At 41.1% G+C, this 72,089-nt stretch overlaps 2 protein-coding genes and 1 non-coding gene across 3 annotated transcripts; 2 read left to right on the top strand and 1 right to left on the bottom strand.

The window, feature by feature from the left end:
- Window positions 1-39,844: 39,844 nt before the first annotated feature.
- LOC142182363 (small nucleolar RNA R71) lies at window positions 39,845-39,951 on the bottom strand. The gene has a single exon (XR_012711199.1). It is a non-coding gene; the product is annotated as a small nucleolar RNA R71 (small nucleolar RNA).
- A 1,163-nt stretch (window positions 39,952-41,114) lies between these two features.
- On the top strand, window positions 41,115-41,504 carry LOC107780703 (uncharacterized). The gene has a single exon (XM_016601277.2). It carries the CDS (start codon window positions 41,115-41,117, stop codon window positions 41,502-41,504), a length of 390 nt encoding a protein of 129 aa, XP_016456763.2.
- A 23,335-nt stretch (window positions 41,505-64,839) lies between these two features.
- LOC107780700 (glycerophosphodiester phosphodiesterase GDPD4) lies at window positions 64,840-71,859 on the top strand. The gene is made up of 9 exons (XM_016601274.2): window positions 64,840-65,116; window positions 65,904-65,990; window positions 66,125-66,222; window positions 66,917-66,977; window positions 67,186-67,266; window positions 67,530-67,622; window positions 69,481-69,570; window positions 70,901-71,028; window positions 71,141-71,859. The coding sequence occupies exons 1-9, from the start codon at window positions 64,937-64,939 to the stop codon at window positions 71,307-71,309; spliced, it is 987 nt and encodes a 328-aa protein (XP_016456760.1). The 5' UTR covers window positions 64,840-64,936; the 3' UTR covers window positions 71,310-71,859.
- Window positions 71,860-72,089: the final 230 nt, after the last annotated feature.

Below are 72,089 nucleotides of genomic sequence, written 5' to 3' on the forward strand. Positions count from 1 at the left end.
GCCTAATATGGATGGGTTGCATGAGTTGATACTTGAGGAGGACCATAGTTCAGGGTATTTCATTCATCCGGGTGCCGCAAAGATGTACCAGGACTTGATGAAGCACTATTGGTGGCAGAGGATGAAGAAAAATATTGCTGAGTATGTTGCTCGGTGTTTGAACTGTCAGTAGGTGAAGTAAGAGCATTAAAGACAAGGTAGTTTGCTTTAGAGGCTAGACATTCTGGAGTGGAAGTGGGAGCTTATCACTATGGATTCTGTGGTTGGACTTCCACGGACCTTGAGTAGTGCTGTGTCGGTCATTCAGACCAATTCTACACGCTTCATTCCAGTCATAACTACCTATTTTACAGAGCATCTAGCTTGGATTTATCTTTTTGATATTGTTTGACTTCATGGTGTGCCCATGTCTATCATCTCGTATCGAGGCATGCAATTTACCTCGTATATTTGGAGAGCAGTGCAACATGAGTTAGGCACACAGGTTGAGCTGAGTACAACATTTCATCCCACACAGACGGGCAGCCCGAACGTACTATTTAGATATTGGAGGACATGTTACGAGCCTCTGTCATTGATTTTGGGGGATTATGGGATCAGTTTCTACTATTAGCAGAGTCTGCCTACAACAATATCTATCAGTTGAGTATCTAGATGGATCCGTATGAGGTATTATATGAGATGCAATGTTGTTCTCTAGTTGGTTGGTTTGATCTCAAGGAGGCTACGTTGTTGGGAGCTAATTTTGTATGTGATGCTTTGGAAAAGTTAAAGTTGATTCAGGAGCGACTTCGTACAACGCAGTCCAGGCAGAGGAGTTATGTGGATAGGAAGGCTCGTGATATGGCATATATGGTTGGAGAGAAGGTTCTACTCAGAGTTTCACCCACAAAGGGTGTGATGACGTTTGGGAAGAAGGGCAAGTTGAGACATAGGTATATTTGTCCTTTTGGGGTGCTAGAGAGAGTCAGAGAGGTGACCTGTAGACTTGCCTTCCACTAGTTTATCGAGATTTCACACAGTGTATAATTTTTTCATGCTCCGAATTTATTATTGGGATCCGTCACATGTATTAGACTTCAGCACGGTGCAACTAGATGGGGATTTGACTTATGATGTGGAGCCGGTGGCAATTTTGGACCAGCATGTTTGAAAGTTGAGATCAAAGAATAGAGCATCGATGAAGGTCATTGTAGGGGTCAGATGGTCAAGAAGGCTATATGGGTGACTGAGCAAGAGATGCGCAGCAGATATCCTCACCTTTTTGAGACCCGAGGTTTGATTTTAAACCTATTCAAGGATGAACATTTGTTTAAGATGGGGAGAATGTAACGACCCAATCGGTCATTTTTAGTATTTTAGCCCTTTTTCCATATTTGATGCTTTATACATGTACATTTGCAATTATATAACTTACGGGGTCAGATGGTTAGTTTCGGGGGAGTTTTGGATTGAATTCGGACACTTGGTCTCAAGGTTGGATGCTTAAGTTGTAAGAGTTGATCGGAGTTTGAATTTTATATGGATGGCCCCAGAATGGTGTTTTGATGATTTCAATAGTTGTGTATGGTGATTTTAGATTTAGGCGTGCATTTGAATTTGGGATTATGTGTCCGTGGATTGATTTGGTGCTTTTTGGCTAAAGTTGGAAAGTTGAAGGTTTGGAAAGTTAATAAGTTTGACTGGGAGTTTACTTTGACGAACGAGAGTTGGAATAGGTCAATTGTGTCATTTGGGACTTGCATGAAAAATTTGAGGTCATTCCAGGTTGATTTGATGTGGTTCGACATGAATTTTGGAAGTTGGAGTTCATTAGTTCCTTAGGCTTGAATTGAGGTTCAAATCATAGTTTTGATGTTGTTTTGTGTGATTTGAGGCCTTGAGTAGGTCCGTGTTATGTTTTGGGATTGGTCGGTGTGGTTGGACAGGGTCCCAAGAGCTTTGGTGTATTTCAGATTGATATTGGACCATTTTGGACTATGTTGGCATTGCTGAAGAATTTCTGAGTTGTGGTGCTTTCGCACCTGCGTTGGCTGGTAGGTGCGATACCACAAAAGCGGTCATGGGGGGCACAGATGCGGTGCTTGTTGGTTAGGATAAGTCCACAGATGCGGACAATGGAGTGCAGATGCGTAGGCGCATAAGCGTAAGGACTCCCGTAGAAGCGGAACCGCAGATGCGACTTGGTGTTCGCAGCAGCGGTTGGCTGGGAGGATTAGTGGCTTTTGCATCTGCAATGGAATTTCCGCAGATGTGATATCGCATGTAAAGTGATTTGGACTTCAAATGCGGAATCATTTGGCAGACTTTATATTTCGAAGGGTTTGGTCATTTTTCATTATTTGAAGTTGTGGAGCTCGGCTAGAAGCGATCTTTGCAGGGCTTTTCACTACAATTGAAGGGGTAAGTAATCTTTACTTGATTTTGGTATTAAATATTAATTATCCATGGATTAATACACCTAGCATATATGAATTAAAGGTGAAATTTGGTGATTTTGGACTATGATACTAGATAGTAAAAATTGATAATTTGAGGGTCGATTTGAGGTTGGAACCGGATGAAACACATATATTGAGCCTATTATTGGGACGGTTATTAGGAATTTATGAGTTTTTTCAGATTTTGGGGTGTGGGCCCAGGATTGATTTTGCATAATTGATTCAAGATCATAACTTTATTAATTGGGCTTGTTTCCTGTGGCTTCTATTGATGATATTGAGTTGCTTTGATTATATTCGAGTCGCTCAGAGGTCGATTCGCGTGGGAATGGCTTTTTGGAGTATTGATTTATGTGCTTTGAGGTATGTAACATATCTAAACCTGGTTTGAGGATAATTATCCCTCTGGACTATGATACTTGAGATGTTTTGGGGGTGACACACATGCTAGGTGATGGGCGTGTATGCGTACACTGAGATATTTATGATCCGGGTAGACCTTAGGCTACTATAATACTTGTTTACTTTCGTGCCTCGTTATATACTTATTTTCTCTACTTGTGTGATCGTTTGAGCTATGATTCGTGTTAAAATCATGTCTAGGCTATGTACTTATTTGTTTGAGACATGATAGGGTTGTTCTTGCTGTTTTGAGCTGTTTGCCTTAATTGTAATCATAATCTTAGTCATAATTCGTCATCCGAAGGTTATATCTCAGTCGCTGTATACTATTTGTATGTCATATGGCATGCTATTGTTGCCTTCTATATGCTATACTATTTGGGTTGAGTTCTATGAGTTGTGAGCCATTAAGACTTGAGCATTTGATGATTGGTGTGGATCATAGAGCCATATTTTGAATTTATATTGGATCAGGTTGCACGCCGCAACAGAGTGTTACTTGGACCAGGTTGCACACCACAACAGTTATATTGATTGCGGATTAGCGCTTGGGCAAAGATCCTCCCCTCTGGAGTCTGATACCACAGTGAGTGCGGGCACATAGTTATATATATGCTTTGGTGAGGGGCATTATGCCAAGCACCCATACAATGCTAAATGTGGTTGTGTGTGTGATGGTGAGGGGCACTTGTGCCAGGCACCGTGAGTGTGCTGAGAGTGAGTGTACTTGATGATTTTACCGTGATATTATTGACTCGACTTGTATATTTGACATGTACGCGTAGATATATATTTTTCTCGTGCTAGTTGGTAAACAAAATGTCTTATCTGTTATTGAAAGTTTAGAAAATTAAAGTTTCCTTGATAAACTCACATTTTTTAGAAATTTCGGTGAAAGATTGTGCTTTGACTGTTATACTTGGAAAGCATGTCTAATTTTTTGTAATTGTGAATGATCTTAACATGATATCTTTTGAGTTATTTACTTTTACTGTCTTCATTATATTATGAGTTTTTATTGATTGTTGGTGTTGGACACTTTCTTCTAAGCTCGTCATTGCCTTCAGCCCGAGGTTAGGTTTGTTACTTATTGAGTACATGGGGCCGATTATGCTCATACTACATTCTGCACTTTATGTGCAAATCCATTTACTTTCGGGCGTTGTGATTTCTAGAGTTTGCAAGGATAAAAACTTGTGGACACTACTGATCGCGGCCTACTCCGCACTACTATTGAGTAGCGAGAGAGGGTCGGAGCAGTTTTACCAGATTTAGGGTCGAGATCGATTTTTACAGAGAGCTAGAATTTGGAATTGAGTATCTATCTAGTTTAGGATTGCGTATGTGTTCCAAATTACACTTCTAATCATTTTTGGGGTTTTCATTTTACTTCTACTATTATCAACTACAAATGATAAATCAACTAGATTAAGCTAAGAGTTAATGCTACGGGTTGTTCAAATGGTTTAAAAGGCATTAGAGTAATGACTTTCACCTAAGTGGTTAATTGACGGGTAATTAAATCTAAGACACGATTGGCATAATTGGGGAGTATGATATAACTGTTGCACGATATTACCCACTCTACACCTCTCGGTGGTTCGAGTGATTTTGCCCGAATTGACTTTCTCAAGACCAATTGGGTATGCAAATTTGCACAAACAACTAGGGTTCTAGTCGGGTATTACTCTCTCGGGGTTTAACCCTTTAATTGGGGCTATCAATCTCTTGAGTACGCCCCAATTCCTTGTTGGACCAATTTCGGAGACTTAGGTTCTCTTTCTCAAGAAGAGCCCTAGTCAACTAAACACAAACTAGTGTTTGCAACCACTAATTCAGCAATTAACCATAAAATTGGACCAAATATCAAACACCCATAGTCAATCTAACCCTAAAATACAAGACTCATCAATTACCCACACTAGGGTTGAGCCACAACCCTAGATTATGGGTCTAGCTACTCATAATTAAAGAAAAAAAGCAAGAAATAGATGAAGAACAACTCATATTAATTAATCACTAAGGTAAATAACAAGATTCAATGATGAAAAGTAGATAAAATTGCCCAAAATGGCTAAGAAAGTCGAACCCACGAGTGCAGCTATGTTACAAAACTATTTAATACCCTAAAAATGGGAAAATAAGTTATTTATACTAAGATGAAAATTCTGGACAAAAATGCCCCTGCGGGGTTAGTGCAGACCGCACAAAATAGTGTGCGGCCGCACTAGGCTCTGAACTTGAAAATACAGCTCTCTGAACTAGGGCAATGTGGACCGCACAGAATGGACTGCGGCCGCGGAGGCTTCTAGTGCGGTCCACATAGAATGGACTGCGGACCGCATTGGCTTAGAACTTCACATTTGGCATCTCTTTGATCCTTGGGTCTGCAGACCGCACTAAATTGAGTGCGGCCGCATTAACTCCAGTACGGACTGCACAAAACCTAGTGCGGCCGCATTGCCTCTTTGCATGGAAATTAGCCTCTCTGAATCTCCTAGTGCGGACCACACAGAATGGTATGTGGCCGCATTGCCTTCAGTGCAGACCGTACAAATCCTAGTGTGGCCGCATTGCCTTGTGCCTGAATGCCATGCTCTCTGAACCTCACAGTGCGGACCGCACAGAATGTAGTATGGTCGCACTGGCCCTATTTTGCCTGAGTTTTGTCTTGTCTTAGTACTTGTGTAAGTTTCACTCATTTTGAGCAGATCTTTGACTTTTTGTCACTTTGTTGATCAAACCTGCAATCAAGCACAACTTATGAGCCTTTTAGGACTATTTTGTATGAATTTCTAATCAAAACATAAGCAAGAAGGAGTATAAAATGTATCAAAATCTCTAGTTACCAACTATGAGGTAGATGTTATGTCATTCGCAAACCTTGAAGTTCTCTTTGTTTTAATTATCACTATTCTTTCATTCAGATAGTTTGTATTGAGGATTTTTCTATGTATTTTGTGATTCTGTAGTGGTCATGTACTCGTTGACGCTAGATCTTTTGGGACGGTTGTAGTTGTGTTATTGTTGATTGTTTCCAGATATTTTATGGTATTACCATTGTTGTTAGCTTGCCTAGAAAGCGGTGTTAGGCTTCATCACAGCTCCGTCGGAATTTGGATCATGAGAGGTTGTGGTTGGATGGTGGTTATTATAATAGTCGAGGTGTTTAGTTGTGGTGATTGGCGGTACTAGCAGGGATAATTAATAGTGGTGGACGTGTAATGTTGCTATTGATTCATAGTTATGGACAAAGTGGTAGTGCAATATCAACAACAATAATAGATGGCGAGCTCTTAGTGCATTGGAATATTAGCTCGTTCTCGGTCAAATTTTAGTATCGTTTAAGATATCGTCCTACAAAGATTGGAAAATCTGTGCTACAAATTGTAATATTTTAGCTACTATTTGAAAGACCCAAATTGATAAAAAAAGAGGAGGATTTTGGATTTGTAAATTACTTAAACAAAAACAACTTCTGAAAAAAATAGATTTTAAAGTGTTGGAATTCATTGAATTCACTTGACGATATTTTTGTAATGAAATCTCAATTTCTACAAATATTTTACTAATAGATAATTGCTTATTACTAATATAATTATGCTTTGCTCACTAAAAAAAATAATTAATAATACTCCTTAGTGTTATATTATTAACTGACTTACTGCTAATGATGATAAGACCAAAATATATGTCATGCCTGAATTGTGCCAATAAGTAGTAAAGACCTCTTGAGATTATCTTTACTAAGAAATCAATGATATTGCTTATAACAATTCCTTCGTGATAATTAAAACCGAAGTAAGAAAGAATCAAGATTGGAATGTTAGATTACTGAAAATTACCATTACTTAAATTTACCCTCCATCTACTAATTTACACTAGTCAAAATATATCGATTTTGCTTCGTGAAAATTATAAAATCATTATAAGTAACTTAGAAAACTGGATAGATGTGACTAATTAAAATCTAACATCCCAACATAATATAATAATGGAGCTAGAGAATCTCAGGCCAATCTCAGGCAAAGTATGTAATAAAATTGAGAAAACTATTATAAAATTATATATCAAGCTTCATCAACTATCCTAACAAAAAGACACTACTCCATTATTGAGTATTTGAAAAAGAAAAAACTTCTATAATATGGCCTATATTGCCAACATTACTAGAAAATATGGAAATTACAAGAAGTAAAAAAGAAAGAACAAGAAAGATTAAGAGATCAATGCTTTAGAAAATAAAGTAGCTCTTTTATTCCTTTTTCCTGGATGCTCACTACATAGAGAATTGCCTTTTACTTATAAAGGTGAATTTCTTCTTAAAATATTGTGATGTTAAATGAAAAAGATAAATAGTGAGGAGAATGTGTCCCGAGGAAGATGCATCTTGAAGAAGATGCGTCGTAACCTTGTTGCATTGTGAAGTGAATGTGTTACAACATTCTCGTTTCTTTTCTTTTATTGCTTTATGTAACGACCTGAGCGGTTATTTTAAGCTCTATGGGTTGTTCAATGATTTTAGGCCTTGAGTAGCTTCACTTCATGTATTATGACTTACACGTGTGGTTGGTTTTGATTTTCAAGAAGTTCGGAGTTGATTGGGAAGAATAATCTCAATTCAGAAGTTTTAAGTTGGAAGAGTTGACCAAAGGTTTGACTTTTAAGTAAATAATCTGGAAACCATTTTTTGAAGGTTCATAAGGTGATTTTTTACTTGAGCGTATTTTTGGGTTGAGTATCGGATGGCCCGGGAGTGTTTCAGCGCTTACTATAGAAAGTTTGCGTTTCGAAAGTTTAAAATTTCTTAAGTTTGAATTAAAGTGAACTTTGGTGTTATCGGACTCCGGATAGTGTTCCGAGACCTTGGATAGGTTTATTTTATTGATTGCAACTTGTATGCGAAGTTTGGTCGTGATCCGAAATGTCTAAGTGTGATTAAGATGCATTCGGCAAAGTTTGAAAGTTAAAGGGAAGGTTTTAATTGTGGATTCATGGTTTTGATGTTATTCGTAGCATTTCGAGTCTTTGGACAAGTTTGGATAAGGTATTGGTGCTGGTTGGTGTGATTGGACAGGGTCTCAGGGACCTCGGGTGTGTTTCGAGATGGTTTCAGACCAGGTTTGGATGATTTGTTGTTGCTGCTGCTGGTTCTGGTGTTGTTCTTCGCAAACGCAAAAGGATGCACGCGTTTGCGAAGAAGTATTTATGGATGCTGGGAATTTGTGCTACGCATTTGCAATGGAGTTATCGTTTTTGCGAAGGTATGGGGCAGAGGTGCATCACATTCGGGACAAGTGCGTCGTGTTCGCGTAGGTGAAGCTGGCCTGGAGACTTTGGCCTTCGCGTTCGCGTAGGCGTGGACGCATTCCCGAAGGGACAGCTTGGTAAAGCATCGCGTTCGCAAGCCTTGTGTTGCATTCACGAAGAAGGTTTTTGGAGCAGGAGCTAGTTGTGCTTCGCGAACGTGAGGAACATGCCGCGTTCACAAAGAAGGATTCCTGGGTAGTGTATGAGAGCTTCAAATCGGGTTTTGGATCATTTCATATCATTTTTCTCCTTGGATCCACCCTTGGGGGAGATGTTGGAGTATGCTTTTTATCATCTATCATAAGGAAAGTGATTCCCACCCATTGTGAATTAAACACATGAATTATATATGAATTTTAATATGAAAGTTGGTAGAAAATCTATAAATGGTAATTTTAGATTTTGACCACAAAATTGGACATGATATTTAGAATAAATTATATATTTGAGTTTGTGGTACTATGGGTAATATTTATCTTCAAATATTTTCGGAATTCGGTCACGTGGGCTCGGGGATTGACTTTGTTGACTTTTCAAGTAGAGTTGAGAATTGTTATAAATTATTAAATTATGGTTATTGGAGTATATTTTGATTGATTTGCATGTTGTTTTACTAATTTCGAATCATTTGGAATTGGTGGAGGAGTTACAAAGGCATTGGAGCCGGTTATGGGAATTCGGAGCGAGGTAAGTCTCCTGTCTAACCTTGTGAGGGGGAAACTACCCCGTAGGTATTAAATTATTTTTTCTTCTAGTTGTGGGTGCTATGTACATACGAGGTGATGAGAGTCCGTACGTAGCTGAATTCATATTTATGTTCGGGTAGACGTAGGACTTTATCACGCAATATTTGTATCATTTGAACTCAACTTGTCAGTTTAATTACTTAAATTTGTAATTGAAATTTGATTAGGAATTATGTTAGGACAAAATTCATTACCTTGAGTTTTGGCGAAATACTCGATTGTTGGTAAAAAGTATTCATTCTTTATGTGCCCAGCCTTGTGTTGTAATTGTTTGACTCATAGTTCAAAAACGTTCTCTATTCTAGCTGATCGGGTTGTACGCCCCGGTAGTGTTATGAAATAGCATTATGGATCGGGTTGTACGACCTCGATATTATATTTGATATGCATCCATGGATCGGGTCGTACGACCTCAACATTGTATGTACACAACTATTATGATTTGAGACGTACAACCTCGTCATAATTCATGCGTAATATTGCTAGGAGTTCGAATATTTATGAGATTTTCCTTTTGACTTGTGATTTGGCATTTACATGATATTTCTTATCTGTTTGTGATAGCACAAGATATTTGAGGAATTTGAATAGTCATTATGTTGGAGGACTATATTACTTACAGTTTCTTACCTCACCATTACCGTTGTGATTCATATCTATTTATAATTATTTGTACTAATTTATTGGACCACTAGAAAGTGTCGACGTCGATCCCTCGTCACTACTTCTCCGGGGTTAGGCTAGATACTTACTGGGTACGTGTTGATTTACATATTTATGCTATACTTCTGTACTGATTGTTCAGGGACTGAGATATGTACTTTTGGTGGTCACTTGGGCGCATGGGCGCAGCTGTTGAGGGAACTTTACGTTGAGCTAAATTCCATATTACGATCCGCAGCACACAGAGTCTACTTCATATTCATTTATTATGCCCTGTCTATTTTACATTCCAAACAGATGTTGTATTAGAATTGTACTTCCTAGCAGATGCTCATGCACTTTTGACACGGGGTTTTGGAAATTTCTAGTAGACGTTTATGGTATTTATCTAGTATTGCCACCTTTTCCTTTTATGTTTTTTTAATGCTTTATATCTCCATATTTTTCTATGCCTAATTTTTTTAATTTAATAAAACCCATAATTTTAAAAACAATAAAATGAATAATTAAGTGTATAGTTCACCGTTTGCTTGCCTAACTACGACGTTGGAGTCATCACGACCTATAGCAGGAATTGGGTCATGACAGTTTGGTATCAGAGCACTAGGTTCACTTGGATCTCACGAGTCATGAGCAATTCCAATAGAGTCTTGTAGATCGGTACAAAGACGTCTGTACTTATCTTTAAGAGGCTACAAGACTGTTAGGAGAACTTTCCATTCTTGATTCCTTGTTGTGATATTTGTTTTTATTGAAGCTTTTGTCTTCATTTCCTTCCTACTCATTTTTACGTGATGTCGAGCATTTGGTCTCAGTTTGTCACCTTCGAGTTATGGAGATGCTACAGATATGGTGTAGGGTATCTTTCCCTACGTATGCAGATGGATTATTATTGTTGCCTAGTGGAGGGATGTTCTATCGTTTCAGCCCAGAGTTAGTGTTGCCCATGGTTTTGAGGTTACACACAATGTGTTGTGATGATCATGCATTATTATCTCGTAGTGTTGGTGTGAATGGTAGGGTGTATACTTATGTGCCATAACAGTAAATGATTCGAGTGGGGGAGGATTATTCGGTTCATGAGAGGGAAATTTGGCATTTAATTCCAGCGGAGGTGAAGCAAGTGGACTGTAGATGTTCAGGTTTTGGTTGGTGGAGTAGCTAGACTTGATATTTCAGAACTTGGTGTAATTTTTGTTTGTGTTATGGTGTTGTCATCCTTGTTTTAACATATTAAGGCCCGTCGGTATGGTGGTATTCATTTGTTTCCCTTGGGAATTGGTGTTGTGAAATGGTACCTAAGAAGTAGTTATTAGACATGGCGGTATGTGGTGGCTTCAAGGTTGAATTAGTCTCTCCATTGCTGATGGTTCAAGGGAGTTGCTCCTCAAGGAGACTCGAAGGTTGTGTTATTTTATTCGCTCGTGCGTTACAGTGATGGATCATAATTAAAGGAAGAATTTTTAGCAGCGAAAGATGAGAAGGAACAAGGAGGGCAGAAGACTAAGTCTATGTAATTCGCTTGAGAATGTGGCTTTTATACGTAGGAAGTTTGATTATGAAGGAAAGGAATTTGCTTGGAATAAAGAGGGATAGGAATGCTTGATTGTTGTTTTGGGATGCAATGCAACTTCGAGTTTCAAACATATTGTTGGACTTTAAGTTACTGTTAATGGAATGACCTAATTCTTATAGTTGGAGGGTGAGTGTGGACCTAGGAGAATTAACTGATTTCATAGCAGACATAACTATGGCAATGTCACTGGGGGATTTCGGTATGAGGTTACATAAGTGGGCTATCTACTTTTGAGAAGGTTTGGGATCATATAATTCCTTATGAAGTTCCTTTAAAGAGTTCTACATTTTATCCAACATGAGGTATATGCTACGATGTGGGCTTGAATCACTTGAAGAAGATAGTGTAGCTATTAGGAGATCTAGTATGTATTTGGGGATGATAATTCAAGATATGTTATGAAACGTTTAACAAAAGATTGTGAGAAATATGGTTGGGTAACGTTGTGGGATCATGGTAGTTAGGAGGAGAAGTCATTGTGGGTCCTTAGAATTTGCGAGTGTGGCTTAAATCTATGTGGAGGAGTCTACCGTCTATGATTAGTTCACGTGGTTATGTGCCTTTCAATTTTTGGCTATCAGTACGTTGGTGGATTAGTTATGATTAAGGGAAGAAAACATCAAGGGTAATTCAAGCAAGGGATTTGATGAATGTGTGCTACGTTTAACCTTATTGATATGTGAAGGTTATAAAATGACTCAGATTTTATACTTCTTGTGGATGTGATGTACAAGAGAAAGGATTCATCCGGTTACTTCTTTGGAGCAACCGTGTGCTAACAGAGCACTAGTTGTTTGGTTATATACTCGGAACCAGGTCAGAGTGGGCGACCCTCAATAATGGTTCTAGTGGATTCGAGATTTAAGGTGTAATGCTTATGGATTTTCGGGTTTCTCATATATGACTGAGGATTGGGTTTTGCAGTAGAGTGTGAAGGGTACTAGGAGTACTTTTATGTTGTCACCGGGTCTACAGAGCAGTGTTTGAGAGGTAGAAGAAACAACTTCGGATTCATAAAGAAAATTCCTCAGGATAGGTGTATCAGTTAGAGATACTATTGAGTGCATGAGGGGAGTATAAAATGGCTTATAGGTGTTGAGGAAACGTGGTCTTGCGAATTTGGGGTCATTCGCGATGAGTGTTGACTGAGGTCCATTGTGTGCTGAGAAGGAGAGGTATTAATTCTGAAAGAAAGTCAAGAGAAAACTGAGGAGTTGAGTTAGTTTAGCTGTGGTTTTGGATCGGTATGCTAAGGGGAGCGATCGGCTCCTTTGGTGCGATAAGGCTATACTAGTGTTTCGTGGCTACACTTGTAGACTTGGCAATCTCCAAAATTTGGTTGTTTGATTGGATTCAATCTTGATGGTTTGGTTATGTGCAAATGGGTCTCGAAGATTTATGACAGTCTCGGGCACGACTTGAGATCTGTGTCTTTTACGGTTATAGAAAGTTAGTTGTATGTTACGATTCTTCTTTGGAATACATTAAGTGAAAGGATCCAAGACAATGAAGTGTTTATTCTACTGTTAGTTCAGGATTTATGATGAAATTCTTGTACTCTCGCATAACATCATGATAGGGGCAATGAGAGGTATGGAATTGGAATTTGAGGATCAAGGTTGCGGTTCAAGTTTTAAAGGAATGTCACGAGTTCGGAGAAAGCGGGGGAGGTTTCAGGTGTTCAAAGTATGCTGGTACTATTTTCGGGCAACTTCAGGATGGTCTATTTTGTGGAAGAAGTATTGGGTATTGAATTGCGGATGCTTGACTAGCACTATAGAAATAGCATAGTCGGTGGCCGGTAATGTTCAGTTTTTATTGCTTGGTGAGGAAGGTTGTGGGTTTATCCATCATGGGATGATTATGTGGGTGTGACGTATTGGTCATTTAAGTAGTAGAGATTGGGGTCATATACAGAAATTTTGGGTATTGTCGTTGATTGTAGAGCTCATGTCTGAAAAACACACTATCCTTGTGGTTGCAAACTGTGGAAGTTTGATCCAGATTTGACGGTTGATCATATGTGTCATGGATAGGGTCATTGTGGATATTTGCAAGGTTATCGACCTTTTATGGGATGATTGGACTAGGCTTTGAGTCCCATCGGTAGGTCTAATGGGAATGTATGTTCTACACAAAAACATATATGCATATTCAGCATAATTGCTCATGGATGAGTTTTCGGGCATGGTGGATGTTATTCAGGCCCTCCTCTATTTCATGTGTTACTTTTTTATGCAATGTGGGTTGTAAGATGGCTTGATTATTCACACATGAGTTGTGATCCTGTGTAGCTTGTGGTATTATATGAGCGACATAGCTCTTGAGATGTTGGTTGTTTAATACACCTTGGTCGTGCTTATATTTTGTAGCGCATGACAATATCCGTCTCTCCGGTGTTATCTTTATGCACTTGGCGTGCTTGTGGTTGATATACGTGTGTTTGGTGGGTATGAGCATTTTGGCTCGATGAGTATTTTCTAATTGATTATTTTGTGTGTTGATCGGGTGGCAGGCTACCACGAGTATGATATTTTTATCGTGTTGCGCACCACAATGGTATCATGTGTGAATCGGGTTGTATGCCGAAACACTGGAATATTGAGTATGGTCCCTTATACTTATTTTGTGTGTATTGTTTCTTAACTTTGAGATGGGTTCATAGTGTTTGTCTGGATGATTTGAATGTTACGCTGGCTAGATAGTTATTTACCCGAGTTCGCTTTTCCTTATTGGTCATATTCGAGTTGTGGCTTGTTGGTGCATTGATGGCGTCATATGAGATTTTAGACAGTGTTTGAGGTGGATTATTGCTCGAGCATCTTGTACTGGGTGAGACGCGATTGTTGGACCTGAAATCAATGTAATCAGATTTATAATGTATATTAGATGGAAAATATAACTAATTAGTTCAGAATGAGGCAATGATTTTTGTCAAGTGGAGAGACTCCATGAGTTATTGATTTGGCCGGGGGTTATGGGTTTCTGCACATCTCTTTCATTGTTGCATTTTTGCGAGGGTTGGAACAGAGCTTATATCTGTTATGAGGTATATTATGGGCATCGGTTTTGTGAATTTGCAGTTATTATGGTTAGAGGATGTTATTATGGACATACGAATTATGCGGTGCATTGTGGGATTACAACATGGGTGTATAATTATGTTTTAGTACGACTGGTTGAAACCGATATGGTGTATGTATTCTTGAATCGGATCTTATAGGAAATTCTGGGTGTTGGAATTTGGTTTAAGACTTGTGGGCTAAGGTAGCAGGATGGATCTTTATCTTGGGTTGAGCTAATGTGCTCTTATGAATTGTGGTGGCATGGGTAGGTGTGCAAGGAGTTAAACATAGATTTTGGCGACTTTAGAACGGTCCTTGGCACGTTTGGACGAACATATGATTAAGTGGGGGAGAATGTAATGAACCAACCGGTTTTTTTGAGTTATAGCTCATTTTTCAGCGGTTTGAGGCCTTGAGTAGCTTCACTCATGTATTATGACTTGCATATCTAGTTAGTTTCAATTTTTGAGATGTTCGGAGTTGATTTGGAAGAATAATTCTCAATTTGAAAGCTTTAAGTTGGAAGAGTTGACCAGGGTTTGACTTTGGAGTAAATGACCTATGAATCGGGAATTGAAGGTTCCTATAGGTTCGTAAGGTAATTTCGGACTTGGGTGTAAGTTCGGGTTAAGTATCAGATGGTTCGAGAGAGTTGCAGCGCTTAATATAGGAAGTTTACATTTTGAAAGTTTAGAATTTCCTTAGTTTGAATTGAAGTAGACTTTGGTGTTATCAAACTCCGGGCGGTGTTCCGAAACCTTGAATAGGTTCATTTTATTGATTGGAACTCTTGTGTGAAATTTGGTCATGATCCGAAACGTCTAAGTGTGATTTGGACGCATTCGGTGAAGTTTGAATGTTTGAAAGTTAAGGGAAGGTTTTGATCATCGATTCGTGGTTTTGATGTTAATCGTGGCATTTAGAGCCTTTGGACAAGTTTGTATAAGGTATTGGGACAGGTTGGTGTGATTGGACAGGGTCTTGAGGGCCTCGGGTGTGTTTCGGGATGGTTTTAGACCAGGTTTGGATGATTTGTTGCTGCTAGTGCTAGTTTCAGGTGTTGTTCTTCGCAAACGCGAATGGATGCACGCATTCGCAAAGAAGGATTTGCGGTTGCTAAGAATTTGTACTATGTGTTCGAGATGGAGATCTTGAGTTCGAAAAAGGTAGGGCGTAGAGGTGCATCGCGTTCGCGACAAGAGCGTTGCGTTCGCGTTCGCGTAGGTGGAGCTGGCCTGGAGACTGAACCGCGTTCCCGAATGGTCGGCTTGGTAAAACATCACATTCGCCAGCCTTGTCTCGCATTCGCGAAGAAGATTTTTGGAGCAGGAGCTAGTTGTGCTTCGCGAATGCAAGGGACATGCCGCGTTCACGAAGAATGACGCCTGGGCAGTGTATAAGTGTTTCAAATCGGGTTTTGGCTCATTTCATCCCATTTTTCTCCTTGGAGCCAACCTTGGGGCCAATTTTGGAGTGTTATTTTCATCATCTATCATGAGGTAAGTGATTCCCACCCAATGGGAGTTAAATACATGGATTATATATGGATTTTAACATGCAAATTGGTAGAAATAGCGGGATTTTGGAATAAAATCTAGGAATGGTAATTTTGGATTTTGACCACGAAATTGGGCATGGAATTTGGAATAAATTATATATTTGAGTTCGTGGTGCTATGGATAATATTTATATTCAAAAAATTTCAGAATCTGAGCATCTAGGTCCAGGGGTTTACTTTGTTGACTTTTCGTGTAGAGTTGGGAATTGTTACAAATTGTTAAATTATCATTTGAACTCAACTTGTTAGTTTAATTACTTAAATTTAAAATTGAAATTTGATTAGGGATTATGTTAGGCCGCGATTCATTACCTTGAGTTTTGGCGAAATACTTGATTGTTGGTAAAAATATTTTTTCTTTATGTGCACATCCTTGTATTGTAATTGTTTGACTCGTAGTTCAAAAGTTTCGCTATTCCTGTGGATCGGGCCGTACACCTCGGCAGTGCTATGAAATAGCATTATGGATAGGGTTGTACGACCTCGAGAGTATATTTGAGATGCATCCATGGATCAGGCCGTACGACCTCGACAGTGTATGTACACGACTATTATGGATTGGGTCGTACTACCTCGGTATAATTCATGCATAATATCGCTAAGAGTCTGGATATTCATGAGATTTCCCTTTTGATTTTGGACTTGGAATTTACATGATATTTCTTATATGTTTGTTATAGCACATGATATTTGAGGAATTCATATTGTCATTATGTTGGAGGATTATGTTACTTACAGTTTCTTACCTCATCATTATAGTTGTATTTCATATCTATTTATAATTTATTGTACTAATTTATTGGACCAGTAGTAAGTGACGACGTCGACCCCTTGCCACTACTTTTTCGATGTTAGTCTAGATAATTACTGGGTACGCATTGATTTACTTACTCATGCTACACTTCTACACTGATTGTGCATGTTCCGAGACATGTACTTTTGGTGGTCATTTGCGCGCAGCTGTTTGATGTGCCATAGAGATGCAACACTTTCGATACTAATTACATAGACTTTAGCTCATATTTTAAAGCGTTGTAAGTCATTTCTTATGTAGTTTTGGTATTTTGCAGGAAACTGGACTTGAAGTGCCAAGAACATGAAAAGGATGAAAAATACCATGAAAAAGGCAGAAATGCGACAGATATGCAACCGCAGAAGTGATGTGTGGACCACAGACCCATCGCAGATGTAGCTAGGCTATCCCAGTGTCAAAGAATAAAAATGTGGTGCATTATGTGGCTGCATAGCTCATGTATGGACCACAGAATTGTCGCACAAATGCAAGAGGAATTCCTGTGAAGATGAATCTGTGATCAGCTATGCGACTGCGAAATCGTTATGCGGACTGCAGAACTAGTATGTGACGTAAATCTAGAAAGCCTGGAAATTAGATGTGCGATATTATTACTGATATGCGGACCGCGGATCACTTCTGCGGTCCATTCTGCACCGTGAAACTGTTCTGGAGGGCTATTTTTGTCACATTTTGTCCGTAAATTTTGGGCCATTATAAATAGAATGACTAGGGTTTTGTGGGGTATCTTGTCTGAAAAAAAGGCTACACTTAGAGCATTGAATACACCACTTATTTTCGAGCTTTTTGAGAGAGATTCCAAGACTTTGTCTTCTTTGTAAGCTTTTATGACTTTATTTATTAATTTGTTCTTGTATTCTAATATGAGTAACTGACTTTAAATACTAAGGTTGTGGAACCTAAGTGGGTGTAATGTTAATGGGTATTTATCATTGAATATATATATAATAGGTAGTTGATTTCTATTCATTTTGTATGCTTCATTTATGGTTGATGATTGCAGACATTAACTAGTACCATTTTACTCTATCTTTTACTTGGAAAAGCAGGTTAGGGCTTGGTCGAATTGAATAGCAAGAACTGAAGGCTTTAAACCTTGTTTAATAGAATCACTTAGGAATAAGTGGATTCTACTTGCCATAAATTGGTTATTCTTAATTTTAACTCTTTTTTTATACGGTCAAAATCAGGGAAGGCCGATAAGAAGGTGGCTTCTATGGCATTTCAAACCCGGCTCTGATGGGCTCGAAACACAATCTAAGGCTCGTCCCCGAAGCACTCGTTTCGAGATGGTCTATAGAAGACTCATCACAGTGTACCTCGAGGCAGTATGAAAATCGACGACCGTCATGGAAAGGCGGGAAATTCCCGGGGACATGTGGTTAGAGCTGACCAGGTTTGCTAGAATAGTACAAATCTGTATTGAACCACTATACAGCTGTACCAATAGCATTTTCTCGTCATTACTAGACATGTACTATGTTGGGATTCCCCCTCCTATATAAAGGGGACCCTTGTCATTTTGTAACACAAATGAATATTGAATACGATAGAACATTCTTTGCTTTTCTTGCCTAAATGTGCTCAACAATTACTCTACAGATTTATTACTTGTTCATTTATTGTTCATTTGTTGTTTATTTATTGTCCATTATCAACCGTTAAGGGCTGCCCTCGAGGTCCTATATCGCTGAGCTCGAGGCCCTCAATCTTGTGACCATACTGGTTTGCTTATCATTTCTTTCTCATTTACACTTAGCATTATTCACATAACAACTAGTATTAAGATAAATCACGTATTTTTAGAACCATAAAGCAAATATAATTGTTAATACAATTTTCAAGGTAAACAGTTTGGCATCCACCGTGAGGCTAAAAATAATAGTGATTGTTTTGGTGCTAGTTTCTAATAACACACGTTATTCTTCACACTTTTTCTTGTCAAAGATTTTTTGATTTCAGGCCAAAATATGTCTAGCAACCAAAATGCACCAACTCATGACAGTGAAGGACTTGGAGAAAATAGCGGCATAGGGCTTGGTATACCACCTGAAACACCGAGGGAGTGCCAAATGTGGAGCCAGTTGATATCAGCTCCCACAACGTTCTAAACACGGAAGCAGGTGCAGACCCCGCAAGGAATAGATAGAGGGAAGCCCAGGCTGGAGACCAAGAAGCATGAGGAATGGAAGAAGGATGAGTCAACCTCCAAGTGATATTCGAGATGTTGCAAGCTCAGCAAGTTGCCATCGCCCAACTTCAAAGTCAGAACTGAACCCCTAACAACGCCGAACCAGTAAACATGCAGCATGAACCAGTGCTAGAAAGACCCGATGAAAACGGCTTGGGTACTGACCCACAATCATGGAAATGCTCGAGGAATTGACTAAAAGAATCAATTCGGAAGAAAAGAAGATAGAGGCTAACGATAAAAAGGTGGAGAGTTATAACTCGAGGGTCGATCAGATCCCGGGCGCACTCCCGATTCTGAAGGGTGTAGATTCAAAGAAGTTCGTGCAGAAACCATTCCAATCAAGTGCAGCTCTAAAGCCCATCCTGAAGAAATTCAGAATGCCCGATATAAGTATAACGGGACCACGAACCCCAATGAGCACATTACCGCTTATACTTGTGCTGTAAAAGGGAATGACTTAAAGGATGACGAGATTGAATCCATCTTGCTGAAGAAATTTGGAGAAACACTATTAAAGGGGGACATGATGTGGTATCACAACCTACCCCCAAACTCGATGGATTCATTTGCCATGTTGGTAGATTCTTTTGTGAAGGCACATGCCGGTGCCATCAAGGTTGCTACAAGGAAGTCCGACGTCTTCAAGATCAAACAAAGGGAGAACGAGATGTTGAGAGAATTTGTATCTCGCTTCCAGATGGAGCGAATGGAATTACCACCGGTCTTCGATGACTGGGCAGTGTAGGCCTTCACTCAGGGCTTGAACGAATGAAGCTTGATAGCTTCGAAGCAGCTAAAGCAAAATTTGATCGAATATCCCGTCATGACCTGGGCGGATGTGCACAACAGTATCAATTGAAGATCACGGTTGAAGACGACCAGTTGGCAGCCCCCTCTGGCTTAGTATTTCTCAGCAGGCTCCTAGAAAAGGAAATAAGGTCTGTAGAAAGGGAGTCGAGATCAGGCAAAAAAAGGTATCAGCCATACTTCAAACATCAAAGAGACACTTTGAGGGGGAATATACCTCGAAATGATCGAAGAGTATATCGAGACCAAAATTCTTGGGGACTTACGAGCAAGACCGGGTTTGACAGGCCTTCATGGCCAATGAAGGCATCCCGATTGTTAGAATACAACTTCAACATCGATGTCTCAAGCACCGTATCGGCCATGGGTAGAATCAGGGATACCAGATGGCTAAAGCCCGCACAGTCAGATCCTTCCCTAAGGAATCCAAACTTGATGTGCGAATACCATGGCATTCACGATCATAGGACTGAGGATTGTAGGCAACTCTGAGAGGAGGTGGCCCAGCTGATCAATGAAGGGCACCTTCGAGAATTCCTCAGCAATCGAGCCAAGAACCACTTTCAAGAAAGAGAGGCGAACGGAAAGAATGGACCAGAAAAACCTCAGCACATCATTCGCATGATCGTTGGAAGAACCGACGTCCTACAGGGACCCATGTTCAAATGGACCAAAGTGTCCATTGCAACGGAAAGGCAAACTCGGAGCTACATACCAAGGACGCCTTTACATTTAGAGAAGAAGACATCGAGGCCCTGTCCCAACCACATAATGATGCACTGGTAGTTTCTTTTCTTTTGAATAAAGTTCAAATTAAACGTGTGCTCGTAGATCTAGGTAGCTCGGCCAACATAATCAAGTCGAAGGTGGTGGAACAGCTCGGACTACTCGATCAGATCATGCCCACCTCCCGAGTCCTCAATGGATTCAATATGGCAAGCGAGACAATGAGGGGAGAAATCATCCTCCCAGTCAACGTGTCCAGTACAGTTCAAAACACCAAGTTTCATGTCATCGAAGGTGACATGAGGTACAATGCCTTACTTTGAAGGCCGTGGATACACAACATGAGGGCAGTACCATCAACTCTTCATCAGATGATGAAGTTCCCAACAATAGATGGTATAAAAACGGTGTACGGAGAACAACATGCAACAAGGGAGATTCTCGTGGTAAATGACATGGATCCAACATCGACTCTCCCTGTCCTGGATGAGTTAGGAAACGGGCTGACCCCTGAAGAATAGGTGGTTTGTGAGCATTTGAACTAAGATGACGAAGAAGACTTCCTCACTCCTCAGACCTTCGTTCCCTCGACGAGTCGGATGCAACAAAATCAATGGTCGAAGAACTCGAACAGGCCATCTTGATCGAGCATCTTCCAGATCGAAAGGTATACCTGAGAACGGGATAAACCCCCAAACTCAGGAAAAAACTCATCCAATTTTGTATTTACAACATTGATTGCTTTTCTTGGTCCCATTTAGACATGATAGGTATCCCCGCCGGAAATAACCACCCATTGATTAAGTGTCGATCCCAGGTTCAAATCAGTAAAGCGAAAAGGAGGCCTCAATCCGAGGTAAAACATGCGTTCATCAAAGACGAGGTAACAAAACCACCCCTTAAAATAGGATCAATTAGGGAAGTAAAATACCCCGAATGGTTGGTTAATATAGTAGTGGTTCCCAAAAAAGGAAATAATTTAAGAATGTGCGTAGATTATAAAGACTTGAATAAAGCATGCCCCAAAGACTCATTCCCATTGCTCAACATCGATCGCTTTATCGATGATATGTCCATCCAAAAGATTCTCACTTTTCTCGATGCCTACTCCGGGTATAATCAAATCCAAATGAACCCAGAGGACAGGGAAAAAACTTTGTTCATCACGAAGTATGGTAAAAAATGTTATAATGTAATGCCCTTCGGGCTAAAAAGCACAGGAGCTACGTACCAACGCCTAGTTAATAATATGTTCAAACATCAAATAGGCCAATCTATGGAAGTTTACATTGATGACAAGCTAGTTAAGTCCCTGCGCGCAGAGGACCATTTGAATCATTTGCAGGAAACATTTGGTATCCTTAGAAGTTACAACATGAAGCTCAACCCCGAGAAATGTGCCTTCGGAATAGGATCGGGCAAATTTTTAGGCTTCATGGTGTCGAATAGGGGGATCGAGATCAATCCCTACAAAATCAAGGTCATTGAAGAAATCACAGTGGTGAACAATGCAAAGGTCGTACATCGGCTGACTAGGCGGATATCGGCCTTAGGATGATTCATCTCGAGATCATCAGATCGATTCATCATTTCTTCTTATTGCTCAAGAAGAAAAACAGCTTTGAGTGGACTCCGGAATGCCAACATGCTTTAGAGGTGTGTTGGTTTGGGAAGAACAAGGTACGCAATTCCTTGTTTATTACCTAAGTCGGACTCTAGGAGATGCTGAAACCAGGTATCCACACTTAGAAAAATTAGCTCTTGCCTTAATAAGTGCATCTCAAAAATTAAAACCTTATTTTCAATGCCATCGTATATGTATTTTAACAACGTACAACATCTTGCACAAACCTGAATTGTCGGGCAGATTGGCCAAATGGGCCATCGAGCTCGGAGGGTATGATATCGAGTACCAACCCCGGACGACTATCAAGTTCTAAATTTTGGTGGACTTCGTGGCCGACTTTACGCCTGACCTCGTACCCGAGGTAGATAAAGAACGCTTGCTAAAAACGGGCACATCATCGGGGGTATGGACCCTATTCACCGACGGTGCCTCGAATGTGAAAGGGTCCGGGCTCGGCATTATTCTGAAACTGCCTACGGGCGGCATGATTAGGCAATCTATAAAAACTTCAAAATTTACTAACAACGAAGCCAAGTATGAGGCTATGATTGCATGTCTCGAGCTGGCCAAGAGCTTAGGAGTAGAAGTCGTCAAAGCAAAATGCGACTCCCTCCTAGTAGTCAACCAAGTAAATGGGACTTCGAGGATCGAGAAGACAGGATGCAAAGATACTCAGATAAACATCAGGTCATATTGCATAGCTTCAAAGAATGGACTCTTGTCCACATTCTTCGAGATCAGAATAGTGAGGTTGATGCACTCGCGAACCTGGGGTCGTCCATCGAAGAAGATGACATACTCCCGAGGGCAGTTGTATAGTTATCCAAGTCTGTGATTGAAGAAGGCCACACCAAGATCAATTCAACAAGTCTAACATGGGATTGGAGGAATAAATACATCGACTATTTGAGAAACGGGAAGCTACCCATAGACCCAAAAGAATCGAGAGCCCTTCGAGCCAAAGCAGCTCGATTTTCACTCGACAAGAATGGAACACTATATAGAAGGACCTTCGACGGACCTCTAGCAGTATGCTTAGGACCGGGGGACACCGATTATGTACTTTGAGAAATCCATGAGTGTACTTGTGGAAATCATTCCGGCGTGGATTCTTTGGTTCGAAAGGTGATCGGAGCAGGCTACTATTGGGACAGCATAGAGAAGGACACCAAGGAATTCGTTTGAAGGTGTGACAAATGCCAAAGGTTCACGCCAATAATCCACTAACATGGTGAACAGCTACATTCAGTCTTATCACCATGGCCGTTCATAAAATGGGGGATAGACATTGTCGGCCCCCTACCAACGTGCCAGGTAAAGCTAGCGTTATCCTGTTTATGACTGACTATTTCTCAAAATGGGTGGAAGCACAAGCCTTTGAGAAAATAAGAGAAAACGAAGTCATTGACTTCATCTGGGACCACACCATATGTCGATTTGGGATCCCTTCCGAGATTACATATGATAATGGGAAGCAGTTCATAGGCAGCAAGGTGACGAAATTTCTCGAAGATCATAAAATCAAGAGGATCCTATCAACGCCCTATCACCCATGTACAAATGGACAGGCCGAGTCCACGAACAAGACCATCATCCAACACTTGAAAAAGAGGTTAGAAAATGTAAAGGGAAAATGGAGAGAGGTATTGCCCGAAGTACTATGGGCATACCGAACAACTTCGAAGTCAAGCACATGAGAGACATTGTTCTGTTTGGTATGCGGGTCCGAGGCTTTGATACCAGTCGAGGTCGGAGAGCCAAGCACCAGATTTCTTCATGCCATCAAGGACTCGAACAACGAGGCCATGACTACAACCCTCGAGCTACTAGATGAAAAGCAAGAGACAACACTAGTCCGAATGGCCGCCCAAAAATAAAGGATCGAGAGATATTATAACAGGAGAACAAACCTCTGATACTTCGGAGTCGGGGACTTAGTCCTAAGGAATGTCACCCTCAATACTCGAAACCAAATGAAGGGAAGCTAGGTCCGAGCTAGGAAGGACCGTACCGCGTCCTCGGAGTAGTAGGCAAAGGGTCCTACAAACTTGGCACCATGGAAAGCGAGCAACTTCCAAGCAATTGGAACATATTGATGCTCAAACGCTATCATTACTAAGGTATAATATGTCTCATACTAATTTCTTACAGGTGTTCAATGGGAGACGCCGAAGCACCCTTCGACTCGAAGACCTTGGGTTTTAAAGCATGTGTTGCACTCTTTTTCCCTTCGATCGGGTTTTATCCCAAATGGGTTTTACCAGCGAGGTTTTTAATGAGGCAACATCCATATGATACCCAAGGAGAACTCATCAAGTATTCAAGGCTTCTCTTCAATCAACCTCAAATACTGGTGGGCATCACCCCGAGAGGGCACCTCTTGAAAGAAATCAAACTATGCCTGGAGGTCCTCGATAGGAGAATGTTGTATTGGGCCAAATAGTCAAATGAACCATGTCCATGTAGAATAATCGAGCCTCCAAAGGCAAAAAACATGTACACACATATCAATTTGAGGAAGCCTCTTTGATTATCAAAACACTTTGTGCCTCGAAGAAGTTCACTACTTTCTCATAAGACGGCTCAAGGGCGAAAACCTTTTGAACACTCGGGGATTGTCATCGACAGTCAGCCCATTGAGCCATCAAAAACTTGAATTCATAAGACCTCGATCAGGCAACTTCAAGCTCGTAAGCCCTTAGTGAGGCAACATCGAATCTGTAAGACCTTAACGAGGCATGACCAAACTTATAAGACCTCAATGAGGCAATACCGAGCTTATAAGACCTCAACGAGGTGTACTCAAATTTATAAGACCTTAAAAAGGCATAACCCCGATATGAAGGCCAAGGCTATATATTCGAACTTGTACGACCCCTAAAAAGGCATACCCTCGATATAGATGCCAAGGTCACCGCACCTGGGGACTAAAGTCTATGGTCAAACATAAAGACTATAGTCGAACTAAAAGGCTATGGCCAAATTAACGCGGCTCGAAGACGTCTGACTGCCGCCATAAAACTAAAGTCCTTCAAATACTTCGAAAATACATCGAAAAGAACCGGTTAATCAGGCAACCCTCAGCATAAGCAAATGAGCTTCGATAATATCAGCTCCGAACAATAAAAAGGCTTTGAAAACAATCAACCTTCGATGAAAAGGTCTCGAAAACTCAGCTTTCGAGTGAACCTCCCGAGGTACTTGGCTATCGTCACATATCGACTCACAATCGAGGTTCTCATTTGAGCTGTTGAAGGGTCGGACGAACATAAAACATGCCAAGGCATAATCAAAACTTCAAAAGTCTTTATCCAAAATGAGGAAAAACTATAGCCATATTAGAGGTCGCATCAACCCAATCTACAAAGAGCCTAAGGGCCAGCCTAAAGAGCCTAAGGGCCAATGAGTAAGAGCCTAAGGGCCAATGCATAAGAGCCTAAGGGCCAGCCTAAAGAGCCTAAGGGCCAATGCGTAAGAGCCTAAGGGCCAGCCTAAAGAGCCTAAGGGTCGATGTGTTAAAAACTTGAGGGTCGATAGCCCCGGGTCAAAATTTGACTCGAGGATCGAACCCCAAACGGTCAACTATTATTAATAATTCATCGAGCATGAAAACCTAAGGGGTTTATATTATAAGTCTGACACATTGGACTGGTTATCGACAAGCATCAAAGTTTATTCCAAAAGGGCAAAGGGAAGACAAGAAATGACGAAAAGCAAATATCCTTATGTATATAATAAAGGTTCACAAAGACATATTTGCAAGGCTCATGCTTGGAGCCCTTACACAAAAAAGGAACAAACAAAAACCTAATCTACTGTCGGGGTCACTTGATCGGACGGATCTCTCTCAGAAGTTGTGCCTTCAACGGCTTGGCCCTCGACCCCCATAACATCAACGACCTCCTCCCACTCGGGGACTTCACCTTCATCTTCATCATCCTCCGAGCCGGTGGCTGAACCACTGGCTGAACCATCATCGAAAGAAAGCAGAGCTGTCGATTCTCCTCTAGAGCCTTCATCCTCTCGGTCTCAATAGACAAATAGATACCCCCTGCATATACATCCTCAGGGCTATCTTTATTTAGAGTTCGAGCAAATGCTCACTTGACTATTAAGCCCAAGGACTACCCAATTTCGAGTAAGTTCTCACTCGGGGACTATTTATAAAGCCTTAGGGCTATCTTTATTTCGAGTTCAAGAAAACTCTCACTCGACTATTAAGCCCAAGGGCTACCCAAGTTTGAGTAAGTTCTCACTCGGGGAATTTTTCAAAGCCTTAGGTCTATCTTTGTTTCAAGTTCAAGCAAATTTTCACTCAATTAAGGTCTTGCCGAGTTCGAGCAAACTCTTACTCGAGGACTATTTGTAAAAGCCTAAGGGCTATCTTTATTTTTAAATGATCATGCAAACTCTCACCTAGTTGCTAAGTCCAAAGGCTACCTGAGTCCGAGAAAATTCTCACTCAAGAGCTATCGACGAAGCCTAAAAAGGCTAGCTTTATTTCAAAAATCGAGACCTAGCTCTCACTCAACTCGGACTCAGAAGTCCCGGTGACCTAAGTTCGCATCAAATCAATCCAAGCTTAGTCTGAGGGATAACAAAGGACTTTAAGAAGCATCATATTAATAAATTAAAAACCTAAGGGTTTATTATGTTCTAGGTTCAGTATTCGGACTAATCGTTAGAGTCATACACTTGGATTTTTCACAAACGAAGGCAGAATAGACAAATCGAAGGCAAAATGAAGAAATTTTTATATTAATAAAAGGTGTTTACAAAGCCCACGAGGGACCCTTACATAGAAATAAAGAAGCAAAAAACAACAGCCAAAGGCCTAATCTACTTTCGAGGGTACATCCCAAAGAGCAACATCTTCGAGAACCTTTTCCGCGGGGACTCCATTTCGATATTTAGAGCGGAATCTTCGAGAACCTCCTCCGAAACAGCAATAGATGAAGAAAAGGCTATAGCCTATCGAAGAGCAAAAGCTTTTATCAAGCGAAGAAAATTGTGGCCTGGTGAAAGGCTCAACTAGTATGAGTCTCGTCAGCACTACTATTGTGAAGCCACTTTTTGAGACATTGTACCAGTGTGGGATGCAAAATTTAGTAGATGATAGTGCCACCTCATTCCATGGAAAGCAAAGGGAACGAAGTGCCACACCAGGTTGAAGTTAAGAGAGATGAGCAGCAATATAATTTTCGCATATCTTCTGATATTGGAAGATTTTGGTGCCCCTCTCTCGTTGTCTCGAGCCAACAACAACAACAACAACAACCCCCCAGTATAATCCCACTTAGTGGGGCAAAACTTTGAAAAAAGGGAGCCATGGCATAACTAGTAAAATTGGTGCCATATAACTTTGTGGTCACAACTTTGAACCATGAAGATAAGGGATTAGAGGAAGAGATAGAGAAGGAAAAGGGATAAAGGTTGATGAAGAAGGAATGAGCATGATAACCCTTATTTATAGAGGGACAATGACAAAATCGACGGCGCAATCAATGCTTTTGGGAAAATGGACCGACGGTATATTCAATGCTTCTGGGAGATGAACCGGTGGGATGCTTAAATCCCTACAAACGCCTACATCAAAAGCATGACGTCATCGCTAGGGGCCCAGGAAAATCGAGGTCAAAGTCATTTCATATCATTCCATTCTAAGAAACACGGGGACTATATATATACGATCAAAATCAGGGAAGCCGATAAGAAGGTGGCTTCTATGGCATTTCAAGCCTGGCTTCGATGGGCTCGAAACATATTCTAAGGCTCATCCTCGAAGCACTCTCCTAGAGAGGGTATATCGAAGACTCATCATAGTGTACCTCGAGGCAACATGAAAATTGACGACCGTCATGGAAAGGCGGGAAATTCCCGAGGACACGTGGTTAGAGCTGACCAAGTCTGCTAAAATAGTACAAATCTGTACTAAACCACTATACAACTGTACCAATAGCACTTCTTCGTCATTATTAGACATGTATTATATTGGGATTCCCCCCTCCTATATAAAGGGGACCTTTGTCATTTTGTAACACAAATGAATATTGAATACAATAAAATATTCTTTGCTTTTCTTGCCTAAACGTGCTCAACAATTACTCTATAGATTCATTACTTGTTCATTTATTGTTCATTTGTTGTTCATTTATTTTCCATTATCAATTGTAAGGGCAGCCCTCGAGGTCCTATATCACTGAGCTCGAGGCCCTCAATTTTGTGCCATACTGGTTTGCTTATCATTTCTTGCTCATTTACACTTAGCATTATTCATGTAACAACTAGTATTAAGATAAATCACATATTTTTAGAACCACAAAATAAATATAATTGTCAATACCATTTTCAAGGTAAACACTTTTATATTTGTGAAAATTATAAAGAAGAAATACTACCTAATTATTGAAAAATATTGGGTAGTCATTTAGGAACTATTTACATATCAAAGGACCTCCCATTAGAAATATATCATATTGATTACGATAACATTACATTCCATTGATGGGGACACAACCTTGGTTTCTTAATCCAATTAATCAATTCTCTTAACAATTCACAATTACAAAACTCTTTCCAAACTAATGGAGTAGAATTACGGCTTAAGTCACATTACACATTATTCAAGTAACCTTTACACACTTATTCCCTATGGGATTCGACCCCAACCTAGTTGGGTTATTATATTTGACATCGACTGCCTTACACCATTTATATAGGTGTGTAATTTGAGCATATCATTGTTGAGGGGACTTTATGGCAAGCTTTATTACATGTTACAATCTATAGCATACAGAGTCTCCATCATATTTATTTATTATGTCCTGTCTATTTTATATTCCAGACAGATGTTGTATTAATATTGTACTCCCTAGTAGATGCTCATGCACTTGTGACATCAAGGTTTTGGAAATTTATAGTAGATGTTTATGGTATTTATCTAGTATTGTCACCTTTTCCTTTTATGTTTTTTTAATGCTTTATATTTCCATGTTTTTATACGCCTAATTTTTTTTACTTTAATAAAACCTATAATTTTAAAAATAATAAAATGAATAATTAAGTTGATAGTTCACTATTGGCTTGCCTAACAGCAACGTTGGGCGCTATTATGACCTATAGCAGATATTGGGTCGTGAGAGTTTAGTATCAGATCACTAGTCTCACGAATCATGAGCAAGTCTAGTAGAGTCTTGCAGATCGGTATAAAGACGTATGTACTTATCTTTGAGAGGCTACAAGGATTTTAGGAGAAATTTTCTTTCTTGATTCCTCCTCGTGCGATTTGATTTTATTGAAGCCTATGTCATCATTTCCTTCCTACTCATTTTTACACAACGTCGACCATTCAGTCTTAGTTCGACACCTATGATTTATGGAGATGCTACAAATATGGTGCAGGGTGTCTTTCCCTACGTATGCAAACAAATTATTATTGTTACCTTGTGGAAGGGTGTTCTGTCGTTTCAACCCAGAGTTAGTGTTGCCCATGGTTTTAAGGTTATACACAATGTGTTATGATGATTATGCATTGTTATCGTGAAGTGTTGGTATGAATGGTAGGGTGCTTTCTTATGTGTCGTAGCAATGAATGATTCTAGGGGAGGATTATTCGGTTCATGAGTGGGAAATTCAGCATTTAATTCTAGAAGAGAAGAAGCAAGTGGACTGTAGATGTTCAGGTTTTGGTTAGCGGAGCAGCTAGACTTGATATTTCCAAACTTGATGGAATTCTTGTTTCTGTTGTGGTGTTATGGTCCTTGTTTGAATGTATTAAGGCTTATCGGTATGGTGGTCTTAATTTGTTTGCCTTTGAGGCATGGTGTTGTGAAATGGTACCTAAGAAAAGGTTATTAGAGATGGCGGTATGTGGCAGCTTTAAGGTTAAAATGGTGTATCCATTGTCGATGGTTTGAGGGATATAACCTTCAAGGAGACTCGAAGGTTGTGGTATTTTATTCATTCATGTGTTACAGAGATGGATCATAATTATAGAAGGCATTTTTAGTAACAAAGAATGATAAGGAACAAGGTGGGTAGAAGACCAAGTCTATGTAATTCGTTTGAGATGGTGGCTTCTATATTTAGGAAGTTTGAATATGTCTGAAATGAGTTTGCTTGGAATGAAGAGGGATATGACTGCTTGATTGTCATTTTGGGATGCAATACAACTTCGAGTTTCAAACATATTATTGGGCCTTAAGTTGATGTTAATAGAATGACCGGATTCTTATAGTTGGCGGATGAGTGTGGAACTCAGGAGAATTAACTAATTTTATAGTAGACATAATTATGGCAATGTCGTTGGGGGATGTCGATATGAGGTTACACAGGTGGGATATCTCCTGTGAGAAGGTTAGGGATCATACGATTCTTGATGAAGTTCCTTTGAAAAGTTCTACATTATATCCAACATGAGGCATGTGCTACGATGTGGGCTTGGATTGCTTGAAGAAGATAGTGCGGCTGTCAAGAGGTCGAGTGTGTGTTTGGGGATGATAATTCGAGATATGTTATGAAAAGTTTAATAAGAGTTTGCGAGAAATTTGGCTGGGTAACAATGTGGGATCATGGTAGTTAGGAGGAGAAGTCATTGTGGGTCCTTGGAGTTTGCAAATGTGGCTTAAATCTAAGTGTGAGAGCCTACCATCTATGATTGGGTCATGTGGTTATGTGCCTTTACTGTTTCTGGTTATCGGTACGTTAGTGGATTAATTATGACTAAGGGAAGAAAACATCAAGGGTAATTCGAGCAAGGGATTTGATAGATGTGTGTTACGTTTAACCTTATTGATATGTGAAGGTTGTGGAATGACTCATATTTTATACTTCTTGTGGATGTGATGTACATGGGAAAGGATTCAACCAGTTGCTTCTTTGGAGTGTTCGTGTGCTAGCAGAGCACTAGTTGTTTGGTTATATACTCGAGACCAGGTCAGAGTGGGCGACTCTCAATAATGGTTCTAGTGGATTCAAGAATTAAGGTGTGGTGCTTAAGGATTTTTGGGTTTGTAATGTATAGCTGAGGATTGGGTTTTGCAGTAGAGTGTAAAGGGAACTGGGAGTATTTTTATGTTGTCACCGGGTCTGCAAAACAATGTTAGAGAGATAGAAGAAACAACTTCGGATTCACAGAAAGTCTCATCAGGATGGGTGTATCAGTTGGAGATACTATTAAGTACATGAGGAGAGTATAAAGTGGCTTAGGGCTATTGAGGCAACGTGGTTTTGCGGATTTGGGGTCACTCGGGATGAGTGTTGATTGAGGTCTAATCCACGACTTGAGGTTTGTGTCTTTTACGGTTATGGAAAGTTGGTTGTGTGCTGTGATTCTTCTTTGGAATGAGTTAAGTGAAAGGTTCCTAGCCGATGAAGTGTTTATTCTACTATTGGATCGGGAGTTATGATGAAATTCTTGTACTCTCGCGTAACAGCATGATGGTTGTAGTGAGCGGTATGGAATTAGAATTTGAGGATCAAGGTTACAATTTAGTTTTGATAGGAATGTCACGAGCTTGGAGAAAGAGGAGGAGGTTTTAGGTGTTCAATGTATGCTGGTACTATTTTCGAGCGGCCTGTGGATAGTCTGTTTTGTGGAAGAAGTATTAGGTATTGAATTGCGGATGCTTGACTAGCACTATAGAAATAGCATAGTCGGTGGCCATTAATGTTTAGATTTTGTTGCTTGGTGCAGAAGGTTGTGGGAGTATCCACCATGTGATGAGTATGTAGGTGTGACGTATCAGTCATTTAAGTAGTATAGATTGAGGTCGTGTACAGAGATTTTGGGTATTGTCGCAAATTGTAGAGCTTATGTCTGACAAACACACTACGCTATGGTTGCAAACTGTGGAAGTTTGTTTCGGATTTGACGGTTGATTATTTGTGTCAAAGATAGGGTCATTGTGGATCTTTGGAAAGTTATCGACCTGTTTTGGGATGATCAGAATCGTCTTTGAGGCCCATCGGTAGGCCTAATGGGAATTATATTCTACACCTGAACATTTATGCTTATTCAGCATACGATTGCTCATGGATGAGTTTTCAGGCGTGGAGGATGTTATTCCTTCCCTTGTCTATTTCATGTGTCACTCTTTTATGCCATGTGTGTTGTGAGACAGCTTGATTATTCACACATGAGTTATGACCCTATGTAGCTTGTGGTATTATATGAGAGAGATGGTTGTCGAGATGTTGGTTGTTTAATACACCCTAGTCGTGCTTGGCTTTTGTAGCTCATGGCGCTATCTGTCTCCCCAGGGTTATATTTATGCACTTGGCGTGCTTGTGGTTGATACACGTGTGTTTAGTGGGTATGAGCATTTCGGCTCGATTAGTATTTTCTTATTGATTATTTCATGTGTGGATTGGATGGCACGCTACCACGGGTATGATGGTTGGATCGTATTGCACGCTCCAACAGTATCGCATGTAGATCGGGTTACACATCGTAATAGTGAGATGTTGAGTACTGTCCCTTATACTTATTTCATTGTTTTGTTTCTTACCTTTAAGATAGGTTCATAGCATTTGTCTGGTTGATTTGAATGTTACGAGGGCTAGATAGCTCTTTACCCGAGTTCATTTTTCCTTATTGGTCATATTCGAGTTGTGGCTTATTGGTGCATTGATGGCGTTATATGAGATTTTAGACGGTGCTTGAGGTGGCTTATTGCTCGAGTAGCCTGTACTGGGTGAGACGAGGTTGTTGGACCTGAAATTAGTGCAATCAGATTATATAATGTATATTAGAGGGAAAATATCACTAATCAGTTTAGAATGAGGCAATGATTCTTGTCAAGCGAAAAGACTCCATGAGTTATTGATTTGGTGGTTATGAGTTTCTACATTTTTCTTTCATCATTGCAGCATTGCGAAGGTTGGAACATAGCTTATATGTGTTATGAGGTATATTACGGGCATCAGGTTCATGAATTTGTAGCTAGTGTGGTTGAAGGATGTTATTATGGGCATACGAATTATGCTGTGCATTGTGTGATTACAGTATGGGTGTATAATCATGTTTTGGTACAACTAGTTGAAACTGATATGGTGTATGTATGCTCGAATAGGATCTTATAGGAAATTCCGGATGTTGGAATTTGGTTTAAGACTTGTGGGCTAAGAAAGCAGGAAGGATCTTCAGTCTGGGTTGAGCTAATATGCTCATATGATTGTGGTGGCACGGGTAGGAGAGCGAGGGGTTATATAGTGAATTTTGGCGACTTTGGAATGGTTCTTGGCACATTCGGACGAACGTATGTTTAAGTGGGGAGAATGTAACGACCCGACTAATATTTTTGGTCTGTAGCGCATTGTTTGGCAGTTTGAGGCCTTCAGTAGCTTCACTTCATGTATTATGACTTGCACGTGTGGTTGGTTTCGATTTTCGAGAAGTTCGGAGTTGATTTGGAAGAATAATTCTCAATTAGGAAGCTTTAAGTTGGAAGAGTTGATCAAGGTTTAGTTTGAAGTAAATGACCTCAGAATCGGGATTTGAAGGTTACTATAGTTTTGTAAGGTAATTTCAGACTTGGGCGTAAGTTCGTGTTGAGTATTGGATGGTCCGAGAGCATTTTAGCGCTTAATATGGGAAGTTTGCCTTTTGAAAGTGACTTGAAGTGGACTTTGGTGTTATCGGACTCCGGGCTATGTTCCGGGACCTTGAATATGTTCAATTTATTGATTGGGCCTCGGGTGTGTCTCGGGATGGTTTTAGACCAGGTTTGGATGATTTGTTGGTGCTAGTGATGGTTTCTAGTGTTGTTCTTCACGAACACGAATGGATGCACGCATTTGCGAAGAAGGATTTGTGGCTGCTAGGAACTTTTGCTACACGTTCATGATGGAGGTCTCACGTTCGCGAAGGTATGGGGTAGAGGTGCATCGCGTTTGCGACAGGACCGTCGCGTTTGCATAGGTGAAGCTGGCCTGAACACTTTGGCCTTCACGTTCACAAAGGTCTGGCTTGGTAAAGAATCACATTCGCGAGCCTTGTCTCGCGTTCGCGAAGAAGGTTTTTGGAGAAGCAGTTGGTGTGCTTCGCGAACGCAAGGGACATGCCGCGTTCGCGAAGAATGACGCCTGGGCTATGTATAAGAGTTTCAAATTGGGTTTTGGCTCATTTCAGCTCATTTTCTCCTTGGAGCTGACCTTGGGGAAATATTTGAGTTCCATTTTCATCATATATCATGAGGTAAGTGATTCCCACCCATTGCGAGTTAAATACATGGATTATATATGGATTTTAACATGAAAATTGGTAGAAATTGTGGGATTTTTGAAGAAAACCTAGAAATGGTAATTATGGATTTTGACCGCGAAATTGAAAATGGAATTTGGAATAAATTATATATTTGAGTTTGTGGTACTATAGGTAATATTTATCTTCGAAAATTTTCGAAATTCGGGTATGTAGGCCCGGGGTTGACTTTGTCGACTTTTCGTGTAAAGTTGAAAATTGTTATAAATTATTAAATTATGAGTATTGGAGTATATTTTGATTGGTTTGCGCGTTTGACTAGTTTTGGATCGTTTGTATTGGTTGAAGAGTTAGAAAGGCATTGGAGTCGGTTATCGAAATTCGGAACGAGGTAAGTCTCTTGTCTAACCTTGTGAGGGGGAAACTACCTTGTAGGTGTTGAATTATTATTTGCTATTAGTTGTGGGTGCTACGTACACACGAGGTGACAAGAGTCCGTACGTAGCTAAAATCATGTTTATGCCCAGGTAGACTTAGGACTTTATCATGCAATATTTGTATCGTTTGAGCTTAACTTGTTAGTTTAATTACTTAAATTTGTAATTGGAATTTGATTAGTATTATGTTAGGCCGAGCTTCATTACCTTGAGTTTTGGCAAAATACTTGATTGTCGGTAAAATGTATGCTCTCTTTATGTGCCTATCTTTGTGTTGTAATTGTTTGACTCGTAGTTCGAAAAGTTCCTCTATTCTCATGGATCGGGTCGTACGCCTCGGCAGTGCTATGAAATAACATTATGAAATAACATTATGGTCGTACGCCTTGACATTTACATGTATTTCTTATTTGTTTCAGCACATGATATTTGAGGAATTCATACTGTTATTATGTTGGAGGATTATGTCAGTTACAGTTTCTTGCCTTATCATTACCGTTGTGTTTTGATAATAGGCTAGATGTATGTAATTTGGCGATTGTTCATGCCCCAGCTTGATTATGTTTCACTATGATAATATAGTTAAATGATGATAAATTGGCTCTAATTGTGAATTTCACACGTTGCAGGAGTGAGTAGCACGTATGAGGACTTAAAACGGTGATTGGAGCTAAATTGAAGCAAGAAAAGCCCCTAGGAGTTGAGTACGTTGGAAGACGAGAAAAAGAAGAGATGAAATGAAGACCTGGACTAGCGCGGCCACTAGCGCGCATCGGGTAATGCCGGCATCAACTAGGGAGTGGGACCCTATGTTGGAAAAGTCATCGAGTTTTGCCGGCATCAACTATGGAGTGGGACCCTATATTGGAATAGTCATCGAGTTATGCCGGCATCAACTAAGGAGTGGGATCCTATGTTGGAAAAGTCATCGGGTTATGCCGGCATCAACTAGGGAATGAGACCCTATGTTGGAAAAGTCTTCGAATTATGCCGGCTTAAACTTGGCCATGCGACCCTATGTCAGAAAAGTCATCGGGTTATGCCGGCATCAACTAGAGAGTGGGATCCTATGTTGGAATAGTCATCAGGTTATGCCGACATCAACTAGGGAGTAGGACCCTATGTTGAAAAAGTCATCGAGTTATGCCAACCTCAACTTGGGAGTGGGACCCTATGTTGGAAAAGTCATCGGGTTGTGTCGGCATCAACTAGGGAAAGGGACCCTATGTTGGAAAACTCATCTAGTTATGCCGTCATCAGTTGGGGAGTGGGACCCTATGTTGGAAAAGTCATCGGATTATGCCGGCATCAACTAGGGAGTGGGACCCTAGGTTGGAAAAGTCATCGGGTTATGCCGGCATCAACTATGGAGTGGGACCCTATGTTGGAAAAGTCATCGGCTTATGCCGGTATCAACTAGGGAGTGGGACCCTCTGTTGGAAAAGTCTTCGAATTATGCCTGCATAAACTTGGCAGTGGGACCTTATGTTGGAAAAGTCATGGGGTTATGCCAGCATCAACTAGGGAGTGGGATCCTATGTTGGAACAGTCATTGGGTTATGCCTACATCAACTAGGGAGTGGGACCTATGTTGGAAAAGTCATCGAGTTATGCCGGCATCAACTAGGGAGTGGGACCCTGTATTGGAAAAGTCATCACGTTATGCCGGTATCAACTAAGGAGTGGGACCCTATGATAGAAAAGTCATTGGGTTATGTCGACATCAACTAGGGAATGGGACCTATGTTGGAAAAGTCACCGGGTTCTACTTGCATCAACTAGGGAGTGGGACCCTATGTTGGAAAAGTCATCGGGTTATGTCGGCATCAACTAGGGAGTGGGACCTTATGTTGAAAAAGTCATCAGGTTATACCGGCATCAACTAGGGAGTTGGATCCTATGTTGGAAAAGTCATCGGGTTATGCCGGCATCAACTAGGGAGTGGGACCCTATGTTGGAAAAGTCATCGGGTAATTTCGGCATCAACTAGGGAGTGGGACCCTATGTTGGAAAAGTCATCGGGTTATACCAGCATCGACTAAGGAGTGGGACCCTATGTTGGAAAAGTCATCGGGTAATGCCGGCATCAACTAGGGAGTGGGACCCTATGTTGGAAAAGTCATCGGGTTATGCCGACATCAAATAGGGAGTGGGATCCTATGCTGGAAAAGTCATCAGGTTATGCCGGCATCAACTAGGGAGTGGGACCCTATGCTGGAAAAGACATCGGGTTATACCGGTATCAACTAGGGAGTGGGACCCTATGTTTGAAAAGTCATCGGGTTATACTGGGTTATACCAACATCAACTAGGGAGTGGGACCCTATGTTGGAAAAGTCATCGGGTTATGCCGACATCAACTAGGGAGTGGGACCCTATATTGGAAAAGTCATCGGGTTATGCCGGCATTAACTAGGGAGTGGGACCCTATGTTGGAAAAGTCATCGGGTTATGCCAGCATCAACTAGGGAGTGGGACCCAATGTTGGAAAAGTCATCGGGTTATGTCGGCATCAGCTAGGGAGTGGGACTCTATGTTGGAAAAGTCATCTAGTTATACCGGCATCAACTAGGGAGTGGGACCCTATGTTGGAAAAGTCATTGGGTTATGCCGGCATCAACTAGGGAGCGAGACCCTATGTTGGAAAAGTCATCGGGTTATGCCGGCATCAACTAGGGAGTGGGACCCTATGTTGGAAAAGTTATCGGGTTATGCCGGCATCAACTAGGGAGTGGAACCCTATGTTGGAAAAGTCATCGGGTTATGCCGGCATCAACTAGGGAGTGGGACCCTATGTTGAAAAAGTCATCGGGTCCTATGTTGGAAAAGTCATCGGGTTATGCCGGCATCAACTAGAGAGTGGGACCCTATGTTGGAAAAGTCATCGGGTTATGCCGGCATCAACTAGGGAGTGGGACCCTATGTTGGAAAGGTCATCGGGTTTTGCCGGCATCAACTAGGGAATGGGACCCTATGCCTGGGACCCTTTGTTGGAAAAGTCATTGGGTTATGCCTGCATCAACTAAGGAGTGAGACCATATGTTGGAAATGTCTTTGAATTATGCCGGTATCACCTAGGGAGCGGGACCCTATGTTGGAAAAGTCATCGGGTTATGCAGGAATCAACTAGGGAGTGGGACCCTGTGTTGGAAAAGTCATAGAGTTATGCCGGCATCAACTAGGGAGTGGGACCCTATGCTGGAAAAGTCATCGGGTTATGCCGACATCAACTAGGGTGTGGGACCCTATGTTGGAAAAGTCATCGGGTTATGCCGGCATCAACTAGGTAATGAGACCCTTTGTTGGAAAAGTCATCGAGTTAAGCTGGCATCAACTAGGGAGTAGGACCCTATGTTGGAAAATCATCGGGTTATGCCGGCATCAACTAGGGAGTGGGACCCTATGTTGGAAAAGTTATCGGGTTATGCCGGCATCAACTAGGGAGTGGGACCCTATGTTGGAAAAGTCATCGGGTTATGCCGGCATCAACTAGGGAGTGGGACCCTATGTTGAAAAAGTCATCGGGTTATGCGGCATCAACTAGGGAGATGGTTTAGACAGAATGATAGGGCATATGCGTGGTCACTAGCGTGTCCATTAGCGCGACCGCGCTAGCGCAGTTCTGGAAAAGTAAATTTCAGGGATAAAATTGGAAGTTCGGGGGCAAATCCACTTAACCTATAGAAGTTCTAGCTCGCCTAAGAGAAAATTATCAAGGTTTTCACAGCTTAGTTCAAGAAAAGGGGAGGCAAGAGGCAAGGAGGATAATTCAACATTGCGTTCTTCCTTTCTTTCTTTTGTTTTTACGATTTGTGATGAATTTGAATATTGTTATGATGAACCCTAGTATGAGTAGCTAAATATTTAGTCTAAGGTTTTGATGGAACCTATTGAAGGATGAACTTCTTGTTATGTTAATATAGTTTGCCTGGTTTAATCTCTATTTGTTCAACTACGTTCTTGTTGTAGTTAATTGATAGGATCCTCAATTAGCTGTACCTATTTAGTATGCATAACTCGGGAGGGAGTGCATATTTAGGTAATTATTGAACAACACCACTCCTAAAGTATATGAAGGTTCAATAACTGAGGGTTTAAAGGCGGGATTAGGGATAACGAAGTCTTGGGTGCAATCTAAAGTGAGCTGTAATAACCAAAGCCAGCTCGCGTATCTCGAGAGAGTGCGTCTAGTAAATTATTGTAATTACTCGGGAGAGATTTACGGTAATAAGAGTGCTCATGATTGATAGAGACGATTAGGTGAATCTATGTGAAACATAATAGAAAGGGATTCCATCAATAGGAGAAATCATAACCTTAGAACCTTCTCTTAATTATTTACAACTCGATCTTAGTTAGTTTTCAGTTGCTTATTACATTCATTCGTAGTTTGTAAAAATACCCTCAATTGTTATTTACAATGTTTGGGAAGTTGATTCCGTGGAATTTAGTAAGTCTAACGAGAGTAATTGATAGGTTAATTCCTTGTGGGTTCGACTCTAGGCTAAATACTCAGATTATAATTGCAACGTCCGCGTATCTTTTTTTTATAAGGCATAGTTTGGCGTGAGCAACTTTGGCGTCGTTGCCGGGGAATTAACGGTATTATCAATTACAATTGAAAGAAGTACAAAAATTCTTAGTGTAGTCAGTTTTCTCTATATACAATCTTTACATTGAAATTTTAATGTTTGTTGACTTGGTTGTACAAGTGCATGCCTAGAAAGTCATCGAGAACTAGTGAAGTATTTGAAGCATTATCAGATCCCGAGAAAGTTTTCAAGGCCTTGAATCGGGCCAACCGGAAAAGCAAACAACAACAAACAACTGAACAAATCGAACTAGACATGGGGGATAACGTGGTAGACCCAGCAGTGCCAATAGCACCTGTGTCACCTCTTGTGCCAGAGGCTGCTCTCTATGACTAGGCACAGCCCACAACTGAAAATCTGGCCACAACGATTGTAGTCCCGCAGATACAGGCTGAATCATTTCAAATCACGAATAACATGCTACACTTGTTGCAAAACAAGGGACTATTTTCGGGGTCACAAGTTGAAGATCCTCAACATCACTTGAAGAATTTCCTTTCAATCTGCAAAACCCAAAGGCAGCCCAACGTAACTCTGGAAGCAATCAAGCTATTATTGTTTCCATTCTCAGTGACAGGAGCTGCCCAGACCTGGCTAAACTCACTCCCTATAAATTCCATAACAACTTGGGAGGAGTTAGTCAAGCAATTCCATAACAAATTCCACCCACCCAACAAGACTGCTCAACAAATTGATGAAATTTTGAGTTTTAAACAGAGACCAATGGAGACACTTCATGAAACATGGGAACGTTTCAAAGGGATGCTGGTTATATGTCTGCACCATGGTATTCCAGATCTGATGTTGGGGAGGCGGTTTTACATGGGATTGTCAGATAGCGTGAAGAACATTATTGATGCTTCAGCTGGTGGAGCATTTTTAAGCAAAACATGGAGAGAAGGCCAGAGTCTGCTTGACAAGATGGCACAGAATTCGGGATGGACAACCAGGAATGCACCTATCACTCAAGTGGTTCACTCAGTGCCATTAGATCCATCCAACTCTATGGCTGAAAATATGGCCACCATATTGACACAGATGAGTATACTCACCAAAAAGGTGGAAGAGTCAGGGGAGAATCAGTAGGTACACATCGTAGATACTACCAATGGAGGCTTGTGCACATCTTGCATTAGTCAGCCAATTGGTAACCAATGGAATGCAGAACATGATCATCATCACTACCCTGAAGACATGAACTGTGTGTCTAATTATGGAGGCCAGAGACAGGGTGGTCAGAATTGGAGCCAGCAAAATCAGCCGTACAGGCCAGTCTAGCCACAGTTCAACAATGGGAACATGGGAGGTATGATACCTCCTAACAATATGGCACCTTACCCAAGGCCACAGGGATATAACAATCAAAATCAGCAGCAGGGGTATCACCCCCCTCAGCAGCAGCATGGTTGACGGCAGGAAGATAGGTTTGCTCGACTTGAGGCAATGATGCAGCAGGTTATTGTGTCTAATGCAAAAATTAGTGAAAGAGTAGATGCACATGATTCAGATATTAAGAATATTGAAGTACAGTTGGGCCAAATTTCGATGTCTCTAAACAATCGTCCTCATGGGACATTACCTGCAGACACTGAAATAAATCCAAAAGACCAAGGTCCGAAGCAGCTGATGGCAGTGAGTCTACGGAATGGTAGAGATTTAGACGTGGAGCAAGAGAGGGCTCGAGAAAGAAGAAGGCTGAGACACTCAAACCAGTGCCCATTGAGCTAGATGAGTCAACGAAACTGACAGAGGTGACAGTCCAGCCTGCTCAGGAAGAACATAACATTCAGATTGAGACTGAGAAAAAAACCGCTGAGATAGCCAGGAATAAGTAGTTGAGGTGGCAGCTGATAAAGAGCAGTCCCAAATCATTAGGAAGAAGAGACCTCTCGCACCATTCCCTCAAAGGCTAGATAAGTACCAAAAAGAGGAGCAATACAAGAAATTTTTGGAGATGCTGAAACAAATCCAAGTAAACATTCCATTGATAAATGCTTTGAAAGAGATGCCTGGGTATGCAAAAATGATGAAGGACTTAATGTCCAGAAAATTCGATTTCCAAGACCTGGCCACGACGACTCTTACTCAGACCTGCAGTGCAGTGGTGACTAGACCAATTGCGGAAAAGCTATCTGACCCAGGGAGCTTTACAATTCCCTACACTATTGGTAATTTTGCTTTTACTAAGGCACTTTGTGATCTAGGGGCTAGCATTAATCTTATGCCCCTAGCGATTTATAAGAGGCTTGGGATTGGAAGAGCTAGACTCACCTCTATGTTATTACAGCTGGCTGATAGGAATGTAAAAAGACCCTCTGGTATGTTGGATGATGTGTTGATTTAGGTGGGGAAATTTGTGTTCCCTGCAGATTTTGTGATCTTAGACTGCAAGGTGGATGAAGAAATTCCCATAATTTTGTGAAGGCCGTTCTTGGCCACTGGGAGAGCTCTCATTGATTGTGAGACTAGGGAGCTCAAGATGAGATTAAACGACGAAGAGATAACATTCAATGTGCATAAATCTATGAGGAAACCAAGTGAATTTGCCAATTGCTCTCTTATTGATGTTGTGGATGTGATTGTCGAAACTGATGATGAGATGCTGACTATTGAGGACCCTCTTGCTGCATGTCTGATGAATTTAGATAAGGTGAATAGAGAAGAACTGACAGAATGAGTGTTGGCACTAGAGGGCAGAGGGTTCTAGGACAGAACTCTTGAATTTGAGCCCTTGCACTTAGAAAATAGAGAAACTCCTCTAGCCAAGCCATCCATCGAAGAACCCCCAAAGCTGGAGTTGAAGCCACTGCCCGCCCATCTCAGGTATGAGTTCCTTGGACCTGACTCCATATTACCTGTTATTATCTCATCTAGTTTATTAGATATGCAGGCACAACAACTCTTGCAGGTACTCAAGGAGTGTAAGACTGCCATTGGGTGGACCATGGCAGACATAAAAGGGATCAGCCCCGCCTACTGTATGCATAAATTTCTGCTGGAAGAGGGACACAAACCTTTCAGGGAACACCAAAGAAGGCTGAACCCCAACATGAAGGAAGTGGTGAAGAAAGAAGTGATAAAGTGGTTAGATGCGGGAATTATTTTCCCAATCTCTGATAGCAACTGGGTTAGCCCGGTTCAATGTGTGCCTAAAAAGAGTGGCATGACGGTAGTCAAAAATGATAACAATGAACTGATCTCGACGAGAACCGTCATGGGCTAGAGAATTTGCATGGACTACAGAAAGTTAAATCTGGCCACCCGGAAGGACCACTTCCCATTTCCCTTCATTGATCAGATGCTAGACAGACTGGCATGGAGGTCACACTTCTGTTTTCTGGATGGGTACTCAGTTTACAATCAGATCTCCATTGCACCTGAGGATAGAGAAAAGACCTCTTTCACTTGCCCATATGGCATTTATGCCTTTCGGAGGATGCCATTTGGCCTATGCAATGCACCCGTCACATTTCAAAGGTGCATGATGGCCATATTCACTGATATGGTAGAGGACATAATGGAGGTATTCATGGATGATTTCTCAGTGGTGGGAAATTCATTCGATAAGTGCCTAATAAATCTGATGCGTGTGCTGAAACGGTGTATTGAGACTAACCTGGTTCTTAATTGGGAGAAGTGCCATTTCATGGTATAAGAGGGCATAGTCTTGGGGCACCGGGTGTCAAGCAAAGGAATTGAGGTGGATCGTGCTAAAGTGGATGTGATAGCAAAGCTGCCCCCTCCAACTTCAGTCAAAGCAATCAGGAGCTTCATCGGGCATGCCAGTATCTATCGACGATTCATAAGAGACTTCTCAAAAAATGATAACCCTCTTTGTAAATTGTTAGAAAAAGATCACCCCTTCTTGTTTTTTTATGATTGCAAGGTAGCATTCGAGGAGCTGTAAAAGAGGCTAGTCACAGCACCCATCATTGTTTCCCCCGACTGGGAGCAACCGTTCGAACTCATGTGTGACGCTAGTGACTATGCAGCGGGGGCGGTGTTGGGACAGCGGAAAGACAAGCTAATTCATCCAATCTACTATGCTAGTAGAACGCTGAGTGGAGCCCAGTTGAACTACACTGTGACAGAGAAGGAGATGTTGGCAGTGGTGTTTGCTTTCGACAAATTCAGATCGTACCTGATTGGCTCTAAGGTAATTGTATACACTGATCATGCAGCTCTCAGGTACTTGATTGAGAAGAAGGAATCTAAGCCGCGCCTGATTCGTTGGGTGTTGCTACTGCAAGAATTCGACCTCAAAATTCGTGACCGTAAGGGCACATAAAACCAAGTCGCTGACCATGTATCACGACTTGAGGGAGCTGAAAACTCAGTTGAGGTTGAGGATATTTTGGAAACCTTTCCAGACGAGCAGCTGCTTGCTACTAGTATTGATGAAGTGCCATGGTATGCAGACTTTGCAAATTACCTGGCCAGCGGTATAGTTCCCTATGACCTTTCCTCTGTACAAAATAAAAAGTTTTATCGTGACTGCCACATGTATTATTGGGATGAGCCTTACTTGTTTCGAATATGTGTTGACAATATGATCCGGAGGTGTGTACCCGAGATAGAACAATCTTCTGTTTTGCAGGCATGTCATGTATCGGCGTATGAAGGGCATTTTGGAGGAGTCAGGACAGCGGCGAAAGTGCTAGACGCCGGTTTCTTTTGGCCAACAGCATTCAAAGATGTGCACCAATGGGTGAAGGGTTGCAATGAATGTCAGCAAACCGGGAACATTTCCTGTAGCCATGAGATGCCCATGAACCCGATTCAAGAGGTGGAAGTGTTTGATGTTTGGGGGATTGACTTCATGGGACCCTTCGTCAACTCCTTTGGCAATAAGTACATACTTGTTGCTGTAGATTATGTGTCCAAATGGGTAGAAGCTGTAGCATTTCCCACTAATGATGCAAGAGTAGTGGTGGGGTTTTTGAAGAAGAACACATTCACCCGTTTTGGGACACTGAGAGCTATTATCAGTGACGGAGGCACCCACTTCTGTAATCGAGCCTTTGAGAGGTTGCTAGCGAAGTATGATGTGTGTCACAAGGTGGCAACTCCGTATCATCCGCAGACAAGTGGACAGGTGGAAGTGTCTAATAGAGAGATAAAGAGTGTATTCACCAAGACAGTGAACGCCACAAGAACTGATTGGGCAAAAAAGTTAGATGATGCACTCTGGGCTTATAGAACTGCTTTTAAAACACCAATTGGTATGTCACCATATAAATTGGTGTTCGAGAAGGCCTGCCACTTACCAGTGGAACTTGAACATAAAGCTTGGTGGGCACTGAAGCAGCTGAACCTAGACATTGAGGTTGCGGGCACAACGAGAATCACTGAATTGCATGAGCTTGACGAGTTCTGACATCTTGCTTTTGAGAGAACAAGGTTGTACAAGGAAAGAATGAAGAAGTTGCACGACCAGAACATTGTTGAGCGAGATTTCAAACCCGGGGACATGGTATTGCTCTATAACTCAAGGTTACGGCTGTTCCTTGGTAAGCTTAAGTCACGATGGTCTGGTCCATTTCGAGTGGTTGAAGTATTCCCTTAAGGGGCTGTAGAGATTGCCTCAGAGAAAGACTCTCACATGTTTAGAGTCAATGGGTAGAGATTGAAGCTATACATAGGCATAAAAGAACCAAAGGAAGTGTCAGAGACCCACCTAACGGAACCTCAGAGGTCGAGCGAGCCTTAAATGCGTTTGTCTACGTCGTGCCGCGACGTTAAATCAGGCGTTGCATGGCAGGCAACCCATTGAATTGTTGTAATCGTCGTGCCACGACATTAACTAAGGCACTAGTCGGGAGGCAACCCAACGATAGTAGTAGTTGTTAATTGTGAGTGCTAACCAATGTAGGTGACAATGGGCGGGTGATAAGGCCATCGAAAGTGGTAAGAACAGGTGAAAAACATGAAAAAAATTTCGCCCAGGAGCACGCCCGCGCTACAGGCCATGCTAGTAGCTGAGCATATGGGCAAGTATTCTGCCTGGGCTCAAAACATTAACATGCCCACGCTATTGAATGCACTACCGGTCGCGCTACTAGCGCGATCGCGCTAGTGGCTGCGCATATGGGCAAGTATTTTGCCTGGGCTCAAAAATATTAGCGCGCTCGCGCTACTAAATGCACTACTGGTCGTGCTACTAGTGCAATCGCACTAGTGGCCGCGCATATTGCATTGTGTTCTGCTTGGGCCAGCGGGGCCACGCTCGTATCGCGCGACGACCGCGCTAGCTCCGCCCACATCCGTAAGTTTTGTGTCATTTGTTTTATTGAATTTTTGTATGTTAATTTTCTTTAGTAGCATAAATTACCCCCTCCCCCTTCCCCTCTTCTAATAATCCCCCCCCCCTCTAATAACCCCCCTTTAATCCCAAACCCACCGCCCAAATCAAACAAAATCAGAAAATCCTCCCCAGCCCCTTCTCCTCAGCGCTTTCCTTTCTCCTTCAACTCTCCTCTTTAACAAATTTCCATTTTTTTTCAATTTTCCCCAAGTCACAAGCCACATTCCCCTCTACCTTTCTTCTCTACTCCCCACCCTCTATCACTACAGGTATGAATCCCTTGTTCTATTTTGCCCTTTTCTTTTTCTATTTTTTTTTTGAATTTCTTTTGTTTTTAGTGTGCATTTAGGTAGTTGTTTTTCTTTGTTTTTGAGTAGTAGAATTGGTAAAATATGTTGTAGTGTTTGTGAGTGGTGAGATTGGTGGGGTGTCGTTTCACTTGGTTTGTGATTTTGGAAGATATTGTGGTGGGTTGATGTTGTAAAATACTTGAAATGGGTTGTGAGTGCAAAATGCCCACAAGATGTTTGTGGAAAGGCCTCAATGAATGTAATTATGTAGTTGTGACCACTTATGCGTGTGAATTCTGAGTAACCGCATTGCGTCACAATTTTGTGTTAGGCTGTGTTAATGTGCTCCCATTTTTCAGGTACCATGGCTCCATCTCGGAAACGCTGCGCCATAGATGCCTCTTCTAGCAGCCAAGCTGGCTCATCCAGGATGCGCGGGGCAGCCCATCCACGCCCCTTTGATAGTAACAGATTTGTCTCCGCCAAGGCTTAGGACCGCTTTGCGGATAAGGCCTCTAAAAAGCCGATTCCGAAGAAGGGTATTGATATAGGATTGGTCTAGCTACACTTCCCTCACATGTACACTGAACTGGTGAGGCGGGGGTTGCAAACTTTCATTAACGAGCCGGGCGAGGGCAATGTAATGGTTGTTAGAGAGTTTTACGCCAATGTAAAGGAGCATGACAATGGCGTAGTCACAGTGCGCCAAAAGGCGGTGAATGCCTCTGTTGAGGCTATACGGACGACCTACCAACTGCCCCCTCCTGTGGACCCTTATGATGACTATTATGAGGGGTATGGCGAAGGACATACACAGTGGGAGAGGTTCTTTGAAAAGATCTGTGTACCCGGGAAGGAGGTGATCTGGATGAAGTATGGTGAGAAATTTCACTCCTCGGCACTAACCTTTGAAGGGAAGTGCTGGTTGTATATTATCAACAATCGTCTGATCCCATCCCTCAACACTACGGAAGTGAATGGCCCCGAGCGGCCTTGATTTGGTGCTTCATCAATGGTCACAACTTCAACATGGACAAAGTGATCCATGAGGAGATGTTCATCCGTTGTCCAGTCAAAAGGTATGGATTCCTTTTCCCTTCTTTGGTCACTAACCTTTGCAGGCAAGCCCGGGTGCCGGAAAATCTGGCAGTGGATGGGCTGGTGCCAAAAGACCGCAAGTTTCGGGCGGACAAGGTAACCACGGGTAAGGAGCCGGCGGCAGCAAGTGGGGAGGATAGTAGTAGCTCTAATGACTCGGAGAACGAGAAGGCTGGGCAGGATAACGTGGGGGCCGAACCACAGACCCATGAGCAAAGTGTAGCAGCTGTAGTACCATCTATGTCTACAACATCTTCTGGAGCTGCCCGGGTGTCCCGTTTCACTGCTTTGGAGTAAGAGGTGGTTGGGTTGTGTACCTCAGTCACGGATTTGGGTGCCCGTATAGACGCGGTGGCTGATCGGCAGGTGAAGTCGGAGAAGAAATTCTTAGGCTGGCTGTGAGCTCTGGGTCGTGCTTGCAATGTGAACCCAGATATCGTCTTCGATTAGGAGTGATATTTCAGGGGAGTTCCTTTACCTCACTGTTCTTTAAATTTTTATGCCATGAGGACATGTCTACATTTTAAGTGTGGGGTGGGGGATACTTCAATGTATGTATGTATTTGTAACAATTTGACTGTTTGAAGTTTCTTTGTTTTGCCTTGATTGTTTTTGGTATTTTGAGTAATAGTTTCATTAGGTAAAAATTAAAGTAGGTAAGTGGCTTGTCCCGACGACGAATCTCTTTCGGCGGGGTTCTTGAGGGACTAAGTCGATGAAAAAAAGGGAATATGGAGACTCTTCCTGATGACGGATCCTTTAGACAATTTTCTTAAGAGAAGTAAGTCTACATAAAAGACCAAAAAGATTTTTTATTTTTAGGTAGTGTAGTAACTCCCCTTTGGTTTTTCTTTGGGCCACGGTTCTTTTCCAAGGGTTTAGCTTGAATCGAGGGTAGGTAATTTTTGTTTAGTTTTTTTTATTATTTAGTTTTTAGTTAGGATTGATGGGCTACGAGCTGAATTCGAAAGAGAAACCTCTAGCGTTGATACACCTGAACACAACAGACACTAGAGTGTAACGCTTAGTCTCAGTGGTTGATTTTTGCTAAAGTGCCTTAAAATTATATGTTTGTCATTGACTTGAATACTCAGAAGAGAGTGTCTTGATAAGCCAATCTGGAATGAGTCATATGCCATGTGTGTGTGAGTTTTACTATATTCTATGATTCACATTTGATGCCTAGAACTTACCCCGTGTGTTTGCAAAGCGAAATAGTAGTTTCATTCGGTCTTAGAAGTGATATAGGCATTTCTTTGTTGAGACAAACATATAAAGTAAACCCACCTAACTGTAATCTGTCGTAGTTAACTCCGTTGAGCCTATAAGCCTGTTTCTTTGGAAACCACATTGCGAACCTTACCCAATTATTTGAATAGCCTTCTATTTGAACCCTTTACCTCCCGTAAGCACTTGAATGGTATTGAAATTATGCAAAAGCAAAAGTGTGGGATGGTGGTTTGGTTTTTGATTGGAACCGTTGAAATAGAGAAAAGGTGCAGTGTTGGAAAAGTAAAAGAATAAGAACCATAGGAAAAAAAAAGTGGTGGAGTGTTTGGTTGACATAAGTATGGTCTTGAAGGTTAATGTGATTGTATTAAAAGTGCTTAGGGAGGTTAGTCACTATACCCAAATATATCCTACCTGTCCCTTAGCCTACATTACAACCAAATGAAGTCCTATTGATCTTAGACTGAGCGGGCTCGATTAGTAGAGTAGTAAACTACGGGCAAGCCTATGGTGCATCTTTGTGGCATGTGAATGTTCTTTTTGAGAGTGAGTGAATTTTGTTTATCTAAGTTACTAATTGTTCTTGAAGTTAATGTTTGTGGAACTACTCTCTTGTGTGATGTGAGGGCATGTGATTCACGGAGGAAAGGCAAGTCTTGACTTCTGTGTAGAGTAATTTGAGTAAGTATGAATAGTGCATGGCACGTGAGAGTCGATTTTTGAGGCGAAGATTGTTAACTACTAGGCGTAACTTATGTGATATGTTCTTGGTGTGATGCGTTAGGGAATAATGCTTAGTGGAGGAACCTCTATAGAGTGTGGTGGATTGCTCGAGGACTAGCAATGATTTAAGTGTGGGGTGTTGATAATAGAATAGATGTATGTAATTTGGCAATTGTTCATGCCCCAACTTGATTATGTTTCACTGTGATAAATGATGATAAATTGGCTCTAATTGTGAATTTCACACGTTGTAGGTGTGAGTAGCACGTATGAGGATTTAAAACGGTGATTGGAGCTAAATTGAAGCAAGAAAAGCCCCTAGGAGCTGAGTACATGGGAAGACGAGAAAAAGAAGAGATGAAATGAAGACCTGGACAAGCGCATCCACTAGCAGGACCGCGCTAGCCCAGATGGTTGAGGCAGAATTATAGGGCATATGTGCGGTCACTAGCGCGTCCATTAGCACGACTGCGCTAGCCCAGTTCGGGAAAAGTAAATTTCAGGGGTAAAATTGGAAGTTCGGGGGCAAATCCACGTAACCTATAGAAGGTCTAGCTCGCCCAAGAGAGAATTATCAAGGTTTTCATAGCTTATTTCAAGAAAAGGGGAGGCAAGAGGCAAGGAGGATAATTCAACATCGAGTTCTTCCTTTCTTCCTTTTGTTTTTACGATTTGTGATGAATTTGAATATTGTTATGATGAACCCTAGTATGAGTAGCTAAATATTTAGTCTAAGGTTTTGATGGAACCTATTGAAGGATGAACTTCTTGTTATGTTAATATAGTTTGCCTGGTCTAATCTCTATTTGTTCAACTACGTTCTTGTTGTAGTTAATTGATAGGATCCTCAATTAGCTGTGCCTATTTAGTGTGCATAACTCGGGAGAGAGTGCATATTTAGGTAATTGTTGAACAACACCACTCCCAAAGTATATGAAGGATCAATAACTAAGCATTTAAAGGCGGGATTATTGATAACGGAGCCTTGGGTGCAATCTAAAGTGAGTTGTAATAGCCAAAGCCAGCTCGCGTATCTCGGGAGAGTGCGTCTAGTAAATTATTGTGATTACTCGGGAGAGATTTATGGTAATAAGAGTGTTCATGATTGATAGAGACGATTAGACGAATCTATGTGAAACATAATAGAAAGGGATTCCATCAATAGGGCAAATCATAACCTTAGAACCTTCTCTTAATTGTTTACAACTCGATCTTAGTTAGTTTTTAGTTGCTTATTTACATTCATTCGTAGTTAGTAGAAATACCCTCAATTGTTATTTACAATGTTTGGGAAGTTGATTCTGTGGAATTTAGTAAGTCTAACGAGAGTAATTGATAGGTTAATTCTTTGTGGGTTCGACTCTGGGCTAAATACTCAGATTATAATTGCAACGTCCGCGTGTCTTTTTTTTATAAGGCATAGTTGGGCGTGATCATGTTTCATATCTATTTTACTTTACATGATATTATTGGACCACTAGTAAATGTCGATGTCGACCCCTCGTCACTACTTCTCCGGGGTTAGGCTAGAAATTTACTGGGTACACGTTGATTTCGTACTCATACTACCCTTGTTGCACTGATTGTGCAGGTACTGAGACAAGTACTTTTGGTGGTTATTTGGGCGCATAAGCACAATTGTTGAGGGGAATTTATGGTGAGTTGCATTCCATGTTATGATTCGCAGCAGACGGAGTCTCCTTCATATTTATTTATTATGTGCTGTCTATTTTATATTCTGGACATATGTTGTATTAGTATTGTACTTTCTAGTAGATGATTATGCACTTGTGATACCGGATTTTAGGAATTTTTAGTAGATGTTTATGGTATTTATCTAGTATTGTCACCTCTTCCTTTTATGTTTTTATTATTTCCTTATATCTCCATATTTTTATAAGCGTAATTTCCTATACTTAATAAAACCCATAATTTTAAAACTAATAAAATGAATAATTAAGTTGATAGTTCACCATTGGCTTTCCTAACAGTGACGTTGGGTGACATCACGACCTATCGCGAAAATTGGCTCTTGACACTTTATTAATTGTATTCTTATCTCCTGCAAAATATTGTTAAACATATGAATCGAAATATTATATAAATTCTTTATTTAAAATAGTATATATTTTTAAGTATATAATATATAAATATTTTACATTCATCAAACTCCCCCACACTTGGAAATCTGTGAAAAATGATGAATTTTGACTTTAAGATGAATTTAAGTTAACTTCGGTCAATATTTTGGGTAAACGTACCCGTCATTTGATGGTCCCAAAGGGCCCGGAGGAAAATATGGGACATGGGCGTATACCCGGAATCGAATTCCGAGGTCCCAAGCTCGAGAAATGATTTTTTAAAGAAAATTATTTTCTGGAATATTTATGAGTTTTTGGAAATGAAATGGTTTAAAACTTGATTGTATCGGGTTCGTATTTTAGTTCCGGAGCCCAGTACAGGTCTTATATGCGATTTAAGATGAGTCCGTGAAATTTGGTAAGAAACGGAAGTCGTTTGAGGTGATTCGGACCCGTAGCTGTGAAGATTGATACTTTGAAAGTTTTGAGATTTTTCTTAGATTTATATGCTAAATTCATTGTTTAAGAGGTTATTTTGGCGATTTGATCGCACGGATAAGTTCATATGATATTTTTGAGTTAGTATGCATGTTTGGTTTGGAGCCCCGAGGGCTCGGGTGAGTTTCGGAAGGTTTTGAACTTGGGAAAAATTGCAGGTTTTTGCTGTCCCAGGTGCACAGAGGGTTTGTTCTTCGCTTTCGCGTGGTTCCACTCGCGAACGCGTAAGGCTATTTCCTCAGGTGCCAGTTTGTTCTTCACAAATCCGGAGCTTGGGACGCGAACACGAGGCTGTGGGGGGGAGTGCCATTCGCGAACGCATACAGGCACTCGTGAACGCATAAGGTTAAAGGCCTGGGGGGTTTCACATTTGTTCTATGCGAGCGCGGCCATCTGAACCCGAACGTGAAGGCTCTAGGAGCTGAAGCTCCGCGAATGCGAGCCGTCGAACGCGAACACGATGATCAGCTGGGCCTAACCCATCGCGAATGCGACAGGCCTATCGTGAACGCGATGAAGGCCTGCCCAGTGATTTTTAAACAGTAACAGAACATATTTAACCCAAATTTCATAACTTCTTCTTCCAAACTCCAAATTGGGCAATTTTTGAAAGAGAACTTCACCACAAATCCATAGGTATGTAATCTTAGACTCGTTTTCTTCAATTTCCATTAACACCCATTAGATTTCTAGGCCTAAATCATGTTCTTAAAGGTAGAAAATTAGGGATTTGGGTAGAGTTAGGGATTTTTGTATAATTGGGATTTAGACCTCGTTTTGGGGTCAGATTTTAGAACTAATTACATATTCAAGCTCGTGGGTAAATGGGTGATCGGGTTTTGGTCCAAACCTCGTGTTTTGACCAAGCAGGCCCGGGGTCGATTTTTGACTTTTTGGGAAGAATGATAGGAAATCTATAATTAAGCATTGGGATTGGATTATTTAGTGTTTATTGATGTTATTAAGTCGATTATGTCTAGATACAATTGAGTTGGAGCCAAATTCAAAAGGAAAAGCAGTGTTTGAGGCTTGAGTTGGCCTTGGAAGGTCGAGGTAAGTGTTTGGTCTAACCTTAGCTTGAGGGATTAGGAGTCATGTCTTATTTGCTACGTGGTAACTGTGGAGTACGACGTATAGGCATGGTGACGAGTATCTATATGTCGGTGTCAAGCATGCCCGTGAGTCTTGTATTGTAATTGTTATGATAGGTTGTGGTTTATTACGCTTCATATGAGGATTATCATTATTGTTTCCTTGACGGGATGTTATTATCATTATTGTTCCCTTGCCGGGATGTTATTGTCATATTATTGTTCCCTTGCCAGGATGTTTGTTTTGATATTATTGTTCCTTTGCCGGGATGTTATTGTAATATTATTATTCCCTTGCCAGAATATTGTTATATTGCTATTGTTCCCTTGCCGGGATTCCTTTATGATTGGTGTTGATAAATGAAATGGGAGCGGGTTGCATGCCTTCAATGGTAATATATGAAATGGGAGCGGGTTGCACGCCTACAACGGTAATATATGAAATAGAAATGGGTTGCACGCCCGCAACGGTAATATATGAAATGGGAGTGGGTTGCACGCCTACAACGGTAGTATATGAAATGGGAGCGGGTTGCACGCCTGCAACGGTATCATATGAAATGGGATCAGGTTGCACGCCTGCAACGGTATTACATATGTACTTGTTCTCCTATTTCCTTATCTTTGCTGGTAATTGATTTATGGCATTCCTTATATTTCTTTACTGTCGTTCTATTGTTACCTGTTACTCCCCGTCATGTTTCCCCCGCCCAACTTTAGTTGTAATTATCTGCTTCTATTTCTGTTGTATATGATTTAACTGTATAGGTTTATTTGGTAGTTTGGTCCTAGCCTCGTCACTACTTCGCCGAGGTTAGGCTAGGCACTTACTAGCACATGGGGTCGGTTGTGCTGATACTACACTCTGCACTATGTGCAGATACTGATACCGGAGCGTTTGGACCGCAGTGAGGGTGTTGTCTTCAGTCCACGCATGCGACTCGAGGTAGTCCTCCAGACGTCTGCGGGCCTTGGCGTCTCCTCCCATCTTTTCTCTTACTGTTTTTACTTATTCAGAGACAGACTTATGTATTTCATTCAGACCTTATTTGTAGTATTCTTAGACCGTCTGTGAAGCTGTGACTCCAGTTCTAGGTAGTCTTGTTTAAATAGTTGTATTGGATATACTCAGTAGTTTTATTGTTTTTCTTTCGCTTGTCATAAATTCCAATGTCTTTAAATTATTGCTTATAAATTTAAAATGGGAAAAAGGTAAATTGTCCAAACAAGCGGCTTGCCTAGCTCACATTAGTAGGCGCCATCAAGACTCCGGAGGGCAGGAAATCCGGGTCGTGACAAGTTGGTATCATAGCTCTTGGTTAAATGGGTCTCACAGTTCACAGACAAGCTTAGTAGAGTTTGAGGGATCAGTACGGAGACGTCTGTATTTATCCCCAAAGGCTCAGAGGTAGGAAAAAACTTCACATTTATTCCTTCCTGTCGTGCAGTTTGGTTTCTCAATGCTGATTGAATTTTTATTCTGTTCTTTCGTAGATGGCGAGAACATGCGCTTCCTCATCCAGTGACCAACAACCTGAGCCCCCATCAGCAGCTCCTATGAGGTGCAGAGGGCAAGGCTAAGGTCGTTCTAGAGGCCGAGGTAGGGGCAGAACTCAGCCTAGAGCAACAGCACCAGCGGTAGAGCCTCAGGTTGACTTTGATGATGAGGTTCCGGCCTAGACAATTCCCATGGGCCCAGCTCAGGTCCCAGAGGGGTTTATTGATACCCTAGTACTCCAGGATGCTTTGGACCGTCTAGTGGGCCTTATGGAGAGTGTCACCCGGGTAGGCTTGCTTCCTGTAGCACCAGCCGTCTCTCAGGTTGGAGGAGGAGCCCAGACTCCTGCTACTCGCACTCCGCAGCTGATGGCTCCCCAGTTTCAAACTCCAGCAGCTCAGCCATTTGGAGCAGTTCAGCCTGATGTGGTAGCTCAGACCGGTGATGGAGCAGCTATGTCTGCCGACGCTTTCTGGAGATTGGACAAGTTCACCAAGCTCTTCACTACTACTTTCAGCTGTGCATCTTCTGAAGATACCCAGGATTATCTCGATAGCTATCATGAGGTTCTCAGGAACATGGGGATAGTGGAGACCAATGGGGTCGACTTTGCTACTTTCCGCTTGTCTGGATCCTCCAAGACTTGGTGGAGAGATTATTGTTTGGCTAGGCCAGCCAGATCACCAGCTTTGACTTGGGAGCAGTTTACTCAGCTATTTCTGGAGAAGTTTCTCCCTATCACTCAGCGAGAGATCTACCAGAGGCAGTTTGAGCATCTCCAACAGGGTTCTATGACAGTTACTCAGTATGAGACCAGATTCATCAACTTGACTTGTCATGCTCTTATCATACTTCACACTGAGAGAGAGAGGGTGAGGAGGTTCATTGAGGGACTTATTCAGCCGATTTGACTTCAGATGTCTAGGGAGACAGGGAGTGAGATTTCTTTTTAGGAGGTGGCCAATGTGGCCAGAAAAGTGGAGATGGTTATGTCGTAGGGAGGTGGTCAGGGATCTGACAAGAGGCCTCATCATTCAGGCAGATTCATTGGCGCCTCGTCTGGAGGCAGGGATTCATATGGTAGAGGCCATCCTCCTAGGCCTTTTCAGTCAGCACTTCAGGTTTCTCATGGTGCTTCAGATGGTCGTGGTTCTCATATGCAGTATTCTGATCAGCAGTCCTACAGTGCACCACTAGCTCCTATCAGTGCACTGCCGCTTCAGAGTTTTCAGGGTTGTCAGCCCCAGCAGCCGAGGGCTTGTTTTACTTATGGCGACACGAGGCACATTGCTAGGTATTTCCCTCGAGCAATGAGCAGCTCTCAGTCGCAGCAGCAGGGTTCCCGTGCTATGGTTCAGGCATCAGGTGTTCCACCGCCCACTCCGCTAGCTAGGGGTGGGGGTAGAGGTGTTAGAGGTGGAGGTAGAGGTATTAGAGGTGGAGGTCAAGCAGCTAGAGGTGGAGGCCAGCCAGCAGCAGGCCATCCCAGAGATGTAGTTCAGGGTGGTAGGGCCCAACCCCGATCTTATGCTCTTTTGGCCAGGCTTGAGGCTGAGGCTTCCGATGCAGTTATCATAGGTACAGTTCTGGTTTATAGTAAGGATGCTTCAGTGCTATTTGATCGAGGGTCTACATACTCTTATGTGTCATCTTATTTTGAGCCGTATCTGGTCATGTCTAGCAATTCTTTGAGTGCTCATGTTTATGTGTCTACACCGGTAGGTGATTCTATTGTAGTAAATCGTTTTCAACGCTCTTGTGTAGCTGTGATTGGGGGTCTGGAGATCCGATTAGACTTATTACTGCTAGACATGGTTGATTTCGATGTCATATTAAGGATGGACTGGTTATCACCTTACCACATTATCTTGGACTGTCATGCCAAGACTGTGACCTTAGCCTTGCCAGGTTTACCTCTTTTAGAGTGGAGAGGGACTCCTGGTCATTCTACCCATAATGTTATCTCTTATATGAAGGCTCGGCGTATGGTTGAAAAGGGGTGTTTGGCCTATTTGGCATATGTTCGTGATTTGAGTACCGAGGTTCCTTCTATTGATTCTGTGCCTATTGTTTGTGAGTTCCCTAAGGTATTACCTTCAGACCTGCCGGGTATGCTACCCGACAGGGATATTGACTTCTGCATTGATTTGGCTCCGGGCACTCAGCCCATTTCTATTCCACCGTATCGTATGGCCCCGCCTGAGTTGAAAGAGTTGAAGGAGTAGTTGCAAGACTTGCTTGAAAAAGGTTTCATTGGCCTAGTGTCTCACCTTGGGGTGTGCCGATGATGTTTTTAAAAAGAAGGACAGATTGATGAGATGCATAGATTATCGACAGTTGAACAAGGTTACAATCAAGAATAAGTATCAATTACCGAGGATTGATGATTTGTTTGATCAGCTTCAAGGTGCCAAGGTATTTTCGAAGATTGACTTGAGATCTGGCTACCAACAGTTGAAAATTATGGCATCCAATGTCTCTAAGACAGCTTTTCGCACTCGGTACGGGTATTATGAGTTCTTGGTGATGTCATTCGGGGTGAAAAATGCCCCATCAGCTTTTATGGATTTGATGAACCGAGTGTTCAGGCCTTACTTGGATTCGTTCGTGATAGTCTTCATTGATGATATTTTGATCTATTCCCGCAGCTGGGAGGAGCACGAGCAGCATCTTAGAGTGGTTCTTCAAACTTTGAGGGATAGTTAGTTGTATGCCAAGTTTTCGAAGTGTGAGTTCTGGTTAAGTTCAGTTGCATTCCTGGGTCATGTGGTATCAGTGGAGGGTATTCAGGTTGATCCGAAAAAGATTGAGGCAGTTAAGAACTGGCCTAGACCAGCATCAGCTATAGAGATCCGGAGTTTCTTGTGATTGGCAGGCTATTATCGTCGATTTGTGGAGGGGTTTTCGTCTATTGCAACCCCGATGACCAGGTTGATCCAGAAGGGTGCCCAGTTTAGATGGTCAAACGAGTGTGAGGTGAGCTTTTAGAAGCTTAAGACAGCGTTGACTATTGCACCTGTATTGATTTTGCCCACAGGTTCAGGGCCTTATACAGTTTATTGTGATGCATCTCGTATTGGACTTGGTGCAATGTTAATGCAGGATGGCAAGGTCATTGCCTATGCTTCGCGGTAGTTGAAGATTCATGAGAAGAACTATCCGGTTCATGATTTGGATTTGGCAGCCATTGTTCATGCGTTGAAGATTTGGAGGCATTATCTGTATGGCGTGGCATGTGAGGTGTTCACGGATCACAAGAGTCTGCAGTACTTGTTCAAGCAGAAGGAGCTAAATTTGAGGCAGAGAAGGTGGTTGGAGCTATTGAAAGACTATGATATCACCATCTTATATCATCCGGGAAAAGCCAATGTGGTGGCCGATGCTTTGAGTAGGAAGTCAGCCAGTATGGGCAGTCTTGCTTATATTCTGGTCGGTGAGAGATCGCTTGCTTTGGATGTTCAGGCTTTGGCCAATCAGTCCGTGAGATTGGATGTTTCTGAGCCCAGCCGTGTATTAGGTTACACCATCACTAAGTTCTTCATTATTGGAGCATATCCGAGATCGGCAGTATGATGATCCCCATTTGTGTGTCCTTAGAGACACGGTGAAGCATAAAGGTGCCAAGCATGTTACCTTAGGAGATGATGGAGTTCTGAGATTGCAGGTTCGAGTTTGTGTGCCTAATGTGGATGGACTTCGAGAGTTGATTTTAGAGGAGACCCATAGTTCTTGGTACTCCATTCATCCGGGCGCCGCTAAGATGTATCAGGATTTGCGGCAACATTATTGGTGGTGGAGAATGAAGAAGTACATTGTTGCTCATGTGGCTTGGTGTTTGAACTGTCAGCAGGTTAAGTACGAGCATCAGAGGCCCGGTGGTTTGTTCCAGAAGATTGAGATTCCTGAGTAGAAGTGGGAGCGTATTACTATGGACTTCATTGTTGGACTCCCATAGACTCAGAGGAAATTCGATGTTGTGTGGGTTATTGTTGATAGGCTAACCAAGTTAGCACATTTCATTCCTGTGGCAGTCTGCTATTCTTCTGAGAGATTAGCTGAGATCTATATCCGGGAGATTGTTCGTCTTCATGGTGTGCCCATGTTTATCATTTCGGATTGAGGTACGCAGTTTACCTCACATTTCTGGAGAGCAGTTCAGTGAGAGTTGGGCACACGGGTTGAGTTGAGCACAGTGTTTCATCCTCAGATGAACGAGCAGTCCGAGCGGACTATTTAGATTTTGTAGGATATGCTCCGAGCTTGTTTCATTGACTTTGGAGGCTCGTGGGATCAATTTTTGCCTTAAGCAGAGTTTGCCTACAACAACATCTACCACTCGAGTATCCAGATGGCTCCTTATGAGGCTTTGTATAGTAGGCAGTGTCGGTCACCGGTTGGGTGGTTTGAGCCGGGAGAGGCTCGGTTGTTGGGTACGGATCTAGTACAGGATGCCTTGGACAAGGTCAGGATTATTTAGGATAGGCTTCGCACAGCTCAGTCCAGGCAAAAGAGTTATGCCGACTGCAAGGTTCGTGATTTGGCTTTCATGGTCGGTGAGCGGGTATTGCTTCGAGTGTTACCTATGAAGGGCGTGATGAGATTTGGGAAGAAGGGCAAGCTTAGCCCTACGTTCATTGGCCCGTTAGAGATTCTTGATCGAGTGGGAGAGGTGGCTTACAGACTTGCATTGCCGCCGAGCTTATCAGCCGTTCATCCAGTGTTTCATGTGTCCATGCTTCGGAAGTATCACAACGATCCATCCCACGTGCTAGATTTCAGCACTGTCTAGTTGGACAAGGACTTGTCCTATGAGGAGGATCCGGTAGCTATTCTAGACCGGCAGGTTCGTCAGTTGAGATCAAAGAATTTTCCTTCTGTTCGTGTTCAGTTGAGAGGTCAGCCTGCTAAGGCATCGACCTGGGAGTCCAAGTCCAATATGCGGAGCCGGTATCCCCATCTTTTCCCCGACTCAGGTACTTCTTTCTTCTGTCTGTTCGAGGACGAACGGTTGTTTTAGAGGTGGAGAACAAATTTTGTGTTCTGAGGCCTTAAAAACCTCTTCCAGCATCACCTCAATTTGCGTGCGTAGTCCAGGTGCGTAGCCGGAAAACCATTATATGAAAATCAATGAAAAATGATGAATTTTGACTTTAAAATAAATTTAAGTTGACTTCGGTCAACATTTTAGGTAAATGTACCTGTGATTTGATGGTTCCAAAGGGTTCGTAGGAAAATATGGGACATGGGCGTATGCTCGGAATCGAATTCCGAGGTTCCAAGCTCGAGAAATGATTTTTTAAAGAAAATTATTTTCTGGAATATTTATGAGTTTTTGGAAATGAAATGTGTTTCAAAATTGATGGTATCGGATCCGTATTTTGGTTCCGGAGCCCAGTACAGGTCTTATATGTGATTTAAGATGAGTTCGTGAAATTTGGTAAGAAACGGAAGTCGTTTGAGGTGATTCGGACCCATAATTGTGAAGACTGATACTTTGAAAGTTTTGAGATTTTTCTTAGATTTCTATGCTAAATTCATTGTTTAAGAGGTTATTTTGGCGATTTGATCGCACAGATAAGTTCATATGATGTTTTTGAGTTAGTATGCATGTTTGGTTTGGAGCTCCGAAGGCTCGGGTGAGTTTTGGAAGGTTTTTGAACTTAGGAAAAATTGCAGGCTTTTGCTGTCTCAGGTGCACAGAGGGTTTGTTCTTCGCGTTCGTGTGGTTCCACTCGTGAACGCGTAAGGCAATTTCCTCAGGTCCCAGTTTGTTCTTCACGAATGCGGAGCTTGGGATGCAAACGCGAAGGCTGTGGGGGGGAGAGTACCATTCTCGAACGCGTCCAGGCACTCGCAAACGCATAAGGTTAAAGGCCTGGGGGGGCCTGGGGGGTCATATTTGTTCTACGCGAACGCGACCATCTGACCGCGAATGCGAAGGCTCTAGGAGCTGAAGCTCCGCGAACGCGAGCCGTCAAACGCGAACACGATGATCAGTTGGGCCTGACCCATTGCGAACGCGATAGGCCTATCGCGAACGCGATGAAGGCCTGCCTAGTGATTTTTAAACAGTAACAGAACATACGGGATTTAACCCAAATTTCATAACTTCTTCTTCCAAACTCCAAATTGGGCGATTTTTGAAAGATAACTTCACCAAAAATCCATAGGTATGTAATCATAAACTCATTTTCTTCAATTTTCATTAACACCCATTAGATTTTTAGGCCTAAATCATGTTCTTAAAGGTAGACAATTAGGGATTTGGGTAGAGTTAGGGCTTTTTGTATAATTGGGATTCAGACCTCGTTTTGGGGTCGGATTTTGGAACTAATTACATATTCGGGCTCGTGGGCTCGTGGGTGATCAGGTTTTGGTCCAAACCTCGTGTTTTGACCAAGCGGGCCCGGGGTCGATTTTTGACTTTTTTGGAAAAATGATAGGAAATCTATAATTAAGCATTGGGATTGGATTGTTTAGCATGTATTGATGTTATTAAGTCGATTATGTCTAGATACAATTGAGTTGGAGCTAAATTCAAAAGGAAAAGCAGTGTTTGAGGCTTGAGTTGGACGTGAAAGTTTGAGGTAAGTGTTTGGTCTAACCTTAGCTTGAGGGATTAGGAGTCGTGTCTTATTTTCTACGTGATAACTGTGGAGTACGATGTATAGGCATGGTGACGAGTATCTATATATCGATGTCAAGCATGCCCGTGAGTCTTGTATTGTAATTGTTATGACACGTTGTGATTTATTGCGCTTCATATGAGGATTATCATTATTGTTCCCTTGCCAGGATGTTATTACCATTATTGTTCCCTTGCCGGGATCTTATTGTCATATTATTGTTCCCTTGTCGGGTTGTTTGTTTTGATATTATTGTTCCCTTGCCGGGATGTTGATGTAACATTATTGTTCCCTTGCCGGGATGTTGATGTAACATTATTGTTCCCTTGCTGGGATGTTGTTATATTGCTATTGTTCCCTTGCCGGGATTCCTTTATGATTGGTGTTGATAAATGAAATGGGAGCGGGTTGCACGTCTGCAACGGTAATATATGAAATGAGAGCAGGGTTGCACGCCTGCAACGGTAATATATGAAATGGGAGCGGGTTGCACGCCTGCAATGGTCGTATATGAAATGGGAGCGGGTTGCACGCCTGCAACGGTCGTATATGAAATGGGAGCGGGTTGCACGCCTACAACGGTATCATATGAATGGGATTGGGTTACACACCTGCAACAGTATTACATGTGTACCTGTTCTTCTATTTCCTTGTCTTTGCTGGTAATTGATTTATGGCATTCCTTATATTTCTTTATTGTCGTTCTATTGTTACCTGTTACTCCCCGCAGCATGTTTCCCCCGCCCAACTTTAGTTGTAATTATTTGCTTCTATTTTCGCTGTATATGATTTAAATGCACAGATTTTTTTGGTAGTCTGGTCCTAGCCTCGTCACTACTTCGCCAAGGTTAGGCTAGGCACTTACCAGCACATGGGGTCGGTTGTGTTGATACTACACTCTGCACTGTGTGCAGATACTGATACCGAAGCGTTTGGACCGCAGTGAGGGTGCTATCTTCAGTCCACGCAGGCGACCCGTGGTAGTCCTGTAGACGTCCGTGGGCCTTGGCGTCTCCTCCTATCTTTTCTCTTACTGTTTTTACTTATTCAGAGACAGACTTATGTATTTCATTCAGACCTTGTTTATAGTATTCTTAGAACGTCTGTGAAGCTGTGACTCAAGTTCTGGGTAGTCTTGTTTAAACAGTTGTATTGGATATACTTAGTTATTTTTTTCCGCTTGTCATAAATTCCATTGTCTTTAAATTATTGCTTATAATTGTTAATGGATTTAAAATGGGAAAAATGTAAATTGTCCAAACAGTCGGCTTGTCTAGCTCACATTAGTAGGCATCATTACGACTCCCGAGGACGGAAAATCCGGGTCGTAACATAAATAAATGATGAGTTTATTTGTATACATAGGAAAATATATGCTTATTGATGTGTGTGTATATATATAAAGAACAAAAATATTGCGGGTGCATTAAACAAGGAAGAACAATGCATCTTTCTCATTGAATACACTGTCCATGACTCTGTAGCCCAAACGACCTCTTTACATATAGAAACTTTTGTATATGTCAAGAAACATCTAAGAGAAATAAATGACTTCTAGTAACAATCCCCAAATCTATCCTAAGAAGCACTGCTAAGTTAAAATAATGCATGACGAAAGCAAAGGAATTTATCATAACCTTAAAGCTTAACTTTTCCAATCCAAAATTGACGGCACAACAAAAACAACAACAAAAACAAATTCAGTGTAATTCCGCAAGTGGGGTCTGGGGAGGGTAGTATATATGCAGACCTTACCCCCACCTAGAAGGCAGAGAAATTATTTCTGATAGACCCTTAGCTAACGAAAAGCAATTAAAAAAATAAAATAAAATAAACCATAGCACCAAATAGTAACAACGACAAGATAGTAAAAAATCAAAATGAAAAAGACAACAGGTAAAAAGGACTAACACTAATAGTATATTTTAAGTACATAATATATAAATATTTTATATTCATCAATGACAAACTTAGTGTAATCCCACAGAGTGAATACACAGACTTTACTCCTATCTTGTGAAAGTAAAAAGCTATAGTACTATATCATATTTGCAAAACCAATAGCCTCTTAATACTGTTAAGATATTATTCAATATATGGATGATTCAAATCAATATTAATCTATTAAGTGGTTAGATCTTAAAAGTACAAACAAACTTGGTGTTTTAAGGTAAACTATCCAGATTAAGATCTTCTTTAATTAATTTTTTTTTACTGTTATTATCAAGGAAAATGAGAAGGGGCAGAGCTACCGGACCAGATGAAATTCCGGTTGAGCTTTGGAGGTGTGTGGGTAGAGCAGGCGTGGAATGGCTTATTAAGTTGCTTAATGTGATATCCAAGACTAATAGGATGCCCGAAGAGTGGAGGTGGAGTACTATGGTCCCGTTGTATAAGAACAAAGGCGATATCCAGATCTGTAACAACTATAGGGGTATTAAATTACTAAGTCATACCATGAAAGTCTGGGAGAGAGTGGTAGAAATGAGAGTGCGAAGGACGGTGTCTATTTCAGACAACCAGTTCGGGTTCATGCCGGGGCGATCTACCACAGAAGCTATCCACCTTATTAGGAGGACGATGGAACAATACAGGGATAAGAAGAAGGATCTCCACATGGTGTTTATCGATCTAGAGAAAGCGTACGACAAGGTTCCTAGGGAGGTCTTATGGAGATGCTTAGAGGCTAAAGGGGTCCCGATTGCCTACATTAGGGCGATTAAGGACATGTATGATGGAGCTAAGACTCGGGTTAGGACAGCAGGAGGCGATTCAGATTATTTTCCGATTATTACAGGATTGCATCAAGGGTCTGCGTTCAGCCCTTTCCTATTTGCCCTGGTGATGGATGCTATAACACATCATATTCAGGGGGAGGTGCCATGGTGCATGCTATTTGCTGATGACATAGTTCTAATCGACGAGACACGACGCGGCGTCAGCGAGAGGTTAGAGGTTTGGAGACACACCCTTGAGTCCAAAGGTTTCAGGTTGAGCAGGACGAAGACGGAATACCTTGAGTGCAAATTTGGGGCAGAGCCGACGGAAGCGGGAGTGGAAGTGAGGCTTGATTCTCAAGTCATCCCTAAGAGGGGTAGTTTCAAGTACCTGGGGTCGTTTATTCAGGGGTCCGGGGAGATCGACGAGGATGTCACACACCGTATAGGGGTGGGGTGGATGAAATGGAGGTTAGCGACGGGAGTCCTGTGTGACAAGAAAGTGCCACTGTTACTGAAAGGTAAATTTTATAGGGCAGTGGTTAGGCCTGCTATGTTGTATGGGACCGAGTGTTGGCCGGTGAAGATCTCACACATCCAGAGGATGAAAGTTGCAGAGATGAGGATGTTGAGGTGGATGTGCGGGCATACAAGGAAGGATAAGATTAGAAATGAAGATATTCGAGAGAAGGTGGGTGTGGCCCCCATGGAGGACAAGATGCGGGAAGCAAGACTCAGATGGTTCGGGCACATTCAGAGGAGGAACACTGATGCACCGGTGAGAAGGTGTGAACGACTGGCAGTGGTGGGTACGAGGAGAGGTAGGGGGAGACCTAAGAAGTATTGGGGAGAGGTGATCAGGCAGGATATGACGCGACTTAGGGTTACTGAGGACACGGCCCTAAACAGGGAATTGTGGAGATCGAGCATTAAGGTGGTAGGTTAGGGAAATTGTGATGTCTTTGTTACAGCGCACTAGAGTGAGACTAGCCAGTTAGGAAGTAGTCTTAGGATGCTATTGATCAACTACTGATGATGGGCTTTATCTCCTGTGTATTAATACCTTACATCTTTCTCGTATTTCCTATATCTCTTATATTGTTGTTACTTTGTTTTTATGGTATTTATGTTATGTTATGGATTTTATGGTACTTTATGTTGTTTTATTATGAGTCTATTGATAGTACTAATATAGTGTCTCTTGTTGCCTCTTTGAGCCGAGGGTCTCCTGGAAACAGCCTCTCTGCCCCTCGGGGTAGAGGTAAGGTCTGCGTACATATTACCCTCCCCAGACCCCACTTGTGGGATTACACTGGGTTGTTGTTGTTGTTGTTGTTGTTGTTATTATCAAGGAAAATGGAAGAGAATGTTATGAGGTTTGAAAATAACTGACGTTATTGCCTAACTATTGGGACTCATTTGAATTTCCTTTAGGATGCATAGACGAAGATAGCGACTCTTGAAAGTATGAGGGCCGTTTTGAAGTTTCCAAATCTTAAAAAGAAAGGAATAAGAAGAAGAAGAGGAGGAGAAGACGATCAAATACTCGATTGACTACCAACAAGAAATGACAATAGGAATCCGTTGAATTGGACAAATCGGTGGGTGCCATTGTGGAGAATGGACAGGCAACAGCGTCGACTTCGGTTGGAGAGGCATGGCCTCTTGTCCCGAAAGCTTAAGCCAAAGCTCAGTGTTTTCACTTCCAGAAAGGTGTTTAGATCTCTGCTCATTGGCCTCGCCCTCATCGCCATTATCCCCCCTATTTACTTCCATTTTCGTCTCCGTCGATTCCATCAGGTTTTATTCTCTTTCCTTCTCATATAACTTTTAGGTATTCATATTGAAAACACAGTTGCTAATACGTTCACTTTATCCGAGTTAATCAATGGCTTGTCATTATCACCAAAAGAGAGAAAAAGGAAAAGTGCAAAACGAAAACAAAGCTTATGGTATTGGTGCATAATGTTTCACAATTCTTATAGAATCTGGAAATTTTGGTCTGATGAATTTTTTCTCCATTGTTTGGTGCCATTAACTGATATAATCATGCATTTGTTAGACAAACACGATAGCATTGCGAAGAAAGGTGCAGACAATCAGTTAGTTGTTTGCCTTAATTGTTTTTTCCTCCAGATTGGAGTTTTGGGGTTTAATTTGGTAAATGAATGAGTAAATTCTTTGAAGTCCTTTGGTTAGTCCTTGGCCGTATCACTTGCCTACAGATATTTGGTACTATCTCTGCTCTAACAACAACAACCCAGTAAAATCCCATTAGTGGGGTTTGAGGAGGATAGTGTGTTCGCAGACCTTACCCTACCTCGAAGGAGTAGAGACTTGAAATCCTAGATAATTATTTAATATATTTTCCTTCTGATAATGAATCAGTGTTGAGACCTATATATCTTAGTTTAATTTTCTGGGGAGATTTGTATGTCTCACTAAATAGTTCATATAACATATTGTTTATAGGTTTCTGGTTCTAACAGCTGTTTGTATTTCTTACTGCATGAGTGAACTATTTGAATTCCTGCATATGGTAGGTTCGCTAAACATGCAGAGGAATAATGTAAACATAATTGTGCAGATGCAATCACAGAAATGTAGTTGGCTGAACAGTCTTCCTCTGGTCTGTGCTCATGGAGGTGATTCGTCGAAGGCCTTTCCCAACACTGTAGGAATTCTATTCTTTTGGTTGAGTCATTCCGGGAAACATCTTCATTGGCTGATATTGTTCATTTTTAATTTGTCGTAAAATGATTCCCAACTTCATTATTTGGAATTCTGATAATCTTACCCTTCATGTAGATGGCTGCATACCGAACTGCTCTTGATTCTCAGGCTGACTGCATTGAGATTGATGTTTCTCGTTCTTCAGATGGTGTGTTGTTTTCCCTCCATGACCGGTATGTGGGCTTAAAACACAGGGAAACCAGTTAGCGACACGTTTACACCTAAAGGTTTAGAATTTGCGACAAAACTTTGTTCATATATGCATTGTGCTATAACGATAAAGGTGGTGCCGAAAATCTTTTTGAACATTGACGTATCAAATATTTTTCCAAAATAAGCATTGCTACTGTATAGATATTTACTTTATGCTTGGAGAAAGGTCACATGGATGAAAACAAAAGATTTCAAGGACAAAAGATCAACCTTATTCAATTTCCAAGTATTCGCATAAAAAACAAAGTTTAAAGTGGTAAAAGAATGTTTGTGAATATGAAATAGAGTAGAAGAAATGTATACTGGGAAATGGTAGGAACCATGCATGTTTGGAAACCCATTCAATTGATATTTTCTACAAGATATTACAGTCCAGCTTCAATCATAAATTGTTCTCTAAGCGAATACTTGTTTTCTCTGGATTTTCCTTACATATTTTGGGTCAAAGCTGGCCTTGACCAGGCAGGCATGTAGATTTCATTCCTCACTGGGAATACAGCCTAAGATTTGATTCCACACTTCGTAGTTTAGAGCTATTTCCTGCAAGAAGATAAGAGGGGACATATTTTATGACATTCATTTGGAATTTCATGATAACAATTGTTTCTCACTGTTTTAGTAGTCTGGAGCATTGATTTCACATGTCGCAGGCAGGGATTTGCAACGGATAACTGGGAATAACAATTCTAAAGTTTCACACTTAAGCTCAAAAGAGGTGGGAACCGATAGATTTTTAATGTTGATTGACTGAAGCAAATATTCGATCCTATTTTGCCATGCATTTAAAAAAATTTATTTACTGACATCTTGTATTTCAATAGTTCCAATGCATTTGATTTTGCTTCCATCCAACAAACTGGCATACATCACAGAACATTTTAGAGTAGAGTGTTGAATGTGATTTCTTCACTTTGTATTTGCAGATTAAAGAGCTCGATGCAGTTCATCAGCTTAAGTTGGAGCATCATGATCTAACTGTTCCAACAGTTGAAGATGCATTAAAGGTACTCAGAAAATCCAAGCTTGTACTGTTCTCTCACTCCGTGCCCCTTTCATTCTCCTCTTTCTACATCTCTTTCAAGAAAATAAAAGTAACTGTTTTATCTCCCACTAGTGTGTAATTTTTGTGGCAGCTACTGGAGATATTCATGCTGTCCATTTAATTCATTGTCAAAACAATACATACCTGCATGGCATTCCTTTTGTTGTTTCCGGAAATAGGCTTTTTCGCTATTTGTTTACTAACTTGGCTTTTCATTTCCTTCAGTTGATATCAGGTTCCGTCCGGCGAGTAATTCTTGATGCAAAAGTTGGTTTCCCGCTGGATGAGAAAGAGTTCGCAAAGGATCTTCTTTCTATTGTAAGTCTTTTGTTGTTAGCAACGGAAAATGAGATGAAATCGAAGAACTTTGTGTTAGGGTTAGGTCTGAAACGAGAAAGAAAATGAGAGAAATATTATTGCATCTGAAAAAATGAAAATAGCAACTGCACAATACTAGTTTTTGGATGGCCTTATATATAGACCTAGTATCCCAACCCAACTAGCTAATAACCAACCCAATCTACGGTACCAAATAATTGCAAAATGAAAGAATTGGGCTCAACTCATTACAACAGCAGTTAAATACATAGTTGGGCTACAACTACTCTACTTATCTGGGCTCTGACTGGGGGATATTCCAACAGTTGTTCCCATTCTTCCAAATAGTTACTACCTTACTGTGGGCACAAAATTTACTTGAACATGTATCATATGGTTTCTCTTTTTGGTGAAAATATTAGCCTAGGTGGTGGGTTCTTTATAATACTTGCACTTGCAACCCAGCGGTTAACTCCAAGAAGTTTATTTCTATCTCACCTCTTTCTTCTTCTGTTTTTGCCTTCCTTTCTTTTGAGTTGCGGAAGAAGAAGAAGTTCATATCTACTTCTGTAGGAGCATCTGATTGAGACATATTATATGGTCCGTCTTATTAGCTTTTACGTGGGAGTAGGGGAACTTGTTTCATGCTTTCTTATGGATTTCATCCAGTTGCGTAGCGACATTGTACCAAGGGTGGTCAAGCGACCACACTTCGTTGGAAAATTATACTGTGTATATAAGTTAAATATTACTCCTTCCATTCCAATTTATGTGAACCTGTTTGACTGGGCACGGAGTTTAAGAAAAAATGAAAGACTTTTGGAATTTGTGGTCCTAAACAAATCAAAAAGGGGCCCAGAGTATTTGTGTGATTATAAAAGCTTATCATTAAGGATAGAATTGTACGTTTAAGCTAAATTGTTACTAAATTTAGAAAGGGGTCATTCTTTTTGGAACGGACCAAAAAGGAAATAGGTTCACATAAACTGGAACAGATAGAGTACTTTTATATGGTCAAATGTTATATTTTGAACACCCTTAACATAGTTGAGTGGGACAGTCTAGCAGTCCAGGGTGTTCTCAATGATATGTTGTTCAGGAGTTCAAAGCTATATGTCCATTTTATTTGCCAAAATTAAACAGAAACCACCGTGTGTATGGTCTATTTGACTCTTTTTCAATCTAATTTTTATAAAATAAAATAACTCTTAAAACTTAAAATTTATATAAAGAGAAACAACTAATCTTAAAAGTAGTTTTTTAATTAAAAGTTATTTTTATAATTTAAAAGGCAAGCTCTACAAAAATTTCTTCAACAAAAGATCTCTACAGAGTACAGACTACAAACACTCTCGACTTTCTCTTTCCTTTAATTTTATGCTTACTTTTATTAGTAAAATTTCTATTGTTGTCTTTTTTATGTTAATTTTGATTTATAAAATTTTTGTCCGATTACAAGTATTTTTATTGTTTACCTAAATATTGCTTAGTTTGGTTTTAAAAATTTTGGTACACTATTCATCAACAAAAAAAATTATTGACTTGTTTAATTTGAACACCCTTGGCATGATTCCTGGCTACGCCACTTATTTCATCCCGATAGAAAGTTACAACTTTTGGTAGTCACTATGGATGATCAGCTTTTCCTTTATCTGGAGTTAATTATCTTTCTGGCTTTTGAAGACAGCTAATTAATTGCATGTGGTTATAAAAAGACTGCTAATTGCATGCATAAGTGCCATTATAGGTAATGGATGGTGTATGTCACTGACCTTGTTGTCTATGCAACTTAAATGTATGTTTTCCCACGTGACTGATGTTTGTGCTGTGCTCTCTCTCTCTCTTTAAAATTTTACAGGTCGAGAACACAGGCTGTAAGAATTGCCTTGTATGGGCTAAAAGTGACAGTTTCTCAAGAGATGTGATGAAACTGTCGTCAGATGTTATGGTAACAACTAGTTTTTTCTTCTGCTCGGAGTACACAACTTCTCATTTCCTTGCATGTCAACCATTTTTGAAGTGACTTAGGACACAGATAATATTGGTCTTTGCTGATGCTTTTGCAGTCTTTTCGTGCAATGTTGGTCTTGCAAATGGAGGAAACTATTTCTGAAATCTCATGTTCTTGACATTATTTTGCTAAATTTCCATTTAACCTATGAAAGAATGCTGGGTTAGCTCAAATCCAACTGTACTTGTACCCTGATATAATGTTTGGTTCATGTTTTTCTTTTCCGCATAACTAATACATGTATAAGTTTTAAGTAAATCTATGTATTATTTATGCAAGGTAGAAGGTGGAATAACTTATACACGTATTAGTAATACTTGTATTAAAACACAAAATGACAAGAATATATACCCTTTATTCAAACTTGTATTTTTTTGCTTAAAAAAATATATTTAAACTATACTAACAATTTTAATAAAATAAAGTAAGCTAATAATAAATAACAGTCACATTATTTCTATTACTAATCATTAAATAACTACCGCATAACTAATCCCAACATAACTCAATATTGCATAAATTATCCCTGCATAACTAATCCCTGCATTACGTATTCCTTCATAACCGATACATACGCAACTAATATCTGCATAACTAATACATGTATAACTAATACCAGCATAACTCTAACCGGCAACCAAACGACCCCTGAGTGTGGCAGGAGAGGTGGCAATGTAAGGAACAAGTTCAATGAGGTCTAAGCTTCTTGAGTCTCTGCTGTGGTTGCTCTGTATAACTTAACGAAATAGACACTTTCTGGATGGTGTCTATTGCTATTCTTCAAAATTGTACTCTGTCTGTTCTGAATTTGGTGTCTGATTTGTTTTGGACACGGACTATTAAGGAAAAATTGGATTCTGTCTTAGTTGAATGAAAGGGTGTCCGAAAGTTGAGGTAAAGTTGATTTTTTTGAATAATTTTGACTATTTTTAGAATAAAAGTGGTACCAATATTCTCTGTTTGATAATAGCATGACGAAAAAGTATTGACAAATAAGAGAAGTCTCCATGAAAGTGGAGTCGATTTTGAGACAGCCTAAAGTGAAAATTAAGACACTTTTATTGGGACAGATTAATACTTTTGCGGACCTAAAGATTAAAACTAAAACAGTAGCTCGACTAGTGTACACTAGATTTGTTGTAGGTTTACCATCTCTTTTAGATCATAAACTTACCGACTTAAGTGTTATTCCTATAAACTCCATTCTACATAAGCTGAATTGATCGTAGCTTGGTTTATGCGAATGTGATGTTTGGTGGTTCTGCAGGTAGGTTACATTGTCATGATAGATCCTTCAACAGGAACTGGAATGAAGTTATTGAGAATGCGAGGTGCTGCAGTTGTTGGTGTTTACCATCCTTTAATTGATGAGAAACTCATGAAAATCCTCCATGGGTATGAAGTTTAATCTGTTTTGTGTCCATACCTGCATCGTAATGGCACTCGTTTTTGGTCCACAACTGCAGCCATCTAACCTTGTGATTTCTCCATTTCTTTATTGCAACAGGAGGAATAAAAAGGTTTATGCATGGACTGTTGATGATGAGGACTCAATGAAGAAAATGTTATTTGAGCGGGTGGATGCTATTGTTACGAGCAATCCATCTCTACTTCAACGCCTTATGCAAGATGTGAGGACACAATGCCTCGAGGAAGGTTTTTCTTTGTCCACTTGAGGACAAGTTATATTTTTCAAAAGATAAACCAAAATTTGCGCTCTGCAAGTGAAATGGGATAAGTAATCCAAGGAATGCAAGCGGGAGAGGCTTCAGTTTTACAAATGCAAAATATTATTTGTTCAAATAGTTTGTGTTTAGAAGACAAAAAAAAAGGATGACACAGAACGACTACACCAATCAGCTAATTGATACAGCATTAAAATGTACTTTGGTCGCATTATCAGCTTGACATGCTGGAGCAGCACCACATTTGCCAGCTACGGATTGGATGATGCTGAAATGTACACGGAAGTTCAGCTTTAGGAGAGATTGCTGATAGCTATGGTTAAAAGGGCTTCGTGTAATGGTACCAATAGGCTATTAGCAGGCCAGCAATTTGAAGCTAAAATGAAAAAGGTTGGGAGCACTATACTTTCCTGTCAGACGAGGCCTTAGATCAGCCAGTATTATTTTGTGTAGAGGAGATGATTGTTGTTGTACTGCTATGCTCTTTAAGCAACAAATACCCGTTCTTATGCAAGATATGCCCTTTGCTTTCTGATTCATATTTTTTCAGCTTGATTATTAGGAACGATATGTTATATCTGCTTGTTCCTCTTTCATTCGTACATTAGCGGATGAACTTTTCTGGAAAGGAGTTTACACGACAGTGCTATCAGTGCATTTTAGTCTATTGTTGCAACGTCAGTTAAATTCTTCTGCAAAATGAATGTACATTGTGAAAGGTTCTTTACTCAACAAAATGCGGGCATATACTATATGCAAGTGGAATTTATA

Source organism: Nicotiana tabacum, chromosome 6 (genome assembly GCF_000715075.1).
Source record: "Nicotiana tabacum cultivar K326 chromosome 6, ASM71507v2, whole genome shotgun sequence".
In the NCBI taxonomy this organism is placed as follows: Eukaryota; Viridiplantae; Streptophyta; class Magnoliopsida; order Solanales; family Solanaceae; genus Nicotiana; species Nicotiana tabacum.

Excerpts from the sequence above, each read along its gene's own strand:
- LOC107780703 (XM_016601277.2), top strand. The coding sequence starts at position 41,115 with ATGCTGAAACAAATCCAAGTAAACATTCCATTGATAAATGCTTTGAAA.
- LOC107780700 (XM_016601274.2), top strand. The coding sequence starts at position 64,937 with ATGGACAGGCAACAGCGTCGACTTCGGTTGGAGAGGCATGGCCTCTTG. Across the intron at positions 65,117-65,903 it reads GTCTCCGTCGATTCCATCAG|ATGCAATCACAGAAATGTAG; the intron begins GTTTTATTCTCT and ends ATAATTGTGCAG. Across the intron at positions 66,223-66,916 it reads TTGTTTTCCCTCCATGACCG|GGATTTGCAACGGATAACTG; the intron begins GTATGTGGGCTT and ends TGTCGCAGGCAG.